Consider the following 72,089-nt stretch of genomic DNA (forward strand, 5'->3'; position numbering starts at 1 on the left):
GAAAAATTTCAATAAGATATAAGATACAAGATACTTGTATTTTTTTAAAAAAAAGTATCTAAGATACAAGATACTTTTTTAAAAAACTTTAAATAGTCAAAATCAAAATGTATAAAGCTTTATTTTCTTATCTATAATATAAATTTATAAAAAATTATCTAAAATAAATTGTAGAAAATAACAAATTTATTATAAAAGATAATGCGATATTCCATTTAATAATTATATAATTAGTAAATAATAATAAATTAGCATCATAAATCTGCATTATTTTTTTATATTCAATCTTTGACGATTTGGTCTACTAACCATATTAGCAAAGCTAAATAATCTTGCAACGGGGGCTGAGGAGGGTAATATTGTGTTATATTTAATAAATATTTCTTTTATATATTTATAACTATTTAACATATTTATACTCCGCCTGTCATCTTTCATATAATTTAGGACCTCTATTTCAATTTCATTTATTGAATTATTAGAATTGGATGTGGTATTTTTAAGGAAAAAGTAATCATCATCTTCATCAATTGAAGATTTTGTTGAAGTATTAATTTCAATATTATTTTTAAAAACAATTAAAACTTCATGTAATAACAAATCCTGAAGGTATTTTTTTCTTTTTCACCATCAATCCAACGATTTTTAAAATAGGGATGAGAAATAGTTGCCAAAAATGCACTTTAAAAATTGTTATCAAAATCATATATATTTTTAAATCTTTTATTTAAATAATTTTCTATGGCAACAGCTAATGGTTTGCAAAATTGTAGATTGGTTTGAATTAAATTTGAAATTTTTTTTAACGACATTTAAAATTGGAGCTGATTCTCCATAATAGCAGTTGGTTTCACTCTGTATTTTGTCAATCGCTATACCCAATGGGGCCATTATATTGCAATATTCTTCTAAATATTGAATTTCAATATCTCTTAATTTAGGAAATTCTAATTTTTGACATAATTTAGGAAGTTCGCCTTTAAATTTTAATAAACTATGAAGACTATCATACAAACTATTCCATCTAGTGCAACAAGGTGTAACTAATTGTTTTCCTAAAACTGCTTTGATAAGTTCTGCAGTTTTAGGCCTATTATTTGCATTCCATAGCTTAGTACATTTAGCTATTGCAGGATGATGAATTTTAGAAATGTTAGGATAATAGCTCTCTCGACATCTGTTGTGGCAATTAGACTTATCGTATGGCACAAACAACGAATGTGTTGAGGCAATGTTATTGAGGCTTCTTTAGACCCTTAAATAAACAAATAAATAATTTTATTTTAATAAAATTTTTTACTAAATTTACAATATCATAATAAATTTTAAAAAGTATTAAATAATACTTTCAATGATTTCGAATTCTATACATTCATCATCATTGATGTCAAAGTCATTCTCTACAGCTTCCATAGAATATCCAAACTTCTTGAAAGCTTTCTTAAAGTTAGAGCCGTTATCTGTAACAGTTGCTATAACTTTTTCTTCAATACCAAGGTCACGATGAATTTCTTTATTATGATCATCTTAAAGTACTTCAAAAAATTTGCCATTAAGTATGCTTAGTTTAAATTTATTGTTATAATTTTATGTTGAAGAATCATCTGAAGACGAAGATAAACATATTGTTCTATTTTCTTCTTCCATAATTTTAAATAGACAGATATAAAACGATTCAAATATGGTAGTTCTAATTGTTAGCAAATTGCTATATGACGACCAACGTCATATATCAAAAATTATCTTAAAATATCTAAATTTTGATTAAATTTTTCATTTAAATCTTAAAACAATATCATTTTAAATTTTAATACTATTTAAATTAACCAATATAAATTTTTTTTTAAGTATCTGTATCTTTTTGAATACAAAGTTGGTTAAGATACAAATACTTTTAAATAATATGTATCTTAGATACTGGATACAAGATACTTTCCAAAATTTAAAAAAAGATACAAATATCCGCGATACTGCCAAACCCTGCCACTTCCAAGAATAAACGATCTTATAGCTAAGCTCAAGGAGGGGAAGAAATTTATCAAGATCGATTTCAAAGACGCGTTCTTACAAATCCCTATCAACATAAACTGCAGAAATATACTAACCATATCCACACACAGGGGATACTACCGGTTTACTAGACTTCCTTTTGGGTTAAAGACTTCTTCTGCAGTTTTCCAACAGATTATGGATCAAATTTTCGGTGACATGAAAGATGTCATTTTTTATATTGATGACCTATTAATAACGGGAAGTAGTGACGAAGCTCATTTTAACAACATAAAAAGAGTTTTTGAAAGAATATTATCTTATGGCTTAGTACCTAATTTTTCAAAAAGCTTATTCTTCAAAAAAAGTCTGAGGTTCTTAGGACACGATATCGACGCCAATGGGATCCACGCTAACCATGACAAGATCGCGGCGATCGTTAGAATGCCGGAACTAAAATCAGCTGCCGAATTGTCAACGTTTCTGGGTATGGCGGGCTACTACAGAAAATTTTTAAACAACTTTGCTGAAATAGCTGATCCCTTGTACAAGATTGTCAATAAGGAAAAATGGGAGTGGAATTTAGAACACTCCAAAAGTTTTGATGATCTTAAGACGTTGATTAGCCTTCCTCCAGCTTTGACGTACTTTAATCCTGAATTACCTATCGGAATTGCGACTGATGCATCTAAAAGAGGTTTAGAAGCTGTTTTGTTTCACACCGAAAAAGATGGCAAAGAAAAGCCAATAGCTTTTGCCTCGAGAACGTTAGCAAAGTCCGAGATAAATTATACCAATATTGAGAGTGAAGCTCTGGCCATTATGTTTGCTATCAAGAGATTTCAAGAATACTTGATAGGGACTAAGTTCACTATTGTAACGGACCAGAGCCGCGAATCCATATTTTCACCAAAATGCTCAAAGATAATAGCACCATGTCATTAAGGTTACAGAAGTGGAGTATAATTTTGGGGGGTTACGACTTTAACATCAGATATAAAGCTGGTAAATACAATGTTGTTCCTGATTGCCTCTCAAGACTACCACAAGTAATTGATGATGACGTTATTGATGATATCGCAATTATAAATGACTTTGGCGATATACCTCTTAGTTTTGACCGAATACGTGATGAAACGTCCAAAGATTTTGAATTATCTCAAGTTATTAACGATATAAGAAATAATGTGCCTATTAAAAACAAAACTTATCAAAATATTGAATATGAACTTAGTATTATTAAAAATTGTCTGTACAAAAGTAACAAAATAATAATTCCAACAAGTCTGAGAAAACATATTAAAGGCACTACATGAAGGTCACATGGGAGCAGGTAAAATTAAATCCTTAGCCAAAGATCGCATGTGGTGGTCTGGTATGGTCAACGACATTGATTTGGAAGTTAGAAGTTGCGACGATTGTAATATTTTTCACGACAATCCAAAGAAAATACAAAATCCATGGGTATTGGCGACGAAACATTTTGAAAGGATTCACGTAGACTATGCGGGTCCATTTTTTACAAAAAATTGGTTAATAATCGTCGATGCCTATAGTAAATTCCCAATTATAGTTCCTGTAAAAAACATAACGACTGAATTCACGTTGAAAAAAATTTTTAGAACTATTTCACTATTTGGCATACCTGAAACCATTGTTACATAAACGGTACCAACTTTACAAGCAAAGACTTTGAGATATTTTGTAGTAACTATGGAATAAAACATGTACTAACATCTGCCTACCATCAGCAATCTAATGGACAAGCTGAACGTATGGTGAGAACATTTAAAGCTCACATGAAAAGAAACATAAAGATTGACTTAGAAACTGCACTGGACAGATTCTTGTTTAACTACAGAAATACACCAAATGATACTACAGGTATCACACCATCCAAAAGAGTGTTTAACCGCGATATCAGAATAAAGTGGGACTTATTGAAACCATTGGAGAATAAAATTGACAAAGTTAACATATCGCTACCGAGAAATCGAACCTTTAATATAGGAGACTTCGTTTGGTGCAAGAAACAGAGCGATGACACGTGGTGCAAAGGCAACATCACGCACAAAGAGAGTGACACCATGCTCCAGGTGAATACGGATAAAGGTGTAGTGAGGAGACATTTAGACCAGTTGCGTAAAAGAGAATGTTTTAATAGATTTAAATATTTTGAAAGTTACCCTAAGAATTCTTATAAGGAGGGAAGTGTAGAAGTAAGTGAAAATAACAAGATACTTTACAAAAACCTTTTTATTTAAAAGATTTTGTAACTTAAATTTTTAATAAAATATAAAACGCAAAATTTCATAATACGCGAATATTATATAATAATCTTTGTTGATTTATCATTCTTATGGAATTCTATATATTCATCATTCCATATTACAAAATTTTTATTCTACATCATTCCCTATTCCAAATTTAAAATTTTATTCCATATTCCATATATTCAAACTTGATCCTTATAATAATGAAAACGTATAGCAACCTTTCAAACCTACGAAAACGTATGGACTCACGCCATCAGACAGACTTCTACGCCCACTGAGCAGCAACTTGGTGCTTTGTCGAGGAGGGGAATGTTAATTGTGTTGTTTATTCAAATTTGTGAAATAAATTATTGAGTACTAATTTAAATGTTTTGTTACATATTGTGGTTTATTCAAATTTGTGAAATAATTTATTAAGTATTAATTTAAATGTTTTGTTACATATACCAGTTGATTGAAATGTTTTAGTATATATATACCAGTTGATTATTATACATATTATCATTATTATTATTTGATTTTTAAAAGTAGAAATAAAATTTATTTAAAACAAAATACAACTTAATTATTTCTTGTTTCTTTTATATACATTTACAACAAGTATGTCAGACATTTTATACGAGAGTAAAAATTATTTTAAAAACTATTCCCTGGAAATATGACTCTATTGCAATAGGTCTGCTGTCCGTATTTGCTTTGTTTAAGGTTAACAAGCGAGCTCCAAATATCAGGAGCTGAATTGCGTAAGGAATATTATTGTGAAATATATGATGATTGAATTTAAAATGTTAAAGTATATGATATAGAAGTATGGATGTTTTGATTAAATTTCTAATTTTAATTTCATATTTTAAAGATTGTGTTTATAAACTATTATAATACACAATTATATATTTTTTAATAATTAAATGATTAAATATATAATTTATTAAAATATATGGTTCATTGGTTTCCCTCTAAATATACATTATACTACTATTAAATTAACTAATTTACTATATTATTATTATAATCAGATTAAAGAGTATAACATATATTTTTCTTAATATTAAATTTATTACTATTTATAATATATTTTGTTAAATATATATTTACATAATTACTTACACATATATTTTATATTTAGATGTATTAATTATTATTAACCAATTTATATTTAATATATTTGTTATTTAAGAATAATTATGATTATACCAAAAAACTTTATCAGGTAAAAAATATGGTTAATTAGTAAAAAATATTTCGCAAATAAGATAAGATTTAGGATGAGAATATTTTAAATAAATGTTATCCCATTCCCAATTCGATAAAATAGGAAAGATATCTGTCGCATTTACTAGTTGTCAGAACGAAGTATTTATTTAAATGAATTATTTATTAATACCAATTATAAGATACTTGTATATGGAAAATGTATATCTGAAAATATAAATATTAAAAAAGATACTTGCTCTAAAGAATTTCACAATCTCAAAAATTGTTTTTTAAAAAGGGTAACACTTATAATTATCTTTATATTTTTACAAATTAAAAAAAAAACATTGATATTAAACATTATTACAACAAAGTTATTTTTTAAATAAATGAGCTATTAATTTTGATGTGCATGTGACATTTTTATTAACAAAATATTTTTCAATTTGTTTATTTTTGTTTTAGACAAAGATTAGATAGTTAAACAAAGATCTTTCCTAAATTATCCTGTGGTTGGTAAATTGCTTATACATATATATAAACAGTTTTAGTTTTATCTATTAGATGAAAATTAATATATACTTCACTATTTATGTCATCCAATTTAATTTAATATCAAATTTTTAAACAATCATTTTAAGATTGTAATATATATGAATAATCAAACAATTATTAATCTCTTGTAAAAATGGCTTGAAATATCTTTCTTTATTTATGTTTATTGTTTAATTTAAATGTGTATTATATTCTTTAATCAACTATTTTTAAAATTTATAGGATCATTATATTTATATTCATTTTCATTCACATTTATAAATGGTGGATAACTAGAATTATTTAAAAAATTTTTTTAATCCAGGAATGATATAAGTGGCATGTGATAAATTGTTGGGCTATTACAATTTAACTGCAGATGATGCAATAATAGCTACAATATTGGATCCCAGGCTCAAAATAGAATATTTTAAATCAATATCTCTTGATTATGATATTGATATATCCAGATTAACAGTTTAAAGAGATTTACAGCAGATATACAGGTATTTAATTTACCCCCATTTAAATACATATCATTTTATTTTATAAGCTGCTGATAATTACAATTGCTAAAATAAGGATGAAAGTCAACAAAACAGGCTTGACATTTTTTTAAACAAAATTATGTTCAACTATGTGAAATCGATTTTTACCTGAGTGAACCAAGATCAAAGAGTGATACTGATCCGTTAATGTGGTGGAAGACAAATGCACATAGGATCCCCATACTCTCATAAATGGCAAGAGATTATTTATCTATACAAGGAACATCAACTGCGTGTGAAAGACTTTTCTCAGTTGGCACTAATTTGTAAAAACGTATTCAAATTGAATAGTGCATTATTCGTATTCGATTCGTTTGAATGAATAATTTACTATTTGAATTCGTACAAATAATAAAATCTACTATTTGTATTCGATTCGAAATGAATTTTCGTAATAAAATAAATCATACTCAAATATATTGACAAATTTTTTTATTGCAAATTTGATTTCAAACAGAAAAAATTATAATAATCCGATGACAAATAAATATAATCAAGTTATAAACAAAATTAAAATATTATATTATTCATTTAATTTATAATTTTAAGCCAATTTTTAAGGCAAAGGGTTTTTCTTATATTTTCTTCTTTTTACGACATGCGGTTTTTTGACAACAAATTAGTGCCAACTGAGAAAAGTCTTTCACACACAGTTGATGTTCCTTGTATAGATAAATAATCTCTTGCCATTTTTGAGAGTATGGAGATCCTATGTGCATTTGTCTTCCACCACATTAATGGATCAGTATCACTCTTTGATCTTGGTTCACTCAGGTAAAAATCGATTTCACATAGTTGTACATAATTTTGTTTAAAAACAATGTCAAGCCTGTTTTGTTGACTTTCATCCTTATTTTGGCAGTTGTAATTATCAGCAGCTTATAAAATAAAATGATATGTATTTAAATGGGGGTAAATTAAATAGCTGTATATCTGCTGTAAATCTCTTTAAACTTGTCTGTTAACCTGGATATATCAATATCATAATCAAGAGATATTGATTTAAAATATTCTATTTTGAGCTTGGGATCCAATATTGTAGCTATTATTGCATCATCTGCAGTTAAATTGTAATATCCCAACAATTTATCACATGCCACTTTGAAATCATTGTTAGAGGTTTTATGGAAACAAGATTTCTCATTTTTTAAGTGTTCAAGAATTAGAATATAATAGGGTATAACCAAATTATATGTAGGATAATTTTCCCCACAAACCATATTTGTAGTCTCATACAAAGGCAATAGGATAGATTTTTTTACAAGATCGTCCCATTCCTCCTGTGTTATGTTAATAAAGTATTATTTACCTATTTATAAATTTTAGTTTACCTCTGATAATTGTTTTTCTTGAAGAATTATAATATTAGTTATAACTTCATTAACTAATTTTTTTATAGCAGGCTTTAACAATAAGCCTCTTTTAATCATTTGGTAGGTGCTATTCCACCTTATTTCACAATCCAATTTGGGTTTTAAAAAAATTATAGGAGGATGTAGTGAACTACATATATTTTTTAATAAATTTAATTTTTTAGGAGAATTATGTATTATCCTAACAATGTTTAATAGTTTTAAAGTTGATGGATTTAAAATTTTTAAAATTTCTTTGGATATTAAATTAATAACATGAGGAAAGCATCAAATGTGTCCTATTTTTATTGATGGATATTTTAAAGAAAATGTATCAATAAATGTTTTATTATTAGTAGCATTATCTAGAGTTATATAAAAATTTTTATTCTCCAAATTATAATTTTTAATTATTTTAATAAAGGCTTTAAATATGTTTTCACCTGATTGTTGTTCATTTATTGGAGCAACATCCAAAATTATGTTATTTATTTTAAAATTATCATTAAAATGGGCTGTTAACCCTAAAAAAGGAACCTGAGTTGGGCTAGTCCAAATATCAGATGAAAAATTAATCTGACTTTTATTTTTGGATAATATATCCTTTACCAACTGTTATTTTTCTGCAAATGTATTATACATATGCAATTTAAGAGTATTGGAGCATATTGATTTTATAGAAGAATCAAGATCATTTGTAAAATTTTTAAAATCAGGTGAATTAACAATTTTAAAAGATTATTATTATTAATAAATAATTTTAGTAAGTTATCTTTATAATTAATTTTTTTAGATAAAAAAAAAGGTGATATATGCTTTAAAAAAGTGTCTATTAATGTTTTTACAGAGATGTGAATGAAACCTATTATAATGATTAATAAGAGGCGATGTTGTTTTGCCTTTGCATTTAATAATGCTCTTGCAATGATTGCAAGCAGCCTTTTCACTATTGAGTTGATATTGATCCCATATAATCGCTCTTATTTGTGAAGAAATTTAGTCAACATCAACCATAACCATTTCATCAGAATCATTCTCCTCTAACATAATTAGGCTAGCTAACAATATTTTATTATAAAGATAATATATTTTTATATACTTTTGGTTTGTGTAATTTTTAATATAATTAATTTTGAAAAAATACGGAATAATTCGTTTTATTCGAATCGAATAAATGATTATTCGTATTCGGATAAAACAAATAATTTATTATTCGTATTCGTAATTATTCGTTTCTATTCGAATTATTCGAATCGAATATTCGAATTTTTTTTGAATAGGCCTAATATAGAGTGTGATTAAAACCATATCCACACCCATTTTATATGATGATAATAGTTCGAATGAAGAGGATACAATTAAGAAATGCAGAAAAAAATAATTAAAAGAGGGCCAACAAATGCAGAGAAATGCAATTTTGCCTGGGGTTGGATTCGATTTAAGATAAAAAAATAGGAGGGTACTGTTCAAGTTTCAGTTCAGGGAATATTTTTGAACCCAGGTTTGGTTCCGGGTTCAGCTCGTGTTTAAGAATTTTAGAATTGATAAAAAAAATTCTATATTTAAATCATAATTAAAAAGTTAAATATAAATTTGTAAAAAATAAATTTTTTATTTTATTTATAGGCAAAATATAGTTTAAAATACAAAGCATAGTCATGTATTAATTTTAAAAATTTTATTTAGACGTATTAGCATATTATCTTTCAAGAGTTGTTCACTCACCCATGATCTATGTAGTGAAAGAATTTTTCCAAATGTGAAAAAGATTAGGGATGTGAACCCTTCGACAAAAAAAAGGGTCCAGGTTTGGGTACTGGAATAAAATTCGAAAGGACCTGGGTTCAGGGTTTGTGTCCAGGTTCAGGAAACATAAAAATAATGACTCAAAATAAGATTATTTTTTATCCATTTATTATAACACTTCTATATATACATATTCATAATTTACAAATGAAAAATTTAAAAATAAAATAATTTATATTTTAAATATTTTATTCTTACACAATCATAATATCTTCTAAAATATCATCCTTGAGATTTCCACCTAAATTAGACAATATATATTTCAAAGATAAAAATTCACGTTCTATCCTTACCTAAAATAGAGCGTTATCTTTATAAAATTATTGTACTTGTGTCGCCGGTACAGCCATAAAGATTCTAGATAAGATATATAATTCTGGATATATTGAAGAATTTTTTTCCCAGAATTTTAAAATATTTATATCCTTATTTATTCTCTTAACTTCTGAGAACTTTACTATTAAAGATGCAATAGGCATTTTTTGATCCTCCTTTCTATCTGATGATAATTTGATTTTTTTTTCTCTATCTAAAAGTAAAATTTCAAGATCATCAATGTTGCATCATTATTATTATTATTATCACTACAACCAATAAGTATTCTCGTAGCCTCCAATATATTGTAAATAATGGAGTTTTATGCCATAAATCCTTAAGATGGTCTTTAGCCATGTGTTTTTGCTCAATACTCAATAAAACTTGATATCGAGGGTCGTCTTAATATATAGAAGCGTATTCGAATTTTCATGTTTTCTAATATTTCGTATAAAAAGGACTGTAAATTTTTCTAAATCCGCTAATAAACATAATTGTTCTGATTGTAATCTTAATTTTGTTATTTTTAAAGGAACTAATACACTATAGTAAGGTTATTTGTTTGGCACCAATCATCTTCCGACAAAATGATTTCATATGCTCCTATAATAAAATCATTATAGAAATCTTTCAAACTTAATAATTCTAGCATCATACAAATTGAGGACCAACGTGTTGTGCATTATCATTTAAATTAAAATATTATTTCTTGTACTACAAAATAATTCACTTTCAAAATAATCAACCTATTTCTATAACATAGCATATTAATAAATTTACATAATAAAATATTATTACACTGGAAAATAATTAATGATATCAATCTCTAAATAAAATGGAAGTCCAGGAAGAAAATTGAAATAAAAACGCGAAGATAAAATAAATGATTCCACAAAAAAAGTTAATAAAATTTAAAAATATTTTTATTTTCAAAATTTTTTATGACACTTAGAACCCTTGGACCCTCCACTTTTAAGGGTCCGAGTTCGGGTTCAGCCAAAATACGAGGGTTCAGGGTTCGAGTTCACATCCCTGAAAAGATATCTCAAAATACAACCTATATTAAATATATTTATGTGAAAATATGATAAGTAAATTACTTTGAAATAAAATAGAGGAAAAAGAAGTAATATTTAAATCGAAGTAATATTCAAATCGATTGTTAAACAGAAAAACGTAACGAATTATTAGAAAAGTATATATAATCGGGAATATTTTACTTAAAAAGAAGAGGGATTATGATTTTACGAACTTAATTTTTAATCTTTTAATTTAATTTTTTTATATTATTTTAATTTCTTATTTTAGTTATGATTATGTAATTAGTATTTATATTAATTAATAAAGTATTAGTAGTTAATTTATTTATACTATTTATTTTATTTTTTAAATTCTCTCAACCACTACATTTGTTGGCCGAAACAATGTTCTATGGACATATTCAGTCTACTTAAAATACTAAAATTTTACAATTGACTTGTTTACTTTCATTTTCCTCTAATTAATAATCTTTGAAAATAAGTTAAAAATTAAAAATAAATGGCGTAAATGAACTTAATTGTTTAAAATTTATTAACACGCCAATAGGAATCTGAGAATAAATTTAAAAAATGGCTTAAAATGAATTAAGTTGTTTAAAATTTATTAACACTTCACTTAATTGGAAATTTAAAAATAATATAAAATCTCAATTAAATTATTATATTTGTATTTACAATTATACAAATATCTTAATATATGATTTTAAACAATACACTGAACTTTGAACTCTGGTTCATAAAAATCCCGGATTCGGTTCGGAGTTTTGAAAATTTTATAAAAGGATTTCAGGTTCGGTTCGGGTTCAGATTTTTTTTCAAAAACCCGGGTTTTCTTCTCCGGGTTTTGTTCGAATCCTTGAAGAAATGTATTGGAATGATAATGATTGGATTTGGCGATTTTAAATGATTTGATAAGAAAGAAAATGTTTTGCATTTTTGGGAGTCTGCTAATCTGCAGAAAATTAATTAAAATTTTATTTGTTTATAACTCTAATCATATTTTCATATAAATATATTTAATAAGATTAGTATTGAAAGGTCTTTTTCACATTTGAAATTCATTCTTTCACACATAGATCGAGGATGAGTGAATAACTCTTGTAAGATATTATGCTAATACATCTAAAAAAAATTTAAGAATTGATACATGACTATACGTTGTATTTATATATATATTTTTAACTAAATAAATTAAAAAAATTTTTTTTTTACCAAATTTATATCTAGTTTTTAAATTATGACTAAATATATAAGATTATTTTATATACAATCAAATATTAAACCTGAGCTGAACCCATTAAAAATATGTAAACTATATTTAAAAAAAATTTGGGGCCATGCCTGAAAATTATTTGAAAAAATATATTTTATGATAAAATTAACTTAATTTTTCTTAAAATTGATCTGAAATAAAAGTTTTATTTTTATCAGACCTGCATGCCCGGCCCTAAGCACCGAGTACATGGGCTGGGGCATATTTTAATTTTTTAAAATATATCCATGTCAGGCCTATTTTTTTTAAAAAAAGACCAGGACCATAAATTTTAAAACAGAATATTTTAAACCATTATTAGCTATAAAAATTAAAAATAAATATAATATATTTTTTAAAAATGGCGGCCAAAAATTTTTTTTTAAAAAAATAAATATGAGCTGGGATTTTTTTGGGCTGGGTCATGCAAATGATATCTCTCTGATTTTTATTAATATTTAATTTTTTCTAAAAATATTTTATTTGAAATTCAATCTTGTTTCAAATTTTTACCCAATTTAAAATCTTACACTAAACAAAAATAATTTTTAAAATACCTATTAGATTTGAGAGCTTTGTTATAAATTTAATTATCAAATAATTGTAATAAATTCTTTGTAACACCCTTTATATATATATAATTCCATTCCAGTAAACTAAATAATAATGAAAACTATCCAGATCCATGAATTTCATAACCAAAGAACGGGTAATTCCATACGAAATAGATAACTTTTCGGCCCGACCTTTTTAATGAATCCAAAATTTTAGCTTCCTAGTACTCATAGTTCCAGAGATATCAATGGTCAAAAGTGCCAAAAATGACCTTTTTTCGAAAAATACGATTTTTTGAAATTGAGATAAGTTAAAAAATAATGACTTTAAAAATATAAGTTATATGTCATTTTGTAACTCTATTAAAGACCTTTTATTAAATATTAAGGATTTTTTTGAAATAATATTGTTGCGGTTTTTATTTACGTTATAAATTTTAAACATAAAAATTCCAGGTGTTTCCCTTTTCAAATTTTTTTAAATTTAAAATTTTCTTATTCTCTAACCTTATATCTATTCATAAAAAAATTTAAACTTGGGACAGCCATGGGTTTTTTAGTTATTACGATTTAAAAAATCAAAAAATAAATATTTTTTTCAAAAATAGATGACGCTCCTTTATAAAATAACGTGTTTTGATATAATAATTATTTTTTTTAACTTTTAAACATAAATAATAAGATTTTCCAGCATTACTATCAAGAAAAAATATTATATAGATCGTTTGATAGGCTTACTTATTATTAGAGATCTGCAAAGTTAGGCCCGGCCCATACCCGGCCTGGACGGGCTTCGGGCCTAATTCTATTTAAAATAATCAAGTTCGGGCCGGGCCTAATATTTAAAAAAAAATTCGGGCCGGGTCGGGTCGGACCTTGGAAACTTTTTAAAATATATATAAATTCATCAATTTTATATTTAATTTTTTAATGTAAAATAAAAATATTTGATTTTATTTATTGAAAGTGAAACTAAACGACATATAAAATATGTCTTATATTTTGAGTAATTATAAAAATTAATTCCTACATTTAAATAAATTCGGGCCAGGTCGGTAAATTTTTTTAAAAAAATTTCGGGTTCGGGCCGGGTAGGCAAAACTTTTTTTAAAAAAATTTCGGGCTGGACCGGGCTTGAAAAATTAGGCCCGATGCAGATCACTAGTTATTATTATTGCTATATTGATAACTTGTAAAAAGTTAAGATTCCGATATCTCATACAAGAAAATATAATAATTAATTGTTGAAAGATAAAAGCTAGTTTCATGTACCTGCGCTAATATTAATCAATTTTTATTTTACAAATATTTTGATATTAATTATTTTTCTTCTTAAAATTATCTATAATGTATAAATATAAACACATAAATCCTTTTAAAGAATCTAAACACTTTAATTATAAAAAGAACCTGCGCAAAGTCATGACGTGGATGACACAATATCCAAACATTGAGGCAGAACATTACATTTGTGATAAATGCCGTAAAAGGTTATCACAAAAAAATATCGAAAATATAAATTCTGATGGTGAATATGTAAATAAACAGCATCAACATCAATAGATAAAATCAATATAACTTTAAATGAAATAGGAATATCTCCTATTAAGAAAAAAAAACTAACCGAAAAAAATTATCCAAAAAAAAGGCAGCAAAAATAACAAAAACGATTACAGATATAATAATTAACAATCCAGATTCGGATAAGAACGATAATAATGATATACTCAATAACATGAAATTACAATATCCCAATTTATCTAAAAATAAAAAAATATCAATTGCTGACCATTCTGCCTCCTAATTGGAGCGCAAATAAAATAAAAACGACATTCAACGCTACATATCATATGGCATATAATTCTAAAATCATTTTGGAAGAAAAGGGGATTCTTTCAACTCCAAATTGAAAGCCTGCAAAATATCTCAATCAAAAGACAGTTGATATTGTTAAAAATTTTTTTTGCAGTGATGAAGTTAGTAGGGTATTACCAGGAAAAAAAGATTGCATATATATCATTGAAAAGGGGGAACGAGTGAACGCTCAAAAAAGGTTAGTTCTTAATAATTTGAAAGAATTATATAGTCATTTTAAGGCAAATAATTCAAACTTAACAATTGGATTTTCGAAATTTGCTAGCTTATGACCAAAAAATTGTATATTAGCAGGGGCTAGCAGAATACATAGTGTATGCGTTTGTAGCATACACCAGAATATTAAACTTATGATTTTAGGCTGTGAATTAGCAACATTGACTAAAAATGGTGAGGATACATTAACAACTTATAGAGATGTTATAGGCAGAATGATTTGCAATCCCTCGTTACCCACCTGTTATTTTCGTGACTGCAACGAATGTCCTGGCTCGGCACTATTAAAAAAACGCATTGAAAAATTATTTATAAAAAATGATATAGCTCTTGTTAATTTTAAACAGTGGGTTTCGGTATATAGAACAACTCTGGAGACTATTTCTCAATCTTCAGACGAAATTATTAATTATTTTTTCGATAAAATGAATATTCTCATACGCCATTCATTTATTTGTGAACAACAAAGTTCATTTCATAATAACCTTAAAAATAGTTTAGAAAATAATCACTATCTAATTATTTGTGACTTTTTAGAAAATTATTCCTTTATTGTCCAAGACGAAGTTCAGGGTTATCATTGGACAACTTCACAAGTTACGTTGCATCCATTCTCAATTTATTATAAAATAGAAGATCAAATAAACAATCTAAGTTTTGAGGTAATATCGGAATCTTTAATTCATAATACTGTTTAATTCCATTCATTTTTTAAAAAATAAATTCGACACTCCACCAAAAAAAGTCACTACTTTTCTGATGGTTCAGCAGCGCAATATAAAAATAGGAAAAACTTCATCAATGTTTGCTACCATGAAATCTATTTTGGTGTTCAAGCTGAATGGCATTTTTTTCCTACGGCACATGGTAAAAGTGGACGGCGGCACAGTAAAAAGGTTAGTTTCCAAGGCAAGCTTACAAAGACCTTACACTGATCAAATAATTACACCTTTACAATTTTATAAATATGCGGAAGAACATATAAAAGGTATAAATTTTTCTTACGCCACTATACCAGATTATGAAGAAGAAGAGATAAGGCTAAGTGAGAGACTTAGTAAATCTATCTCAATACCTGGGACACAAAAAATTCATGCAGTGTTTCCGATTGGCTTAACTAAACTCAACACTAAACTATATTCTAATTCGCAGACATTTATTGTGGAGAATATAGTATATCCACGTGAAGATCCTTTGATTGAGGATCTGTTAATCGATGAAATTAGAGGATATGTAACATGTGCATATGAAAACGATTGGTGGTTAGGATTTGTACAAGAAGTGAATGTAATTAAAGATGAAGTAGAAATTAATTTTCTTCACCCTAAAGGACCAGCAAATTCTTTTGTTTATCCAGCTGCACAAGATATCCTTTTCATATCAAAAAATAATATTTTAACAATAGTTAGCCCATCAACGGCTACTGGGCATACATATAATTTATCGCAAAACGAAATTTTCATGGCGTCAAAAAAACTAAATTTAATAAAAAACCGAAAATAGGTAATATCTTTCATGAATTTTAATTCATCTATTATATCTTCAAAATTTATAAAATAATTTTTCGAAAATTAAAATTTTTTATAAAAAAAATGATTATAACCTCAGTTAAATAATCTCATTTCATGATATTAATGCTGGAAAATCTTATTATTTATGTTTAAAAGTGAAAAAAAGTTAAAAAAAATAATTATTATAACAAAACCCGTTATTTTATAAAGGAGCGCCATCTATTTTTGAAATTTTTTTTTGATTTTTTAAATCGTAATAACTAAAAAACCCATGGCTGTCCCAAGTTTAAATTTTTTAAGAATAGATATAAGGTTAGAGAATAAGATAATATTAAATTCAAAAATTTGGAAAGCGAAACACCTGGAAAAATTTATAACGTAAATAAAAACCGCAACAATATTATTTCAAAAAAATCCTTAATATTTAATAAAAGGCCTTTAATAGAGTTACAAAATGACATATAACTTATATTTTAAAATCATTATTTTTTAACTTATCTCAATTTCAAAAAATCGTATTTCGGAAAAAGGTCATTTTTGGCACTTTTGACCATTGATATCTCTGGAACTATGAGTATTAGGTAGCTAAAATTTTGGATTCGATGCTTTCAGATGATATTCTCTCAGCATACAAAATTTTATCCAAATTAAAAAGGTCGGGCCGAAAAGTTATCGATTTCGTATCGAATTACCCGAACATGTTTTTAAAAATACAATACTAACTTTTAAGAAAATATATATTGATATAATCTTCATATCTGTCAATTATAAACTTACAATATGCCCCCTTTCTTAGAAACCAAACTGGAGTAGAAATACAATTTACATAAATATTAGGGCTGTGCCTATCCACATATTTTTGGTTCAAAATTGATACCTATTAGATATTTATATTGATTTTTCACCACCCCCCTTTGAACCAAATGTAATTAAGAAATCAATATTTTTTATGCAAAATATCGAATTATGCATTTAATTTTTTTTATTTCTACAATAATTAAAAAAAGCTTACAGATATTGGTAGTATTAAATCAATTTTTCATTATTCCCCCCCCCCCCTTCCCCATGAAATTAGAATTCCGCAGATAACGCATTTTGCAAAATTATCTTTGTCTTAAAATATTTCCATAATTCAGATACCATATTTAAAAAAAATTATATTAATTAATTACATCTACATATAAAATCAAAAATATTTTTATTAATATTCCTTACAATATATGCACAACCCATTCTTAACTTTAAATCCATCTTTAATTTCAATATCTACCTTTACTTATTTTTAATCCTAACTTTCATATCTTGTTAATTCATCACATTATTTTTTATATTTAATTTTAAATTCCTTCTTTTTCATATATAAACATATTTAAATGTTTCACATCCATAATTTTCATTTCATTTTTTTAAAATATTGTCAAAATGTTCCCTTTTTTTCTTCATATCATATACTCTAAAAAATATTTATCCCACTGGTGATTATAATCTTAAAATATAAATATAAAATACTTTTCATCTCAATATTTGTGAAACCTTGGCCTTTCTCCTTTTCTTAGGGGTTAAAGCAGGGCTGTGAATTCTCCTAAAATAGAATTCGGATTCAGTGACCCGTACCTTTATTTATAACGGTTCAGTTTAATTTACGGTTTGAAGATTTTTTTAAAATTATTTTTATTGAAGCAACATTTAATTTTTAGTAAATTTTATGTTTTTAATTTTTTGGATCACGAATCCTGGAACCCAAGCCTAGCTCAGAGATATTTAACTAAATCAAAACCAGGGACCTGGAGTGAACCGTGACGAACCGTTAAGCCATTATAAACCTTTATTCTGAACCGTAACCGAACCGATATAATAATTTTTTGAAGGAGTAAAAAAAAGACTTTAATAAAAGTTAAACCGGTTTAAAAATATATAAATAGTACATTTTTTTTACATTCTTTTCCTAATGGTGTATTACATATATTACCATATCTGCGTCGTTATTTATAATTATTAAATGATTAAGATATTTGTTTAATATCCATAAGTATATAATAATTTTTTCACTGACCTAAATGATTTACAATCTTTTAACTGTTTCATATAGAGCTTTTCTATTTTCTCTATTTTAGAATGCAAAATATCTAAATGACCATTTGTAGATTTTTGATTTAGTTGCATTTATTTAATTAATTTAAGTATAATATCACCACCTACCCATGAGTAGTTTGATGGAAGGGCCATTATTCCCGTATAAATTTCAAAAGGACCAAATATATAAGTAATTTTATATATTATTTATAGAATTTTGGCATTTAAGTATTAAATCAATAATAGTTATAAATGCAAATTGTTCAAATCTATTTTTTATATTATTTTTTAGGTGTATGGGATTTTTAATTCTTAAACCAATAATATCCATATGATGTGGTTTTACAAATTGATGATGAATTCTAATTAGTTTATCAATATCATAATTAAACAATATTTGCCTGCTTTGACCTCAAATATTTTTGTATTTATTTTTTATAGTCTCTTTTCTATATTTTAGTATGCAAAATACCTAAATAACCAATTTTTAATTTAGTTGTAATTATTTAATTAATCTAAAAAAAAGCATCAGTTTTTATATATTGGGAATCAAAAAAATTTGAATATCCAGAATTATATAATACTTGCTGTTCCCTCTACACAAGTTTCTAAAAATTTGTGCAATCGTCACAATGAACAAATAAATCCACTAAAATATATTACTTATACATTCGAGAATATTTTTAAAAATGAGTTATAATTATTATATATTCTTTTTATATAATATTCATAAAAATAAATGGAATTCATCTATTTTATAAATAAACAATATATTAACCTAACTGGTAACAAAAATTTCAATAAATAATATTCATAATTAAAATAATATACGATGTTTAAATTTATTTTACTATATTTAGCACTTATCATAAAATTAATTTTTCATTATAATTAATATAATACATAATTATGAATATTATTTATTAAAATTTTTGTTACCAGTTAGGTTAATATATTGTTTATTTATAAAATAGATGAATTCAATTTATTTTTATGAATATTATATAAAAAGAATATATAATAATTATAACTCATTTTTAAAAATTCTCGAATGTATAAGTAATATATTTTAGTGGATTTATTTGTTCATTGTGACGATTGCACAAATTTTTAGAAACTTGTGTAGTGGGAACAGCAAGTATTATATAATTCTGGATATTCAAATTTTTTTGATTTAAAATATATAAAAACTGATGCTCTTTTTTTAGATTAATTAAATAATTACAACTAAATTAAAAATTGGTTATTTAGGTATTTTGCATACTAAAATATAGAAAAGAGACTATAAAAAATAAATACAAAAATATTTGAGGTCAAAGCAGGCAAATATTGTTTAATTATGATATTGATAAACTAATTAGAATTCATCATCAATTTGTAAAACCACATCATATGGATATTATTGGTTTAAGAATTAAAAATCCCATACACCTAAAAAATAATATAATTGAACAATTTGCATTTATAACTATTAATAATTTAATACTTAAATGCCAAAATTCTATAAATAATATATAAAATTACTTATATATTTGGTCCTTTTGAAATTTATACGGGAATAATGGCCCTTCCATCAAACTACTCATGGGTAGGTGGTGATATTATACTTAAATTAATTAAATAAATGCAACTAAATCAAAAATCTACAAATGGTCATTTAGATATTTTGCATTCTAAAATAGAGAAAATAGGAAAGCTCTATATGAAACAGTTAAAAGATTGTAAATCATTTAGGTCAGTGAAAAAATTAATATTTAGCACTTATCATAAAATTAATTTATCATTATAATTAATATAATACAATATAATAAAAGGCATAGTTTTTTATAACTTTATAAGCGAATTATGATAATTGAGATAGATGTAAAATTAAAATATCGATATTTTATGCTTAACTTTAATAATCAACTTGCATTTAATAAAGCTATTTTATCTTGTGATTTTGTTATTTTATTTGGTCTTACTTTTAATTTAATAAACCTACAAAATCTGGTAAAATTTTTACATAAAATAGAGTACTCTAAAATATAATAAAAATGATTCACGAAAAATAATTTTCACAAAAAATATTTTTATATTGAAATGAAAAAAAATTAAGTTTTAAATAATTTACATTACATTTAATTTAAAAAAAAAATGAATTAAAAAAAAAATGAATTTAAAAAAAGAGTTTGGGGTATAAGTTTCTCAAAATAAAATATCGAGTGTTTGGGTTCACATTGATTTAAAGATTAAATAATAATTATTATTTTCAAAACATAAAAATTTATTATTTTACGCCATTTATTCAAATATATTTTAAACTATTAATAATATCCTGGAAATCCCCAATTTTACGAGTAAAAATAAATAACTTATATTAATAATAATCCGACAATACCTCCATTGATATGCCCCAATTCTAAAAATAGACACATTTAAACTCATGCTTTACTTTCTTTCACTTATTTTATGTTGTAATGTAAAATTTATAAATTTTTATTTAAAAAAAATAATTTCTGGAACTTCATCTTTTTTAATTATCATGAATGAAACAAATTTTCTAAAATTATTTATCTTTTCTTTAACATTTTCATCCTTCATTTAATTTATCAATATTTCTTATCTCTTTTAAAAAAAAATATATATCAATTCCTTTTTATTCACCTTTCAAGTTCTTTTATTTTCATTATTTAAATTAACCTTTCTTTACAACTCTCCTTCCCTTTTTCCTTTCATCTATGTCATTCTCATTCTCCTTCTACTTTATTATTTTTAAAATAAATTCTTTTACCTTTTCATAAGTATATTGATATAATGTCTATATTTATCAAATGTAAAAATTTATAAATCTTGAAATTCTTAGAATCAATTATTGAACCTAACATTCTATAAAAAATTAACAAATAGTGACTTGCCCAATATAGTTTCGAAAATGTTTTAAGCAAATATAAAAAAGATCGAAATTTTTAATCTATAGGCCGAAAAGCGACAGGAGAGCTTAATTTTATTTACCTGATATTAATTACATGTTGATTGCATTATATTCAAATAGTAAATGGAAAGTATTAAGGTTCTAAATAAGACAGTTTCCAAATGAATTAAAATCTTCCATTATACTTCAAAAATCACGCATCTATCAGAAATGTATTCTCAAAATTGCACACATTTTATGTCTTGATAAATATGTATTTTATAAAAAATTGTCCAATGACAAATTTCTTGAAAATCAAAATAAGTTTTTTTAAATTAAAATAACTACGCCAGAAAGTAATCAAAACGCGTTTCTTTTTTTTGATTCAAATATTTAAAAATATGGAAAACCATATTTTATTGCATTATAAAATTACCGTTATTTATTTTTTAAATTTTATCAATTACCAAATTCCTTCATTTTTATTTTAAATTTTCAGCCAAGATTGTTAATCTAATTTATATTGAATAAATCAATGTATGTAAATTTAGAATAATATGTCAATTGTACATTTTCTTCAGATGTAGATGAGGGTAAAAAGTTTACACTTTGTAAGTGTAAATTGTGTCTTCAACTCAATTGTAGTCTAAACCTGGCCATCTTCCAAACTGTGCAGCCACTTTTAAGGAAAAATGGATATCTGATTAAACTGGTCATAATAATATGGAACTATTTTTGTAACTCCGTGAAATTAATATAGTCTTGTTAGGAGAATGACCACAAATTTGACGAATCTTTTGATAAATTTAAATTACAGTGATTTTCAGATAATGAGTAGTCGTTCATAGATGAATATTATATGGCTATGATTTTATAGGTTTTGAAAGTACGGCTCTTTCGACTTTAGAAAGAGAAGAAAAATGCACTTGGGAAATCTCACTCCTACGATAACTATTATAATATTCAAAAAATGGCTTAAAATAATTTCATTTTGTAAGTCACTCATTAATGCAATTCTGAAAGAAAAAAATAAAAGGTATACAGTTGAAGTATTTGTTCACAATTTATATTTTGATAATATTTTATTTCAATTGAATATATATTATCAGCAATAATTAACCGCTACTTAAATCAAATTGATCCTCGTAAAACTAAGATGTCAGCGAAGGAAGGAAGCTTGAACTTATTTTCTGTTTGAGAAAAGATCTTCACTAAGAAACAGCAGGCTTGATTAAAATTGAATGAGAATCTGAATGAAGATTCTTTTGACGATGAACGAAACTTTCAAAATTAAAATTATTTAATTTTTAATAAATTCCCCCAATTAAAATTTTTATTTATCTAATATAATATAACCCCCCCTCTGCGGCAGTTTAACGTGTGTTTAGCACAGCAAAAACTGTGTTGAGCACTAAGCACTCTTGTTTATCTGATCAAAATTTTAAGAATTAATTGTTAAAAATAATTATTACAAATATCTTATCTTATAATATAGTATTGTGTATTATTTCATTTATAAATTATAAAATATTATTTTATAATATTTTTTGCATAGTTTTATTTACAGGGTTTTTCATTCAAAAAAAGAGAAGACTTAATCAAAACAGGAAAAGTGCCAATCATAAAAGGAAAAGGTCCGATCAAAAAGGAACTTCTAATATGAATATCCTTTCAATCGTGAAAGCAGCAATGATAAAGTATGATTCATTGTCTTTATCCCTTGAACATTTTTAATAGCCTTTTTATTTATAATATCCATATAACCGCTTCATTGATATTGAAAACTCGCCCTCAAAGTTAAATTTGTCTTTCATAAAGGCTACATCAACAAACCAATTAGAATATTCTTTACGAATCTTGTTATTTGATTCTGTATTTTCTCTAACTGAGCATAATGATACCCTTTTAAAACTATATCTAAATCCTGATAGTAACCTTGATACCATATTTTTTGATATTTCTTCTTTAATCATTTCACTTAACTTATTTATGGATAAAGTGCAATCCAATTTATACAATTTAATATATATTCTCCCTGTTCTTGATTTAATTTCTTGCGTGTACATAAACCTCCTTTGGGTAAACTATATTTTATTCCATTTTTGAGATGGGAGTATTTAATGTTTGTCACTGTTTTATAGCTTACTTATATTTTTGATACTATCCTTTTTAACGCAAATAAAAAATTTTTTTTTTTTAAATTTTCCTTTTTGATCGGACCTTTTCCTTTTATGATTGACCCTTTTCTTGATTAGACTTTTCCTTTTTTGAATGAGAGACCCTGTATATTATATATTAGAGAAATTTTTAAAAATATATATTTAATTTTTTAAGTAACGAATAACCGTTATTTTTTTGAATAGCCAATAACGCGCTTTCCTTTTTCCACAAAGTAAACGAGTAACGGTAACGCGTCCAGACTAACGAGTAACGTGTTTTTTGAAGTAACATTTACAGCACTAAAAATAACTAATTATTATTAGGAGTTAATTTTATAACTACCTTTTTTTTATAGAATAAAGTAATATTACACTATTTTAAGGTGTAAAAGGAAGGTATTTTTTATATAAAGGGTAAAATAAATAATATTTGAACATGATTTTAAATAAATTCAAGGCTCTCTTCTATTTTAAATAAAATCTCTCAACTTTGTTACTTAAAATTTATATATCTGCAAATAAATAATATATTTCAAAAAAAAAAATTACTTTTAGATATAATCATTTGTTAGTATACCCACAAATATTCTTCAATGGCCGAATTTGTGCAATTGCGCTTAGAAGAAAGTTTAAATGAATTTGAATCATTAAAAAGTTGTTTATTATTTGATACCAAAGAGGTAAACGTGATTATAAATCGGAGGAGGGGACATGAATATAAATTGCGGCGAAAACTTAAATCGAAAAGTGATTATTTAGATTACATTAGTTATGAAAAAAATCTATTGGCTTTGGTCGAAATAAGAAGGAATAAATTTACCGTCAAAAAATCCGGTCTTGAAAGCTCTAATAAGAAAAGTAATATAAGCAGCCAAAATCCATGTAGAAAAGCTCATTTAAAAGAAACTTTGATAGAACGCGGTATAGTCAATAGGATTCATAGGATATATAGAGAAGCATTAAAGAGATATCCACAAGCCTTAGATATATGGAAAGAACGTTTAGATTTCGCCAAAGAAAGAGTTGCCGTGTTAGAAGATATTGAGAATGGTCTAAAATTAAAAAAGGAAACCAAGCTTAAAGGAATTAATAAAAATAGAATTTTAGGAAAAATTGAGAAGGTCGGCAAACGTATGGCTATAGCCGAGGGTAAAGTTACTTCAATTTATGGTGATCTTATAGGTGTTCAATCCAAAGAAGTTTGGATTTGGGCTGAGGCAGCGTCGTGGCAATTCGACAGAGATATGAGTTGTATTGATAAAGTCAGGATGCTCCTAAGAAAAGCTTTAAGAAATTTTGAAATCGAAACAGACGAAGAGGACAAAATAGTACATAATCCAACATCTTCAAAAATAAATAACGGCAATACTAATACAGCTCTCATATGGTTAACTTATTTTAGAATAGAAATGTTATATTGTCATAAAATGAGGAAGAGATCCCAAATATTATTTTTCGATAATAAATCATCCAAATGTACGCAATCTAACAATAGCACATCGATCAAACTAGTAGTAAATGCTGCTTCTGAAACACAACAGATCGATCAAGATAAAATGGATATTGATATAGAAACTAGATTGGATCCTATCACCAATGGCGAAATGATTTGCCTTATTTACAGACACGCGCTTACTTCCGAGCTCAAATCTAGGCCCCAATTTGTGTTAGATCTCGTTAATATAATCAAGGAATACTCTTTTGCCGAAAAATTAATATTACCTGGGTTTCTAGAGTTTATAAATGCCAATCAAAACATCTACTATTTTGTTATCGCTAAAATAATCCTCACTGTAAAATATGGTGAAAATTTTACCACGAATAACGGCGAGATCGAGGGAGATGGTGGTTCAGATAAATTATTATCGGCTTTGCGGATTATTCGATGTGCATTAAAAAATCACGACAGAGAACAGATAGAGAAATTTGTATTATTTTGTTTAGAATTTTTATTTGAACATAAACAAATTTTCGTTGATCAAACTATAATTGATTCTAGTGTCATGGATCATTGCAATACCATTTTCTTAGAGATCGGTGATATATTATTGAATCAGTTAAATTTGCCAAATTCGCAATTTTGTTGGGAAAGGTTTTTGGGATTTTTACAAATTGTGTACGAAACATCGAACGAACTTCATCTTACTGAGCATTTAACATTTTTTAAAGGGAAAAGAAATTTTTTAAGGCAAGCTATTAAAAAAAGTATAGAGTTATATCCGAATTGTCCTCTTTTTTGGCAAATTTATATAAAATATAATATCAACAAAATAAATAACGATGACTTGCTTAGGATATTTGATAATGCCTTACTCAATCTGAAAGAAAATCAAACACTAAATATATGGCTCCTTGTTCTACGATGGGCAAACGAAACATCATTTGAAAATAATCTTATGATTCTAGATAATCAAGAAGGCAAAGACCAATTTCATTATTTAATCGCCAAAGCTTTGACAACATTATCATGCTCGGAAGTGTTAGTGCCCATTAAATTATTTTATTTAGAATATCTATGGGGAAAGAAAGGAATAGACAGCGCGTCGAAAATATATGAGGATTGTCTTCGAAATAGACCATACACTTACGAATTGTTTCGTAAAACTATAGAATTATTTAAAATTTCTCTAAATTTGTCCACCAAAAAATTTCAACATGATAAGTTACTCGAACAAATCTTTTGTGATGCCTTGCGAAATTTTGGTCAAGAAGAGCCAACCTTATGGATGGATTATATTATATTTAAGCGTGAACAAAAGAATTATATGTTTGATAAAGATTATTTTCTCTATGACAAGGCAATTAAAAATTTAAATTTAGATAAAATTGAGGATTTTATTAAAATGTATACCATAACAAATACTTACAAATAATAATCATATATCCTGTAAATTATTTTCTATTTGAATGTTTTTGAGATCCTTGTAATAAAAAAGATTTCTTGACGTATTTTATAAAAGTGTACATTTTAAAATAATATTTATTAATGAATTAATACTAATACAACATAATATTGCGTTATCATAAAATTTCAATTTATCATCTTATTTTTTCATGCTAATTTATAAAAATTCATTTCATTTGCTGTAATAGTTGGTTTGATTTGTGGACTTTTTCATAAATGTTTATTTTCCTTCAGCCACATGCGATCTATAAAATATTATAATATAAAATAAAACTACCTCTAAATAAATCCAAGAAAAAAAGCCTTTGAAAAAAAATCTCGATTGACAGAAAAGAAATCTTAAGAGAAAATAAACTGTTGAAAAAACTTAAAAATAAAAAACTGTGGAAAAAATATGTATTATTAAAAGGAAAATATACTTCCAACAAAAAATGCTATTTTAAATAAAATGGAAACATTTTTAAGGTGACTATTGTAATTGGATATTATTATATCTGATAACATTAAATTTTTTTTAATAATAGTTTATTATATATTTATTATAGTTTAAGAATTAATTGCTTTAAATTTGTAGAGCTTTTACCCTATATTCAGCGCGAATTCGCGGCGAGGTATACAAAATATAATGTAAATATTTTACATTTATTTTTGCATTTTCTTTCTTCTCTCCACGAATTCGCGCTAACTGTGAATGAAGGTTAGTCAAACCATCGTCTGGCCTATTTTTTCAAAATTATTGCCAGGCCGAAAATAATTTTAAATCATTTTGACCTTTGCAAGTATCTGATATTTTTTTAATATAATAAAATGTATACCATCAGAGCTTCGATAAAGACCTAAAGTAGATATCATAAATATTAGAATTATACCTTTTTTACAAAAGTTATTTTAAATTAAATAACGATAAAAATTTTGTCCATTCCAGATCCCTTCCTTTTTATGGTAATATTTATGGTTTAGAACTAAAGTTTATATATTTAATTATGTTTGTATAATGCAGTATTGCAGAACAAATGTTGTAAGATATTTCAAACAATCGATTTTAATTTTAAAAATGAAAAGAAGATTGAAAAAATTTGATGTCAATAATATAATTCAGCTCTTATAATAAAATATATAAATTATTCTAAGATAATTGCCGAGCGTATCTATTGCCCAATGTCCTGTAAATTATTCCACCAGTTTTTTAAGAGATTTCTTTCTAACTTATACAGGACCGTAATTACTGGAAGGGGGGGGTGGAGGGTAGTAAACAACCACATCGCCAGAAAAGAGGTTCTGTATGTCGCTGTAGCTGAGATATTTTATTTTGCACAGACATTTTTGTGTGTAAAAAGTACATTTATACCTGCCATAATTTTTAGTTTTCATACGAGTGTTTAATTTTTTATATAGTAAAAGAAACTAGTAAGCCAATCTGTTAATTTTCTCCGCTAAAAAAGGTTGTCATTTAATTATTTTTTACATTTATTTTATCAGATAATAATATCCAATTTAAATTTATCAAAAAATAGTCACCAAAATGTTTTAAAATAGAATATTTTTTGTTTCATGTTTAATTTTATTTTCCCTTCATTATAATCTACAGTTTTTATTCTTATGCATTTTTTGATTTTTTTCCTCAGTTTATTTTTCTGCAGTTTTTTCCATCAGGCCATTTATCCGCCGTTTTTTTGGTCGAATCATTACTAAAACATAGGATTGGAAAAGTCAACCAGATTTTAAAAATAACCTTGATCTATACCCAAAGGCGCCCGCAGGATTTATTACAAGGGAGGGCAAAATATATTTTTTTTATTTTTTGCAAAAAAGACAAAAATTATTAGGTTTTATTGTGCTTATATTAAAAATATAATTATTGATGTAAATTATTAAAATTGAATCATTTATGGCGCGCGCTTTTTAATTTTGAAAGGCGTGATAGTACCCGAAGCTTATTCCAGCTATGCTTAGAATACCAACCATGTAGGTTTCAGATAATGTAGCCATGAAAATTTAAATATTTTTATTTATGCCTTTTTTATATATTAATCCTCATCGTAAAATTATCTGAAATTAATGGGTTGAGGCTGGAATATGATTGCTGCTAAAGGGTTTAAATTAACGCACGCTATAAATTATTTAAGTTTTAACTTATCATGGATAAAATTTTCTTATTATGATTGTCATCTAAGATATAATTTATATAGAAAAAATAATCACCATTTTATTGGTTAATAGATGTTAAATCTAGTGGGTTGTAATTTGATAAAGTACTACTACATTTAGGGCTTTTATAAAAACTTTGAAGGAATTTTTTTTATTATCCGACTCAATCCATAAGTTCTTAAAGTATGGACCACAAAGATACCTCATCATATAAAAAAAAATAACGCTTTAATAAAGATAGACAATATTGAAAACTTGAATTTTTAAGTTTACATAAGATCTACCTAACCAAAATAAAATGAAGTGCTTTACCCTTGCAATTTGTCAAATGCAATTGTTACCGGGTTTAAAACTATAGGACGCTTCAATATAAGAAAATATTTATATCTATTAAAGATAGTATATCAATTATTTTAAATAAATTTAAATAGTCATAATTGTATACGATATTCTACGTTATGCATGGAAATTTCAATTATTACCCGTTACCTTCAATATCTTTTCTGATGATATGAGTCTTACACACGCATTACATAGTTTTTTATATTTTCCCAATTACTCCATTGAATTCATATGAGTTTGATATTGTAGAATGACTATCGTTAATGGAAAAATAAAGTGGCAGGACTACCTAATGAACCTGGGTAAAATTATTTTATTTCATATTTCACTAAATTCTAATAAGTCTTCATAATCATGTCAACATCATTCAATTTTATACCATATTAAATAAATACTTGATAAAATTAGAGGCGGTATCTGTAATTGATTAGCCTACCTGAAATCCCTAACTATTGAAATAGTCTTCTTCCAATAACTGGTATTTTATCATAAGAATCTGTTTCGGTATTCTCTTATAAATCTCTTTATTTTTAAGGGTTTCTCTTGTAATCTATATAATGCTAACAAACATAATTCGTCCTAATAATATGATTCCAACATAATTACTATTTCTAATATGATAATAGTTCTATTAATTCAGTTAAATGCAAACAAACAATCGGAACAAAAGTATTATACTATTAAATATAATTAATAATCGGTTAAAGTGTCTTGGACAAGGTCAAAGTACCCAAGACAAAAAGACATTGTACAAAAACCGAACAAAGAAAGCTTTAAAAAAATTAGTAATTTTTTGCACACATGTTTCATTCTTCATTAATTAATGATAATGCGCAGCCGCTGCACACTTTTACATAAATCTTTTGAGTATTGGGGAAATGTTTAGACGTTAGCTAGATGTATTACTACGCGGTTCATGGCAAGGCTTGACGTGGGCTAGAGTTAATATAATTATAAAATTAGATTATGCAAAGTACATAATTTTATAGACGCTAAACCTACGCTGCTCAGCACCCCTAAGTATCTGTTGGATTTCAGCAAGCTACGTCGTTCAGATTAAGGACTGAACCAGGCTCTTGATTGCATTAATAGTGCTTAGAGTCATGCAACAAAAAGAGAGGTTTATATTAGATGAAGAGAAATATTATTTTATAAGACACCTCACCCACTACATTAAGTAAAATCTAGATTCTTAGGATTGCTGAGCACACGAATGTGCCAATAAGTTGCTTTTAGTTTTGTCGAACTACATAGATCAATCCAAAACCTGATGCTGAGCTCTTGTTTCGTGTTAACGGTTAGCTTTGAGCTATGCAACCAAGAAAATGGTTAGTGTTTGTATTTAGACGAAGAGAATTTAAAAAAATTAGCCCTATCACCCATGATTCTTTTAAAATTTTTTTTATATCTTATCACCTTTAGATAAGGAGAAGTAGAAGGGTATGGGATATGATTAATATTTATATAGTAAAAAATTGTTTAATGATTTGGTCATATAATTGTTTAATGATTTGTTCATATGCTAAAGTAAGGATTATCGGTATGTGTTTAATATTTTCATAATGAAGGATCATTATTTTTTCGGAAAGTGACCTATTGAACTAGATTAGGGGTAAGGTTGAAAATGTCACTAGATCGGAGTAAAGTTAATATATTAAAAAGTGGTGATATTTATCTGTATGCTTAAGATTATGGTTGGTTGTTTACTTAGTCATTTCCTAAAAAATAATTTTTTTCTAGAGGTACAATTAGTATTACATCTTATTTCGGACAAAAATATCCCAATTTTCATAAATTTTTTAAAGCTTAGAAAGAGTTGAATTAAAAATATATTGATTTTTTATATTACTATTCAAATGTTATTTTTTAAGTTTACTGTTTGTTATAAATTATATTGTGATACCTAGTGTTGTTAAACGGCTCGATTTTTAAAAACGACTAACTCAATATTTTATAAGGGAAAATATTACTCAAGCCTGAAGATTTGGTTATAGAGAGTGTCCTAGTTTTATATTTTATTAACTTAAATTAATAAATAAAATGCTTATATTAAATGCCAATCACATATACGCATTGTTGATTGGTAGAATTTAAAAACAAAATATAATCATAAATAATAATTATTAATATTTTTGAGAACTTAATTTTTTAGTAATTCTGTGATTTTGATTAAAAAATCTATATTCTTGTTAAGAAATAATAGTATAGAATTAAGGAATATTAAAATTTAAAAACACAAAGTAAGGATAGAACTCATAAAATTGCTCGTGACTACAGGATCGTATTTGGATTAATTCTATGGTAAAAGGTAAAACAAAAAAATTTTTTTCAACAACGCAATCAAAGTTTTTAATAATATGAAATAGGCTTGTGTTTTGATAAGTATAATGAGCCACATCTTTTTGATAAAATTTTTATCTATAAGGATTTTGGTTATAAAATTTTGTATTAAAACCTTAATAAATTGGATATAGGCACTATGTATTACATTGAAATTAATAAAGAAATGTACCGTTGTTGTGACAAAGGTATATAGTAATTGGAAGGTAGACAATTGTGAATTACAATAAATTTTTTGTCATAATGATAAAATTAAAAATGTTGGTTATTATTATAATCTGAAAAAAAGGAGTTATAATACTTTTAAATGGGAAAAATATACTAGGGGTATTGTCAAACAAATAAAAAGGATATTAATAATTTCAAATGGGAAAAATATCAATATTGTTAAAAAGCTTCTAAATTCCGAGTTGAATTTATGCAAAATTTTAAATTCTAATGATATAGATATTTCAGATAGAATAAATGTTAATCAGCCGATTAAAACCTGGGAGATTTTAATGACTAAAAAATAATTCAACTATGTCCTTATTCTAGGGTCCAATTGAGAATTGACCATAAGTACATTAATATGTTGTTCGATAAGGAGCGAGCATTTCTATTAAGTCTCATGAAAATTTTTATAAATATTGGCCTAATGGCATTATTGAAAAAGAAAATATGCGTTTAAAACAGTTTGATGGTTCTGAAATTGAAGTTTTGTGTAAAACTCAATGAGATGCTATTTTCAATGATACTACCATAAGTTTGGATTTATGGATAGTAGAAAAAAATTTAGAGACTATTATGGGGTGGGATTGGATTACAAAAATCGGACCTTGTAATTATTGGGATTTTTTCATTATTGATAGCGAATTGGCTAAAGATAATGCTGAAAGAAAATTAATTGCGGATAGCAATAAAATTCAAGAAAGGGAAATGTCTAATTTATTGAACGAAGGAAGCATGCCTGTCGTTAATAATAATAATTTTATTGAATATCCCGAAAAGATAATGACCGAATCAAGTAACTCTAAAATAAAAAGTGAAATTGATAAAGATCAATTGATAAATTTTGAAATCAATTGAATTACAAAAAATTTATAATGCTATACCAATTTTAGTTAATTGTATACTTTTTGAAGGAAAATTAAGACGTTTAAATGATTACAAAGTAGACGTTAAACTTAAAGAGGGGTTTTCACCCATTTTCCTGGCTTGTCAAAGAGGTCCTTTTGAATGGAAAAAGGGAATAGAAGACGAATTGGACAAATGGGTAAAAGATGGAATTATTATTCCAATTGAATATAGTGAATGGGCCAGGCCATTGGTTCTAGTTAAAAAGTCAAATGGAAAATTGAGGCTTTGTGCTGATTTTCGTGTAAGCATAAATCGATGGGTGGCGGAGGTAAAATATCCATTAACTAGGATTGAAGAAATTTTGGCCAATTTAAAAAGTGCCAAATATTCTTACAAAGTTAATTTTTCTTCTGCTTATTTATAGTTACCTTTAAAAGAAGAAATTCAAAAATTGTTTACTCTAATGACTCCTAAAGGGATTATTTGCCTTTTGTAAGTTACCATTTGAATTAAATGTGTCAGCGCCGATTTTTCAGCGTACTATGGCATCAGACCTGGAAAAGTCTTTTATTTTATGGATGATGTGTTGGTTACTGGTGTAACACCGGAATTGGAAGAAGTTTTCAAACCACTTCTTGATAAAGGTCTGAGGACCAGTAAAAAAAGGTGTTCTTGGGGTAACAGAAGTTATCTATTTAGGATAAATTAATGGAATGGAGGTGAAATCTCTTGATAAAAATTTGAAAAATATAGCAAATATGAAACCGCCAACCAATAAAGCGGAATTGCAATATTTTTGGGTAAATTATTATAATGTCATGATTTTACAAAGATTGCAGTACCTTTATATAAATTATTACAAAAGGGAGTATATTTTGAATGGTCCAATGAACAACAAATGGCATTTTAAATGTTAAAACAGAAAATTGGGGAAGAACCGATTTTAGTATGTTTTAACAAAGATTTAGAAATTATATTAACTGTTAATGCATCTAACAAAGGTGTTGGAGGTGCATTATTACATCTAATTGATGGTTTAGAAAGACCAATTTTATTTTTTTCTAGAGTTTTCCAAGAAGTGGAAACGCGATATTCGGTGATTGAACAGGAAGAAGCCGTTATTTTTGGTTTAACCAAATGTCGGGAATATTTAAGTGGAAAAAAATTTATAATTTATACTGATCATAAACCATTAATTCAAAAAGGATAAAGAGAATTAATGTTATCTCCCAGATTACAACGTTTGTTATTATTAGTGGGAGTTGAAATTAGATATTGTAGAGGCAAGAAAATGGCTTGCCCGATATTTTATCCAGGTTGAGATCGAGTGAAGAAGATCTCGACTTTAATAAAAATAAAATAATGAATAAAGAGAAGGCATTGATTTGTTTTGTCACATATACTAAAAGGTGGTCCTATTGGGAAGACCTTATATTCACTACTTTAAAGGATAGAGAATTGAGTCAAATAAAATTATTTTTAACGGGAAAAAAACCATGGAAAAATAAATATAAAATTTATAAAAAAATCGAAAAAAAATTGTCCGTGGTGGATGATTGTCTAATGCGAAAAAATATAGCTGTAATTTCTTTTAAATTACGTGGTAAAATTACTGATTTATTACATGCAGGACATCAGGGTCGGATAAAATGAAATATCAGGCTCGTGAATATGTATGGTGGCCTGGTATGGGTAATTATATTGAAAATACAAGGAAATGTGTTCCTTGTAATACCTGTATCTCTATGCCCAGTAGAAGTAGGTCAAATTTGGCCCAAATCAAAAAAACCACGGGAACGTCTCCACATCGATTTCTTTGATCTTGATAAAAAATCATACTTTTTGGTGGTAGATTCATATTCATAATGGATAGAATATGTAAAAGTGCATAGTTAAGCCACAAAAATTAATTTCATGTCAATTCAGCGAAACTTTTATCGCGAATGAATTTTATAGCGAATACTTTTCCGCGAAGACAATATAGCGAAATAAATATCGCGAATTTTTTATAACGAAACTCTTATCGCGAAACCTTTAAAGCGAATACATTAGAGCGAAATTTTTATCGTGAATCAATAATCGCAAAATTTTTATAGCCAAGTCAATATTGCGAAACAAAAATCGCGAAGACAATATAGCGATAACTATTTCGCGAAATATAACGCGGCCTATTATTATTTTTTTATCTTTATTAAAATAATTTATTTTATTTATATTTAATGTTAATATTTTATTTATCAAGAAATAAACATATGATATGATATATATTTTTTATTTATATTATTATATGAAATGAAAAATGGATTTCTTTTATTTGATGTTTTTTAATAAAAAAAATGATATGCTACTATTGTAATATTATTTTTGTTACAATTTATTAGTGATTTTCACGACCAAAATTTTAAACAAAAGATATTTTTTGAAGTTCAAAAAAGATTTTTGAACATATTTTGATAAAAATTTTAAATCTTCTTTGTAAATAAATCTTTTTTGAGGAATTCTTTTGTGAATTTTATTTTAAATAAACAATCTTTTAGGTTAAATCTTTTATAGTTTTATTTTTTATCATTTTTGTAAAATTATCTATTTTTTAAGTGTATTGAAAGAGGTGGGTTTTCTGAATAATATTTTTATTTAATTTATTTATGTTATTATATATGATCTTTTTAAGAAAAATAATTTATTCTGACAATTTTTTTATTCGTTATTGAATGTTCCTTGGAAAAATGACAATTATCATAATCGGTATTTTTAAACATATTAGATTTTTTTACGGTAAAATATGTATTTTTAAAGTTTTTTGAATAATCGGCTAAAATAAGTATTGTTAACATTAGGGCTGTGCCGATCCGCATATTTTTCACCGATCCGATCCGATATTGCCTCAAAACCGAGATATTTTTACTGATTTTTAATCACCTCCGTTACCAAAAATGTAATTAAGAAATCAATATTTTTTATGCAAAAAATAGAATTATGAATAATTTTATTTTTTTATTTCTACAATTAAGACTAATAAAAAAATATATATTTAATAATTTATCCATTTTATGTTGGAATTATAAAATTGTAATATTTAATATATAAAATTATAATATATTAGATTTTTTTAATAAATAGGAGAGCCTCTAGATTTTCTGGGAATAAGCTTCTACTATATGGACTATCTATATCTCCTGCCGTACTGAAGGCAGACTCAGATGATTCCGCAGATAACGCTATTTGCAAAATTATCTTTGTCTTTTGTAAAATATTTCCATAATTCAGATACCATATTTAAAAAAATTCTTTTATTTAAAGTATAAATAAAAAAATTGGCGTTATTTAAAAAGATTTAAAATAAATAAAAATTTGGGTGTTCCTTTCTATTTTTATAAAAAAAACTTTTAAAATACTATAAATCTATTTTAAAAAAAATAAAATTTTAAAAAATTATTTAGAAATATTATAATAATGTAAAATAAATATATATAACATAAAATAAAATAACAAAAAAAAGAAAAGTAAAAAGATCGGATCGGTTTTTCTACAGGTATCGACCCGATCCGATATTTTCGGAAAACACTAAATATCGTTACCGATCTGATCCGATATTTAATATCGGCACAGCCCTAGTTAACATGTATTAATAAAACTTCAGAGAAGATGTACCCTAGATAAGTGACATAATCCTTATTTAAAGTTTTTTGAATTTTTTTGATTAGATTGTAAACTTGTTAAATTAAAATTTCATGAAGATGTACCACAGAAATGTGACAATTGTAATAATCGTAATTTTTAAACTTTTTTGACGTAAATGGGCTAAATTAAGTATTGATAACATGTTTATATAAAACTTCAGTGAAGATGTACCCAAGATAAATGACATGTCATAATCATTTTTAAAGTTTTTCCAATTTTTTTGACGCAAATGGGCAAAAAATAAATTGCTAACATGTTTAAATAAAACTTCAGTGAAGATGTACCCAGATAAGTGACAATTGTCATAATCGTTATTTTGAATTTTTTTGACGCAAATGGGCAAAAATAGAAATTGCTAACATGTTAAAATAAAATATCAATGAAGATGTACCATAGATAATGACAATTGTCATAATCATTGCTTTTAAAATATCTTGAAATTTTTCATACAAATGGGTAAAAATATAGATTGTAAAAATGTCAAATTAAAATTTCATAAAGATGTACCATATAAAAGTGACAATTGTCATAATCGTTATTTTTAAAAGTTGTTAAATTTTTTTGAAGCAAATGGGCTAAAATATAAATTGCTAACATGTTAAAATAATATTTCAGTTAAGATGTACCCTAGATAAGTGATAATAGTCATAATCGTTATTTTTAAAGTTTTTGAATTGTTTGACGCAATTGGACAAAAATATAAATTGTTAGGATTATTAAAGATAGTTTTAACCTATGTTAAATTCTAAACTTTTAAGATATGGATTCACAATCTTATTCTTTTAATTAATAAATTTTACAGTTAGCAAATATTTTTGTATACTCGTAGCAAAATAGTGCTGAGTCTGAATTCAGGGTAGGATTTTTATAAAAAAAACTTAAAAACCATATGAATATTATTTAGTAATAACTCAACATCCTATAAATGTAATGTTAAGATTTTATTTTTATAAACATATGGTTAAAATGGATTACAATCTATATTTTAAGCCATATACATCAAAAAACTTAAAAATAACAATTGTAACTTTTCAATGGTATAACTTTATGAAATTTTAATTTAGCATGTTTACAATCTATATTATTACCCATTTGCAATAAAAAAATTCAAAAAAACTTTATTAACAACGATTATGACAATTGTAACTTATCTATGGTACATCTTCACTGAAATTTTATTTTAACATGTAAGCAATTTATATTTTTGCCCATTTGCGTCTAAAAAATTAAAAAAAACTTTAAAAATAACGATTATGACAATTGTCACTTATTTAGGGTATATTTTCACTGAAATTTTATTTTAACATGTTAGTAATACTTATTTTAGCCCATTTACGTCAAAAAAAGTTATAAAATAACGAGTATGACAATTGTCACTTTTCTATGGTACATCTTCATGAAATTCTAATTTAACATGTTTACAATCTATATTTTTACCCATTTGCGTTAATAAAATACAAAAAACTTAAAAATAACGATTTTGACAATCGTCACTTATCTAAGGATCTTCACTGAAGTTTTATTTAAATATGTTATCAATACTTATTTTGGCCTATTTACATAAAAAAGTTTAAAAATAATGATTATGATAATTGTCACTTATCTAGGGTACATCTTCGCAGAAGTTTTAAACATGCTAGCAATACTTATTTTAACCAATTTTGGTCAAAAAAATTCAAAAAACTTTAAAAATAACGATTATGACAATTGTCACTTTTCAATGGTAGATCTTCATGAAATTTTAATTTAGCATGTTTACAATCCATATTTTCACCCATTTGCAACAAAAAAATTCCAAAAACTTTATAAACAACGATTATGACAATTGTAACTTATTATGGTACATCTTTACTGAAATTCCATTTTAACATGCAACATTTTATATTTTTGCCCATTTATGTCAAAAAATTGTATAAAAACTTTAAAAATAATGATTAGTGGCGTAGCTACGGGGGTGGTTTTCGGGTTTGGACCCCTCCCAGAGCTAAATCTTTTTGGTTCAAAAGACTAAAAAGTGACTTTATATTAAATAAATGCCATTAATATTTATATTTTTCTAGTTTTGTTTGTGAAAGGATATTATATTACTATTGAAATTATTCTGGATAGTATTATTATAAAGTCATTGAGAATAATCTACTAAATTATAATAACATATTATTGATACATTTAAAAAATGTATTTATTATATATTATAGAAGATATGGTTATAATTTGTAAAATTAACCCGGCTGAAGGCCGGGGAAAAGGGCCGAAGGCCCATTAATGGGGATCTGGGGGGCGAAGTCCGCCAGGCTTTTATATGTATGGACCCCCTCTAAGAAAAATTCCTAGCTACGCCACTGATTATGACAATTGTCGCTTTTATATGGTACATCGTAATTGAAATTCTAATTTAACATATTAAAAATACATATTTTTGCCCATTAGCGTTAAAAAAATCTAATTTATTTAAAATACCTAGTGTTGTTAAACGGCTCGTTTTAAGCCGATTTTAAAAACGGCTAACTCAATAGTATAACCAGAAAAACATTGCCTAAACCTTGAGATTTCGCTAATTGATGTCTAGACCATTGTACCCTCTATGAGCAAAATCTTCAGGCTTGCGTAATATTATTTTAGATAAAATATTGAGTTAGCCGTTTTTAAAAATCGGCTCAAATTGAGCCGTTTAACAACACTAAAAATATCGATTATGATAATTGCCATATTAGGAACATCTTCATTAAATTTATAATTTAACATCTTTACAATATAAATGATATTTTTACCCTTTTGAAGTTAAAAAATCTTAAAAAATAACGAATGTGACAATTGTCACATTAAATTATTTTCCTTAAAAGATCATATAAAATAACACAAATAAGTTGAATATAAATATTTAAAAAAAAATTATTTAGAAAACCCACCTCTTTTAATATACTTAAGAAATAGATTATTTTACAAAAATGATAAAAAAAATAGTATTGTAAACGAACGCGTTCGTGAACGAAGTTCGTTTTTTTGAAAAAATGATGAATGGCGTTCCTTTTATTTTTGACGAACTTTGAACGTGAACGCGTTCCCTTTTTATGACGAACGCGTTCGAATTTAACGTTCGTTCAATTTTAAAAATACTTTTTATTTTTATTTATTTGAAAAATTTAACATTTCCGAATTTTTTTAAAAAAAGTATTATTTATATTTTTTAATCGGCTGCGTATTTCCTTTTCACATTTCAATTTTTTTAACACATAGTTTATTAATTTGAATATTATTGTTTATATTTTAATTTAATAGATTAGCATAAGCATAGATATTATTATTTAATCCATCATCTGATTCTGAAAATCCAAAATCAGATGAATTATCATTACCATGGCCAAATATGATGTAACATCCTATATTGAAGGAACTAATTCAATGCTTACCAAGTGTAAAATGTGCCCAAAAAGTTATTTTCAAAATCTTCAGGTTCCAATTTAAAACGACATTTGATTGTAATATTATTAAATATTTTATATAATATAACTAAGTAATATCATTAAATTTGAAGAAAAAATGCATTTTTATATACCCCAACAATAAAGATAATTATTTTAAAATTAAAAAAAATTAGTGGCCTCAAATATGGTCAACCATTGATAGACGCCATATTAAATGGGATTAATAAAAGGTATTAAACCTATCACTCTCAATTAATTACATATATTTTATTTTTTTTAAAGATTTGAACATATATATGAAGATCAATATGTTCTTTCTGCAATTATACATCCAGTATTCAAGCTTTAATGGCCATGGATAAAACTTCCACAGAACGAACCTAAAAAAAAATAAACTTATAGCGTTATTGAAAAAATGCTTTGAAAACCTTAGAAATGATAATGCAAAAAGTGTCAATTTCGAGATATCCTTTTTTTTGTCAAGGAAGTAGAGAACGGATTGGAGGAGGATAACTTATCTCAATTCTTTGAAGCAAATAACAAAACAATAAATGTTTTTAATAAATTCCCCATGTTAAAAGAGTTATTTATTAAGTATAATACCGCAATCACCTCATCTACCCTTGAGCGCGTTTTTAATATAGCTAATGCCGTATTAACTGCCAAGCTTTCTTGTCTATCAGATGAAAATTTTGAAAAATATTGTTATTAAAAATTAATAAGAAAATTTTTTTATTAATAAAAATAAAAATATCTTTTTATTTGATATATTATTTTGAATTTATATTTATATTATCAAAATAAAACTATATTATTTTTTTAAATGGCTAATATTGTGTTAATAAATATAAGACATTTATTTATATTAGAAAATTTAAAAAATTTTTTTATCATAATTTAGAACGGTTCATGAACGTGAACGCGTTTCTTTTTTTTGAAAGTGAACTTGAACGTGAAAGCGTTCGATTTTTGTAAATGAACGTTGAACGCGTTCAATTTTTTTAGAAATGTTTACACCACTACTTTAAATTAATAAATAAAATGTTTATATTAAATGCTAATCAACAACATTATCATCAATTTTATTTACCTTTTCTCAATCCCTTTTAACATAGAGTCTACTAGGGGCTGGCATAAAATTAAATTATTCCTAATTTTGTAATTAGCATAGTTAGTGGGAACATAATACCCCATCTCCATTTTATCCTCACCTTCCAAAATTTCAATGGAAAGAGCCACATATTATATATTTAAAGTTATCATATTTCCTTTTAAGCATTTTAGATTATCATATTAATACATTTTATGAGGATTATCATTTAGATATTGTTATTTTATGGGTTTTTTTTCAAAATCCATTCAAATGAAAGTCAAGTTTTGGTTAAATTATTAATGCTGTTAATAATTAAAATTAGGATTATCATTTAGATATTGCTATTTTATGGGTTTTTTCAAAAAAAAATGCTTGTACGTTCAAATGAAAGTCAAGTTTTTGTTAAATTAATAATCTGATACTCATTCTCTGCTTGGCAAATACCAATTAGGATGCGGAACTAAAGTAGGCGTAGATATAGCCTCTCACAGCATATGAATCTACCTTCAACATCCACAAATAAACTCCGTTTTATGCAAAATCGATTTTAAAAATGCCTTCAATACAATTTCACGTTCCTCGGCACTCGAATTTTTACAATAATTTCCCCCCAATACTCGCGCTTCGTAGACATCTGCTATAACAATTGCACTCCCCTCATTTTTAATGGTAACGTTATATATTCTGAAGAGGGAGTACAACAGGGCGACCCCCTCGGCCCTTTTCTTTTCCCCTTAGCTATCCACAATATGATGGAAGATCTTAAATTTGATTTTGACCTAGACCTTAACCTAACCTAGATGATGGCACCCTTTGCGGTAATCCACATCGAATTAGCAAAGCCCTTAAACACCTCGAAAGAGAATGCTCTAAAATTGGTTTAGAATTAAACAAAACTAAAACTGAAATATGCTTCCTCAACCTTGAGATTCCCTTAGATTTATTTAAAGGTCACACTATTATCGAAATAGAAGAGATCCAACTCTTGGGCTCCCCATTACTCAATAATAATATATCCGAAAAAATTATCGATAAAACCTTTTCTGAGATGCAATACTTGGAAAAGTTCATCAACCACATTCCATCGAACTAGCTTTTTTTACTTATTAAAAAAGTGTTTATATCTTTCTAAAATCTGGCATCTCTTCCACTCATCTTCCTCATTCACATCCTCAAAATTTTTCATTCAACACAATATTCGCTTAAAGACTTTTATAGAAAGGATCCTCAACCTTTCATTATCAGACTTTAATTGGCACCTAGCCAAATTACCCGCTAAACTAGGTGGTATCGACTTGATCTCCTTAGAACTACTTTCCCTATCTCTATCTATCTCAAATAGCCTATCGCTCAATTCTGCGATCTCATTTAACTCCCAATGATCTTCTAACAGCAGCAATGAAAGATGGAATCTACTTCCAGACGGTTATACATTTACAACCGAAATCTTTAACAAATTTATCATCGACCTAATAAAGAAATTACAAAATAGTCTTAACCCTACCGATATTAGCGATATACAACTATTACAATTCAACGATAAATACGGCGAGCATGAATGACTCGAAGCACTTCCAAGCCAAACCTTAGATAATCACTTAACCAATGACCAACTGAGAGTTACTATAGGATTTAGACTTAGATGTTCGCTTACACAGTCATACACTTGCCACCAATGCAGCTAACCCGTTCTACCTAACGCCAGACACTGCCTAAACTGCACTCGCAGCCAAGGTCGCCATCTCCGGCATAAAGCAATTAATAAAATCATCCATATAGCTTTTAATAAGGCTAAAATACCCAACATCCTTGAACCAACCAACCTCTCATTATAGGACGGCCTCAGACCCGACGGTTTAACTTGCACCCCCTGGTTCAATGGGAAATCCCTTATTTGGGACGCAACCTGCGTCTTCTCCTTTCTTTCATCAATTAATTCAAACCCTCTTACTTGTGGGGAAAATAAAAAAATAATAAATATTCAAAATTAAATAACTTTATATTTCAGAATTTTTCACAGTCCACATATTTTTTTTTTAAAACTTTATCACGAAAAATTTTTAACATAACAAACGAAAATAGCGAATCCTTATTTCTTAAACAACTAGAAATTTTTAAACACAATTATGCTTGTTTTTTAGGTACATATTCATTATTGAATTAAGCGCTTTTTAGAGCCTTCGATACTTATAATGTATATGTATATATTTATTTTTATTTAGTAATTTAATTTTACATATTCTTTATACTTGTTTAAATATGTTAGTGTTTTACCATTTTTTTAAAATAAATAAAAAGTATCATCAAAAAAACCGTTTATTTAAATGGATTAGCCCTATTAAATATTTAAAAGGAGATTATTCTAGATAAAAATTTGATTCTAGATGAATTAGTCAAATCTCACAGAAAAGTAGACTTCTCTTTATAAATTCAAATCATAAAATTGCAATATGATTATAATATGTTCTTAGTCATAAAATTTTTACATTGCAAAACTTAATTATGATAAATCCTTAGTCATAATATTTAATATATACTATTTTTAATAAAGGTATTGCATTTGCAATAATAATTATTATGTTTTAATAGTATTAATTGTAAATATTAAATTTTATTTTTTTTTTGTAACAAGAAACTTATATATTATAGTAATTATATTTTTTAAAAATACAACTATTTTTATAAATTTTTTATATAATAATCTGTATAAAATTTCACATTTTGAAATTTATTTTATTGTATATTATCATTAAAAGTTAAATAAAGGAATGATATATACTAAAGTATTTTAATAATAAATAAAATCTATAATGAAATTCTCTGTAAAATTTTGTTATGTGCAAATTTTTAACATAGAATAAATTATATTTAGTAATCATAAAAAATGGGAGGTTGGGGGGGGCAAATTTTTTTTCTTTCTACACCGAATAGATTTAATTAATTTACAATTGAACATTAAATATTGATAAAATTTTCAGATTGATGTTTATCTTATTAACATTAATTTTGCCAAAATTTTTTTACTAGTATTTCTTTCATTTATGCTGGCTACTATATAGACACTAATAATGTACAAAATATTGGCAAATTTTAGAATTAGTATTTCTAATTGTTCAGCCAACTTTAACAAAGATGATATAAAGATAACTACTGAAAGAATAATAAATGATATTTTTTTATGAACCCTGCCGAAGGCCGGAAGATGAGGTTTGGGAGCAAAACTACCCAAAATTTCTTAAAAACCCCTCTATGGATATATCCTGGATACGCCACTCTTTTTCACAATTGTAAAAAATTTGTTTTTACCAAAATACGATCGTCGTCTTCCTATGCTGAAATTATTACTTTTTCAATGGCTGTCATTGTTTAAAAAAATAAAAAATAAATATAAATAAACCCCACAATGAAAAGATTTGAAATTGAAAATTTCTATTCGCAGTTCAATCAGACATTTTAATTTAACGTTTAATATAGTTTTAATTAAGAAATTCACTTTTTTTTAAAAAAATAGTAAAATTTTTTTAAAAGTAACGGAAAACAAACGATACTTTAAGTTATACAAACAAATATAATGGTTACAGAAGCTCCTATATTTTTAAAATGGGAGATAGATATGTTATTTGTTACGTAGCGCTATTTGTAACTTTCTGCCTAACTCTGCACACAACGGCATACATTAATCTATTTTTTACTAACATATTAGTAAATTGTGGAAGAACATCTAGTAAATTTTAAAAAATTAGGCCTAGGGCAAATATGGGACACGATCAATTGGAGATAATTTTATTGATGCCCGTTCAAAAAGAAGTGTTGATGCAAATATAACTCAAATATATGCTATTTGCGACAAAGTTGAAAGTTAATGCGAGATTTATTAGACTAAAAATTATATATTATTTTTATTTGGGAAACTATATTTGCAATGCCTGATTTTATGTGTATATAATAAGTCTTATACTAGGTGCAATATGATATATTGTATGTAGATTTTATAGTGCAATATGTAATACTTTTATATGTTCAATTAGTATGATTTGATAACTGCAATTCTTAAAATAAAATAGGGATTATCATTTTATATGAGTTTGAAACTGTAATATTATGACCCATCGTTTTAGACATTTTTATCCAAAAACATAAGAAATGATAAAAACATGTATAATATAAATAAACCGGGTAAAAGCGGGCCGAAGGCCGGCAAAAGGACAAAGTCTCCATAAAAATAAGGCCTCTAGAAAACATTTGCCCACGAAGCCGCAGCATCGCCAGTCCGCCCGGGATCATACCATTATTTCGAGTCATAATGAATATTATAGACAAATTTATTATGAAGTTTTAGACGTCATACATGAAGAAAAAAGTAAAAACGAGATTATTTTGATTTTTTTAGAATATGTAAAATTTATTGAAATATAGTGTTGCATAATCGGCTAAAAAAAATGCCTAAGAACACTTCCAAACACGACGTTTTTTCAAAACGTTTTCCGAAGCGCGTTTTTCGCAATATTTTTTACTTCCAAACAGCAACGATTTATATTTTACAGCTGATTTTTTAAAAATGAATCTTATAACTAGATATTTTATTATGAGACATAAAAAAAACGAAAAGTATAATTTATAAAGAAAGAGATCTGTATATGATCTATATCAATTTAAATGAGAATTTAAATGATTCGCAATTCTTTCACTATCTTGGATTATCTAGGAATGTTTTCTATTATATACTTAACAAAATTGAAACTAAAATTATACATAAACAAACAAATGCAAAAACAACAATATCTCCTGAAAAGAGATTATTTGTTACTTTAAGGTAATATATTTAGTTATTAATATATATACAAACCATTTAAGATACTTAAGAACGGGCCTTAATTATTCACAACTATCTTATAGTAGCAGAATAAGAAAAAGTTGCATTGCTACTATCATTCCAGAGGTATGTGATGCTATATGGAAAACTTTTTTTAAGAGAAATTAGAGAATTATTTAAAGACTATTTTAATTCTTAAATATATGTTTAATTTAACATTTTATCATTATATATTAAATAAAGAAATTACTTTTGTATGTGTATATAAATTAATAAATTACTTTTGTATGTGTATATGCTAGCGGCAATGATTGCCGGATTTTTTTCGGCAATGTGAGGTAGTGGTAGGCAGGGTAAAATTAATTTATTATTACTTTAATAAATTTTTTTAAATATATTTTTTTGATTGATTTTTTTATTAAATATATTTTTAATTTGTTACAATATATTTTTTGATTGATATTTTTTTTTAATATATTTTTTTGATTGATTTTTTTTTAAAATATATTTTTAATTTGTTACAATATATTTTTTGATTGATATTTTTTATATATATATATTTTTTTAAATATATTTTTTTGATTGATATTTTTTTTAAATAAATTTTAATTTGTTACAATATATTTTTTGATTGATATTTTTTTTATATATATATTTTTTTAAATATTTTGATTGATATTTTTTTAAAATATATTTTAATTTGTTACAATATATTTTTTGATTGATATTTTTTTTTAATATATATTTTGATCGCTAATTTTTTTAATTTTTGTGTTATATGTTTTTTTAATAAATTTTTTTAAATATATTTTTTTGATTGATATTTTTTTAATATTTTTTATTTTTTGTGTTTATATGATTTTTTTAAATAAATTTTTTTAAATAAATTATTTAAATAAATTTTTTTGATTGATATTTTTTTTTAATATATATATTTTTTTAAATTTGTATTTGTGTACTAACCATTATACGATTTTGGTAGTGAAGTTTAAGTTAAGGTGCTGTTTTAATATTTTCTACAAATATTTAAAGTGTTTGTAATTGAGTATTAGTATTGACTAAAAGATTCATGACCAAATGGTTCATTTTTTTTAGGTATCATGATGATTACAGCGTGACTGCTAAGATTTCATTATATAAGAATTTGGGTCTTAAAGTTTTGTATAAAAATTTTGATGAATTGGATTTAATTAAACAGGGAATGATAATTGGGTATAAAAATTAGATATAATTGTAGTTATAAATATATATAGTGTATATTATAACACGTCACTCATAATCACGTGGTATTTGTTTTTTATGTAATATTGTAGTTATATAATAAAGATTTACAAAAATAATTTAGTTTCTTGTAGGCGTCGAAAGTTATATTCTCCCTCATATCCCTGTCTATCTCAAAAGCATTTTTAGCAATAAAGATCCTTCTATCTCTCCTTAGGAGTCTATGAATTGAGGTCCATAAGTGACCATCGCGCTCTCCTCGTAGCTTGAGTTGAGCTATCATGCGAATGGTGTCATCGGATAGCCATTCCTGTCTTGGTGGAGAAATGTTGATGTTAGGGAGATGATTGCAGGCATCAAACAAGTTGTTTTTGAAAGACGCCCAACATTCTTCGACAGATTGAGACTCCGACGAGGATAAGAAAGTCCACCCTATCATTTAAGAATAGATCGAGCTGTAGTTTGACTGCAGGGCGTTGCAGGTGTGTTGCATTCCTCTTCCAAAACAGGTATCTAGGCTGGGGTTGAAGAGAAAGACGCCGAGAGTTTCCTCATAAATTTTTCACAGTAATACTCTGATTAATTTATGATCAGAAATATTAATATTTGGCATTACTTTTACATCGATGAACCAGCTATGGATGTTCGAGATGATAAAATCGATCTGAGATTTGATATTATTTATACTGAAGGTTAGGGTGTTCAATTCGCTGTGTGAAAAGAAAGTATTTTCGACCTTGAGGTTTATACTCCTGCACATCTCCAATAACTTTCTGCTGTCATCACTGTTTAATTGAGAGAGAGCTGCATTCCCAATTACCACATCTCTAATAAAGGAGTCATCTTTTCCGATCCTAATATTTAAATCCCCAAGGATTATCAAATTACGACTCCTAGGAAGAGAGTTTACAATGTTTTCGAGGTCATCAAGGAATGCGAGCCGTTCTAGGCGGGGCATAGACATTAACTAAGATTGTTTGCCTGAAGCAGGTATTCAGGTATAGTAAACAGCATCTCTCCGAAATGGGCACAAATTTATCCACGTATTTGCATAATCTTTTGCTGATAAAGAAAGCAACCCCCGACCAATTATTGGAAGTGGTGCCAGAACTATACATTTCAAAGTTATTAAAGGTAGCCATATTATTATCTTTTGAGTGGGTCTCCTGTATCGCGATCACATCCATTTTTTCGTCGACCATGAGCCTTAGAAAAATCGTTAATTTATTCATTAAACCATTAATATTAAGCGAGGACATGATAAAATTTCCTTTCAAACCACTCGGGCGCCGTTGATGTTTATCACGTAAAAATATAAAAAATTATTGATATTATCTTAAATAAAGATTTATTATTATTGACTTTTGAATTATTTAAATTTTGGATTGTCATTTAGTTTTTCTTGGTTAATGGGTAAAAATATGTTTTGTAAACATGTTAAATTAATATTTCAGTGAAAGTGTACTATGGAAAAGTGACAATTGTCATAATCGTTATTTTTGAACTTTTTTGAGTTTTTTTAAAGTAAATGGGTAAAAATATGTTTTGTAAACATGTTAAATTAATATTTCAGTGAAAGTGTACGATGGAAAAGTGACAATTGTCATAATCGTTATTTTTGAACTTTATTGAGTTTTTTTAAAGTAAATGGGTAAAAATATGTTTTGTAAACCTGTTAAATTAATATTTCAGTGAAAGTGTACTATGGAAAAGTGACAATTGTCATAATCGTTATTTTGAACTTTTTTGAGTTTTTTTAAAGTAAATGGGTAAAAATATGTTTTGTAAACATGTTAAATTAATATTTCAGTGAAAGTATACTATGGAAAAGTGACAATTGTCATAATCGTTATTTTTGAACTTTTTTGAGTTTTTTTCAAGTAAATGGGTAAAAATATGTTTTGTAAACATGTTAAATTAATATTTCAGTGAAAGTGTACTATGGAAAAGTGACAATTGTCATAATCGTTATTTTTGAGTTTTTTTAAAGTAAATGGGTAAAAATATGTTTTGTAAACATGTTAAATTTCAGTGAAAATGTACTATGGAAAAGTGACAATTACAAACTAAAACTCAACTGGTATGTACTCTATATTTTAAATGTGTGTTTTTTTGGAACAATATATGCCAGAACAGAAATTTTTTTAAACTTAAAATCAGCCACAACCCACCCTTAAAGTAATTAACTTACACAGCAGTTCTTGGGCATAGGCTCTTTATCTCTGCCCCGCTCTTTCTTTTGGAGCCTATGGACGCCTAAGTGCGTAAAAGTACGTGCGGCTTGCCCACAAACGTGTAAAGGGCTCCTCACATTTTTTACTTTCGTACCCAAATTAATTTCGTTTTTCCAATTAGATGGAAGTGAGGAATACCTAGCGTAGCTCTGTTGTTTACTCAACGTTTAGAGGGCATATGCGCTATATTTCACGTATCACGTAATCAAAAAAATATATTTAAAAAAATTTATTAAAAAAACATATAACACAAAAAATAAAAAAAATTAGCGATCAAAAAGAAAAATATCAATCAAAAAATATATTGTAACAAATTAAAATATATTTAAAAAAAATATCAATCAAAAAATATATTGTAACAAATTAAAATATATTTAAAAAAAAATATAATATTAATCTTAAAAAATTATTAATAATAACGAAAAAATTATTAATAATATAATATTACAAAAATTACACATTGCCTGGTTATTTCGGCAATGTATACTTTGCCGAAATAACAAAATTACTCTGCCTACCACTACCTCACATTGCCGCATTGCCGCTAACATATATAATACATAACTATTTAAACATCAACATTTTCTACTATAATATTATTTATATAATTATAAATAAGAGTTTGCACATTAATTTTCATGGCGTCCTTAACTTCATTTGGCACCTTCTTTACATTATCAACCAAAGACAGGCCATAATCTATCTGGGTCATTATCAATTTCTAACATTTTGTCAAAATATCTTTCCATTGGGTCTTTTGTTACTCTAGCCATTTTTACAGGTCTTACATTCTCTATATTATCTGTGATATTATTTAGTGTTTTTCTTGGTGTGGTGGAAGTATTAAGAAATGATAGTGAATCATACCATTTCCATGGAGTGCTAGCTTTTTGCAGCATCCCCTGAATGCACTTCTTCTCTCTTTCTCTTTTCCTTTATATAAGAATCCCTCAAATTCTTCCATTTAAATTTACAGACATTTGGGGATGAATCAAGCCTGGTAAATAAAAAAGGATAAAAAATAATTTTATTTAAATAAAGATATAAATTATTAAAATTCATATTCCATGCTTACTAATAAATAGTATCTAATTAAAAAGTCTGTTAATTAAAAATTATTATTATAAAATAGTCAATATTTTCAATATAAAGTCTTGTTCTAATTTTTAACACATAAAGTCCATAGTTCATCTACTAATAATCTATTAGAATAATTATCAATAGATTGGTTCCATAAATCGTCATAATCTTCTACAAAATTTATCAATTCAGATACAAAATTACTTCTAAAATCATTTCATTTATTGAATATTAACGTTATAAAAAATTACTTATTCATTTCAATTGTATCAGACGCCATTTAATCGTTAAAAAAAATCAAGCTAGTTTGTTATTAAAATAATCGCAAAATCGTATGCATGAAAAAATCGTTTGGTTTGGAAGCACACATCTATTAAGCTTAATTTGTTATTTATCGCTTTGAAAAAACGTCGTGTTTGGAAGTGACCTAAGTCTAAAAATCGGCTAAACCTAATTAGGCTAAGCCTAAAAATCGGCTAAATTAGTCAAAAATTCTGCATCGGCTAATCGTCCTACTGTAAGATATGCCTAGCATTAATTATTATTTATTTATTTTAGTAAAATAATTTATTTTATTTATATTTAATGTAAAACAATGAAAGGAAAGGAAGAACTAGGAGGGAAAAGGGTGTGTTTTGAAGAAACACTTATAGTTCCCTTTTAAGATTTCGAATTTAATTTTTTGTTTAAGGGATAGGGACTATTTTATTATTATTATCAACGAATAAACATGATATGATTTATTTTATTTATATAATTAAATTATGAAATGAAAATAAATTTATTTATTTGATGTTTTTTAATAAAAAAATGATATGCTGCTATTGTAATATTATTTTTGTTACAATTATTAGTGATTTTCACGCCTATAATTTTAAGCAAAAATAATTTTTTTAAGTTCAAAAGATATTTCAACATATTTTGATTTGATAAAAATTTTAAATCTTCTTTGTAAATAAATCTTTTTTTGAGGAATTCTTTTGTAAATTTTATTATATTATATAAACAATCTTTTAGGTGAAATCTTTTATATTTTTTTTATCATTTTTTGTTAAAATTATCTATTGGTTTTTTCTAATTTTTTAAAAATATTTATAAAACTTTTTTTATGTTATTTTATATGATCTTTTTAAGGATAATATTTTAAAGTGACATATGTTATTTTTTAACATTTTTGAAATTTTTTGACACAAAAGGGTAAAAATATATATTGTAATGATGTTAAATTATAAATTCATGAAGATGTTCCTTGGAAAAATGGCAATTATCATAATTAGTATTTTTAAACATTTTAGATTTATTTAGACGCTAATGAGCAAAAATATGTATTTTTAATATGTTAAATTAAAATTTCAATATTAAGATGTAACACATAGGCGTAGCCAGGGGGGGGGGCAAGGGGAAATTCCCCCCCCTTCAGAAATTTATCACTTTTTGTAAATATCATTTATAGCTAATAAAAAATATCCCCTTTAGTCCTCTCCCCACTCCCTGACCCTCATATATGTATGCATATATCTTAAATAATAATTTAAAAGAAAGAATGTAAAAGTTGATATTTTTTTATAAAACTATTCATCATAATTTATAGATTTTTGAGAAAATAAATTTATAAATATATAAAATGAACCAAAAATGTTTTTTAATAAATGGAATATAGGCCAAGGATAAGTCTTAAGACAGAAGTGAAATGTATTATATTAATAATAGATCTATAAAATTACTAAATAATATAATATATCAAATATAATTTTTTATAAAGTGAGTAATTTTAATTTATTTATCTCAATAAAAGTAAAATATAATTATAAAACTATTGATAAAATTAAATCATAAATTAAAAAAATATTAAAGCACAATATAAACAGTGGAATATTATATGTCGTCGATTTACAATATATCTAATTATCAAATGACAATCAAGTATTTTTACCAATATAGCGAATTATATATTTTACAGAAAACTATAAAATATTGATAAGGACATCAGAAAATATCTTTTAAAGACATTGTGGGATGAATAATATGAAAATTAAATTTATATATACTTAAATAAAATAGATGGCGTTAAATAATTGTATGCATATTGTTGCTATATTTAATATTAAGAGCATTGATTAGAAAATTTTGTCAGATTATTATCTGTAATATATTCTCTAACTGTCAAAAATGTCTGTAAAATTGGAATTTTACCTAGTATTTTATAACTAATTCTATATAATAGGGTAAAATCAACTATATGTCTACTTACTTTTTATAAATAAATTTCTTATAATTGTTTGGAATGAATTATTACCATGCTTTTATATTAAGGTGTTTACAATACAAGTAATTTATTAATTCTTATATAAACTAATAAAAGTATATTTCATATTTGTTCCAGTCTTATTTTTTTTATTAAAATTTGTAAAAATATTTTATAACCATATATAGACTAAAGTAACCCGGCCGAAGGCCCGCCAAAAGGGGGTCTGGGGGCGAAGGCCCCAGTACTTTTTTGATTTCCCCCCCCCCCCCCTTATGAAAATCCTGGCTACGCCTATGATGTAACATATAAGAGTGACAATTGTCATAATCGTAATTTTTAAATTTTTCTGATGTAAATGGGCTAAAATAGTATTGCCAACATGTTTAAATAAAACTTCAGCGGTCATAATCAGGGTTGCCAAGTCAAAATTATCAAATTGCGGGAAAAATTTGGTATTTTGCAGGAGAAATATAAAACTTGTGGTAGAAATATAAAAATTGCTAAAACAATTTTTTGCGGGAGGCCGGGATTTTGAATTGACTTAGTTATCCGCCTATTATTTTTATAATAATTAGTTTATAATACAAAGTCATTAACTATTTTTCAAAATAAAATTGTTAATTATAGTACGAGACAAAAATTTTTAAATACTATCTTCATTATTAAAATAACATCTTGATTTATTAAATTATATTAATTTTATAAAAAAACGATTTTAATACAATGTAAAAAATATATTTTATGCGAAAGTCCCGCAAAACTACCGCAATTGGAAATCTACCGTGTGTTTGTGTATAACATTATAGGGATAGGCGCTTAATTATCGCGTATCACTTTTGAATACATAATAAGGTAATATTGTACTTATTTCAATGATAATTATTTTATTTATTATAGTTCAAATATATTATTATTATAATCAGTGCAGGGGAGTGTATCTACATCTATTGCAAAACAAAAATATTCTACAAAAATAAGAAATAATACAGATGCAACTACAATTGCGGCAAGTACACTTATCATGTAGTACAACATTCACAGAGCTACTTATCATCACAATATGGGTAGAATCTTTTCCCCGTAAGATTTAATGCCTCCGAGATAAATGAAAACTTTACTTGCAGAACAAAAATGAGCAAGATGTTTTAGGACCTGAATCCAGGAGGTCAATTCTTGACGATTTGATAGATCGGCATACATATGAAATTCTAACAGATGTATCTAATAAGGGAAATAATTTCCCTTGATCCTCTGCTATTTCGATAAAATTAAGGTCGTTTCAATAAACTATATATTTTTTTTCTTAAATAGTGAATAATCCAAGGACATTACTAACCATATAATGGTAAATATAGCAGATTCTGGATTATCAATGAATTGCATGTCAGCTTTCTGATATGATAATGCCCAAGTGAATTTGGCAAAAACAGTGTATTTACAGAATTGAGTCAACCCAATGTTGGTTGCGACATGTTCCTAATATCCGCCACGATAGAATTTTAAAATTTTACAACCTTTAAAAAAATATTTCTTAAATAAATTATAAAAGCTGTCCTAACATTTTGAAAATTTTTTTCAAGAATGAATGGCAGAGGTATATTTAGGAATGATTTCACTTGTAGGAAATCTACTACATGCGGTTATTATGAAGTTATAATCAGATTCACAAAATTATGCTGCTGATGTGTTCATAATTTACAGTTAAAAATTGACAATAAATTTTAAGGCATTACTAAAAATTTATTTAACAAATATTTTAAAAATACCGATAGGCATTGATGTCTTGTTTGAAAAGTAATGCTCTCTATTTTTGATTTGCCAGAATATTCAAAATATTAATTTTACAATGTATAAAATATATTTATTTTATGCAAATGTATAAATAAGATTATATAAAATATATAAAAAATATGGATAATTAAATAGTTATAATTTATTTGAGATTTAAATAATGGAATTAAACGTTTACCGTGGTTACGAGAAATTTATAAAATTCCTGGCATGACATTATAATTTTGTTTAACAATTAGCTCGCCCTTTAATGTTGTTAAAGCAATCCGATTTCTCTCTTTTCTCCAGGCAGTCCTCATCAGGCTAAAATGCGCTCCGATGAGACATTAGAATGAGGTAAAGATTAAACATACTCGCATATTTTTTCCAAGCATGGGGATTTATCGTTATTACGAAAAAATTCCACCCACTTCTCCTCTTTTTTTAGACCATCTAACTTTAAGTATTCTAGAGAATCATAAAAAATAGAGAGAATTACTATCTCCTCAAACAAGACATCAATGACTATCGCTATTTTTAATATAATTAAATAACAAAAACCATCAATTGATGGTTTCTATTTCAAGGTCATAATATTAATACTTTTGTAAATAGATTTATTAAAATCAAATTTTGATTGTAAATATTCTATAATTGTCTTAATAAAAACATCTGCTTCATTTAAAAATATATTAATTAGAATATCATTTGAACATTTTAATATAATAATTTTGGCAATAGCGCCATAAAATTTATTAACAATTTTTAACTGTAGAGATGAAAAGAGCTGTAGCACGATTTTGTGAATATTTATTAATAAAGAATATTTATTAATAAAGAATCTTCTAATTACAAATGAAAATTAACTGCATGAAATAGATTTCCTGCATGTGAAACTAATCCAAAATATGCTTCTGCCATTTCAACCTATAAAAAAAATTTCAAAATTTTAGGACAGTTTTAAAATCTTTATTTAAGAAGTATTTTTTTAAGGGTTCGTAAAATTTTAAAATTTTATCTATGGCAGGTATTAATGATAACCACCTGATAGGTACATATCGCAACAACTCACACCATTCCAAGTCAGATCACTTCACCAACTCTTTTAATTTATTAACTCTTTTAATTGATGCTAAATCGTTAAAACATTTCATCACAATTATTTCGACATCCCCGGATAGTGCATTCACTGCCTTCTTGCATGAATTATGTAGTATATGGCATATGCCAATTGGTATTAATTCATGTGCTGCCTGGTTTTTGTCAAAATTCACAGAGGTATTAGCAGCACCCTAAATCAGCTATATTTATCATTATGTGGTTAGCTATATCGTTGAATTATCACTATCCGAGGAAAATTTTTTAAACAGTTTTATTGAAATGCCCTTATTCTTGTAGAAATGGCGAAGGATCAAGGGAGTTTTAATATTTCCCTTATTAGATGCATCAGTTAGAATTGCATATGGATGCCCATATTATAAATTGTTTAGAAGTGCCTATTGGACTCAAATCCTAAAACATTTATGATAGCATTGCTCATTTTTGTTCTACCACAAGTAAAGTTTGCACTTATATTGGAGACATTAAATATTATAGGGAAAAGATTCGACCCACATTGTGATGATAGAGCACTTATATTGGAGTCATTAAATATTATGGGGAAAAGATTCGACCCACATTGTGATGATAGATAGGTTGTGAATGTTGAACTACATGATAGGTATATACGATTTCCGCAACTGTATTTGCATCTGTATTATTTATTAATTTTGGAGAATATTTTTGTATTGCAATCGATGTTGTTATACTCCCCTGTACTGACTTATATGAATGAAATGATGCTGATTTTTTATTGGTTAAAAATAAAACAGGATAGAAAGAAATTTACCAACTAGACATGTTTTTTGAATAAATATTAAAATTTATTTTAAAAATATAAAAATAATCAATTACTGTCTCTTAAAACAGAAATATTATTTATATATTAAAAACGTTTAAATGCAAAAAAAAAATTTGCGGGAGAAATTAAAAAATTGCGGTAGATTTTTGCGGTAGATTTCCACGGTAATTTTGCGGGAGTCTCCCGCTGATTAGGGGAGATATGGCAACCCTAGTCATAATCGTTATTTTTAAAGTTTTTTGATTTTTTTTTGATAAAAATAGATTATAATAAGTATTGATAACATGTTTAAATAAAACTTCAGTGAGGATGTACCCTAGATAAGTGACAATTGTCATAATCGTTATTAATAAAATTTTTAGAATTTTTTTTGATTCAAATGGATTATAAAATATAGATTGTAAACTATTTTTACCATATGTCTATAAAATTCAAAATCTTAACTTAAATTTATAGGATGTTGATTGTATCATATTGATAAATAATATTCATATGGTTTTTAAGTTCTTTTCATAAAATTCTTACCCTGAATTCAGACTTAGCACGATTTTGCCATAAGTCTACAAAAAATTTTGCTAACTGTGAATGCAGGGTTATACATTAATAAATGTAGAATGAAAATTTATAAATAAAAGGAATATTGTGATTCCATATCTTAAAAGTTTAGAATTTAAAATGCTACAACCCTCTTTAGCAATCACTTTGCATATTTTTACCAAATTTTAAGCAGGATTAAAAGGAACGATTATGAACTTGAAAATTGCCTTTGATTGTTTAGCCAAATGGTATCAACATATTTCTCAATAAATAAGGAACGAAAATTGTGATAATTGGCACTCTTCTAAATTATTTCAATAAAATAAACATAATATCTTTCTTTGTGTTTAAATTTGTCAAAATATATTGGAAAACTTTAAAAATTACGAATATGACAATTATCACTTTTATATGGTACATCTTCATGAAATTTAATTTAACATGTTCACAATCTATATTTTTACCTATTTGCGTCAAAAACTTTAAAAATAACGATTATGACAATTGGCACTTATATAAGGTACATTTTCACTGAAGTTTTATTTTATGTTATCAATACATTTTAACCTATTTTCGTCAAAAATTCAAAAACTTTAAAAGTAACGATCCAATTGTCACTTTTCTATGGTACATTTTAATGAAATTTTAATTTTACAACCTATATTTTTGCCCATTTGCGTCAAAAAAATTTAAAAAACTTTAAAAATAACGATTAAGACGATTGTAACTTTTCTATGGTACATCTTGATTAAATTTTAATTTAACATGTTTACAATCTATATTTTTACCATTTGCATCAAAAAAAAATTAACAAAACTTTAAAAATAACGATTAGGACAATTGTCACTTATCTTGGGTACATTTTCACTGAAGTTTTATTTAAGAATGTTAGCAATACTTATTTTGGCCTATTTACATCAAAAAACTTTAAAAATTACGATTATGACAATTGCCACTTGTATATGGTACATCTTAATTGAAATTTTAATATAACATGTTAAAAACACATATTTTTGCCCATTAGCGTTAAAATAAATCTAAAATGTTAAAAATAGTGATTATGATAATTGCCATTTTTCCAAGGAACATCTTCATAGAATTTATAATTTAACATTTTTACCTTTTGTGTCAAAAAATGTTAAAAAATAATGAATATTGTCACATTAAAATATTATCCTTAAAAAGATCATATAAAATAACATAAAAAAAGTTTAATATAAATATTTTTAAAACATTATTTAGAAAAAATCACCTCTTTTAAATAATTATAAAAATAGATAATTTTACAAAAATGATAATTCACCTAAAAGATTGTTTATTTATATAATAAAATTTACAAAAGAATTCCTCAAAAAAAGATTTACAAATTTAAAATTCTTATCAAATCAAAATATGTTGAAATATCTTTTTGAACTTCAAAAAATATTTTTTGCTTAAAATTTTTAGTGTGAAAATCACTAATAAATTGTAACAAAAATAATATTGCAACATCATTTTTAATATAATAATATAAATAAAAAACATTTAATTATATCATGTTTATTTGTTGATAATAATAAAATATTTACATTAAATATAATAAAATAAATTATTTTATTAAATAATATAAATAATAATTAATGCTAGGCATATCTTACGGAACGCTGACGGACGACGATTGCAGAATTTTTGACTAATTTTATTTTACGCTTTTTAGGCTAGGCCGATTTTTTCACCTAAAATCTCGGCTAAACCGTTTTGTAATCGGCTAAAATTAGCCGATTACGCAACAATGATATTAACAATTCTCTTAAGTTATTGTTCTTAAGAATTATCGTTATCAGAACTTATACGTCCAAAATCTTATTTACGTTCTACGATGAAACACCAACGACTATCATATCTCAATTATAAATGTTAATAAAAAAAGAAGGAAAAGAACTTGATTTAGATGTGGTATGAATTTCTTTTATAAATGAAAATGAAAAAAGAAAAAACACATTTTACCTTAAAAATATTAACAATTTCTATACTTTATCACTCACAAAATAAAAATATATTAAATATTATATAGTCAATTCACTCAAGAATCTTCCTCATCTCCCCAAGCATCAGTTCTTCTTTCTCACCAAAAATGTCTTTTTCTACCGAAATTCTTACATTTATTTAAATCTTCCCCCGTTTTCCAGTACAATACTCTCCTTAAGGTCTTCGAATTAAAATTTAAACATTTTATCGAATCCCTTTTAGGCTTAAATTTTTCCGATATCAATTGGTCCCTCGCCTCTATGCCCACTTACCGGGGTGGACTGGGATTTTCACCCCCCCCCCCTTCCTTATGGCAATTGCGTGCTTTCTTTCATCTCGAATATACTTCGCCTTTTCTATTTCCTCGCTTATCGAGTTGGACGATCCCCTTCTATCTTCAGCTAAACAAGAGTGGCTTACTCTAATCACCCAAGGCTCCGAGCAGCCAATTTCCTGTCATCTAAAGAGCTTCCTGGTCCCTATCTTCAATGCTCGTTTGAAAAACTTTGTATGTATCTCGACCTAACTAACCTTCAACTGCTCAGAAACGCAAAAAAAACTCTAACGGCCATGAATGGCTAGACGCGATCCTGAGTGGTAAAAAGGAAACGTTACTCACAGACAATGAGTTTCAAACTGCCATTGGCCATAGGCTTGGTTGCCTTATCCCTTCTGTGGACACCTATGCTGCCTGTCACAAACAGGTTGATCCTTTCTCTAGACATTGTTTCTCGTGCCTCAAAGTCAGTGGCTATTTCCTGAGGCACGAAAACCTTAATAGGTTAATTGGCAAAGCCTTGATTTCGGCCGGTATCCCCAATAGTTTGGAGCCATTAGGTCTCCTAAATGTGGACGGTAAGCGCCCCGACGGCACTTCTTTAACGTCTTGGCACGGCGGCAAAAGACTTGTCTGGGACGTCTCTTGTGTTACCTCCTTTCCGGCTAACGGAAATACCGACCCCTTGGAACTACAAGAAATCAATAAGTTTAATAAATATAGATTCCTCCCTAATTCTTTTATATTTATTCCCCTAATTTTTAGCGTCCTTAGAAACCCCGGTCCCCAATCCCTAAAGTTCTTAAATCAATTGGGTAGAAGAATTTCGTTAAGGACAGGGGTCAAAAACGAGTCCCTATCTCTTAAACAAAAAGTCCAATTTGAAATCCTAAAGGGGATCTACAAATGTTTCTTCGAAACACTCCCATTTCCCTCCTAGTTTATCAAATATAGTTATTTATTATATATTAAAAACTGTTTTGTTAATTTTATTTATATTTTGCATCGTAACTATATTTAGATTTTAACCACAAAAAAATATTTTTCGTTATAATTAAACAATTATGTTTTAAATATCTAATATATATATATATATTTTTTCCGATTATGTATATCATATCATATTATATTTTAAATATTATAAAAATATTTTTTTTATAAAAAAATAATTAATATAAGTCATTTATATTATAAAAAATTTTAAGAAAAATAAAATAAAATTTAAATTATAATTACAAATCTATTTTTTTTATAATTAAATTTTGATTAAGTTTCCCTCAAGCTATGAACATATCTAAAAATAAAAATTCTCACTTAGTATAAGTTTTGCCTTACTAAACAATTGCTCAACACATGGGTTTGAGGTGAGGGTATTGAAATATCTAATTTTATAAATATATTTTTTATATATGAAAAAAGACCGAACTCGAAAATATTCACATGAGTATTATGATAAAAATAAAGCCTATAAGCTTCTCTTTCTTCTCCCAGTGTGGTATCCATTCGGATAACTCTTTATGCTGGAGTCCCTTAAGAATAATTTAATTTTCTTTTTATTAAATAGCTAAAAAAAAAATTGTTTTCACCTAAAAGCATGCATAAAACAAAATATTTTCAATATCTAATGATTTAAGTATACCTGAGAAAATATAGCTAAACTATTCGTTGAATTTGTGCCCTAAATAAAAATAGGTTTTTATTGACTTATGAAGATAAAAAAACGCTCAGCACTATCTATGGTAATTTGTTAATACTATTTCTTAATGCAATATATAAATTTGGATAAACGGATACCAGCTTAGAGAACAAAAATGTTGCAAAATATTGAGCTAATCATCTATCATTAGAACTAATTAATTTAAGTTCTTCATCTAGTTTCAATATCCCTATCATTTTCATGAGTTAGTATTTTTTCCAAATTCTTATCAATCATCATTTTTTTTATTGAATTATTTGTAGTGAAAGCATAAATATTTAAAGCAGGTAAAATGTCGTTTAAATCATTCTCCGAATGATAGAATCCGAGTATTTTAAAAATTGTCATATATAGTTATGCGAAATTATTTTGTGGATTTATCTTAATTAACAGGAATAAACTCATTCTTATATTGGTTAATCGGCTTCTTTGACTTGTATTTTCTTATCAGAATTTTTAAATAAGAAATTTCCTTCAAAATATTATAAATATATAACTGTAAGCAAAAAATTTTGTTTTCAACAGGACTGTAAATCCTCCATCTAAAAAAAGGGTTTATGTTTAGGTTTTGGTCCAGTGAAATATCTCTGAACCAGGTTCGGGTTCAGGGTCCTGAATTTAGATTCATAAAATTTAGTAAAAATAACAGAAACATCAGATTTTTATAAACTTTATTTTACTATATTTAATCCTTACCATAAAAATAATTTATCAATATAATTAGAATATAATCGAATTATCATTAAATCTTCCAAAGTCGAGATATTAAAATAAGGACTTCTTATGCCTAACTTTGATGCATTGCAACTTGCCTTCATGTTCTTTTCTTTGGTTTCTTTTAATTTTTGGGGTCCGATAGAGCCCCACCTAATAATCAAAAATGGGATAAAATAATATAAAATGTAGGCAAAAATTAGAAAAAATCTGGTTAATTTTAATAAAAAACATATAAAATTTATAGAAAAACAATAAAGGTTATCGAAAACGGGGAAAAATTATAAAATCGTAAAATACTCAAATTGGGAAAGTATATAAAAGTATTTACTGTAATAAAAAATACTCCATATTTAATAGAAAAATTTTCAAAGCAAAAATTAGCTATCTAGTTTATAGTTTTAGCTAGATAGTTTATCTTTATATATTAGCTAGCTAGTTTGTATATTAAAACGTAAGACCCAGCTAGTTTCTATACTAAATAGTTGATAAACTAGCTAAACCTCTAGCTAAGTTTATATATTAGCCTTAACATATAAATTAAATTAATATTTTTTCCTTTAAATTTGGATATTATTTTCTTAACACAAGGTTTCAAAAAATGTTCCCCGCTATTTTACAATTTTGATTATAACTCACAAGCTGGTATCTACTTTGAACCACAAATCAAATTAAGCACTATACAAGATAACGGCGAACCTTTTATCTAAGATTTATATATTTAGAATAAATTTTAAAAATTTAATAAAGTCAGAAGGGTAGGATTTTTGACTAATGTTATGTTTTATATATGTATTTATTTTATTGATAATACATAATTGAAGATAGGGAGGAGGAAGATTAATCTATATGACTTGCTGAGGTATAATAATACCTAATATGTTATATGAGATCGGGTTCATGGCGAGTCCCCAGAATCAAACTACAGTAAAATTAAAAATGCTATTTTTTCTCACTTTTATTTAGTTCTATAAAAAGATTATGGAAAAATACCTATTATACAATTTTATTCTAAAATTTTGTGGGGAAAATGTGAGCTATACATCAGAAATGAGACTATTATGGGACCAGGGTTGTTAGGTCTCTCCAATTAGTAGAAAACTTTGGCAATTTCTTAGTTAATACTCAGAAATCTCGCTCGCAAATCTCCCGCTATTTTAATATTTTGCCCACATTAAAATTTTATTAATATTTTTAATTTGTAAAGGAAATTATGCCAGAGCATAAAGGAAGGGGATGCCAGAAAATAATTTGTTAGCCTTTTCCCCGACAAAAATATATTTTTCTAACCGAAAACATAAATAAATACATGTAAGTATTTTTAGATAGAAAATTTAAATTTTAGCGACAAAAAAAATATTTTTCGAACAGAAAACGTAGAAATAGGAAATTTAATTCTGAGTACAATGATGTAAAAATATATGGAATTACGTTTAAAATGTTCGTTTTTTCACTCTGAATGTTTTCGCGACCAAAAAAAATTTTTTCCAACCGAAAACGTAAAAAAAATACATCTAAGCATTATAGATAGGAAATTTAATTCTGAGTACAATGATGTAAAAATATTCGAAATTAAGTATAAAATGTTAGCTTCCATCTGAATATTTTCGCTACAAAAAAAAATTTTTCGAACCGAGAACGTAAAAAAATACAGCATTTTTAGATTGGAAATTTAATTCTGAGTACAATTATATAAAAGTATTTGAAATTACATTTAAAATGCAACAAAAAAATATTTTTCGAACCGAAAGATTTATCATTTAATTTAAATTCGTCAATTACTTCGTAATCCAATACTTACAATATCTTTACCTACTATTAATTTAGTTTTGAAAAAAAAACTTAATAATTCAAAAATTCCATTTTTTTAGTATTCATATAAAATCTAACCAAATACAATTTAATCAAAATTTAATTTAAAAATGAATATAATAAAATTAAATTAAACCGAAAATTTTATTAAAACAAATAATAAAATTGAAAAGATCTTGAAATTTCCATTTATTTAATATATTATAATATTTTTTTTCTCGTAAAGAAAGCAATAAATCAATCAAATTTCCCATTAATCATTTCTTAGTTATTTATTTTCAATATTAATTTCTAGCCTTTCGAATCATGCAGCCTTTTGACTTATAGACTTTGCGGGAAATATATATTTACTAGCTTATTACAACTCAAATTTTATTTTTATTTTTTTAAATTTATCAAATATACATCCATAAGAGGGCGTTTAATGCATAAATATAAAAATATCATCTTAGGAAACCATAATAATTATTGGTTAGTTTTTTTATATTTGGGTGTAAATGTATGTGAAAACCCTAAATTTTTTTAAAAAAAGATAGGTTTATTTGACATTTAATTAATGAGTAGGTTTCGAATAGAAAAATAATAGAAAACTTGTCATATTGCTGGCATTTTTGATCCAAATCTCTTCATTTTTGGTTTATATGTCTACATTTAGGCGTTAAGCCTTATCCTAAAAAATATTGAAAATATTATGATTTGAGCGAAGACTGAGCTCAAACCCAACCACTTACTAAATATTCGATCGACCAAATTAACTGTTCATTTTTGTTTTATATATCTATAAATAGGTGTAAAAATCCCAAAAAATATTTTAAAAATATCGTGATTTGACAGATAACCGATTAACCAGCCCAATGACTAAATATTGCATTTTTGATTTATGAGAAATTCTTTATTTTTGGTTTATACGTTTACATTAATTAACGTGTTAAACATTATCCTAAAAAAATATTTTGAAAATATTATGATTTGACCGAATGAGCTTAAAACTACCACTTACTAAATATTCGATTGACAAAATTTGCTAGTAATATCAATTGAAAAATGTTCATTTTTGTTTTATATATCCATAAATAGGTGTAAAACTTTATCCTAAAAAAAATTATAAAAATATCATGATTTGACCAATAACGATCACTTACTAAATATTTTATTTTTCTTTATTATATATATCTTCAAAATCATTCAAAAAAGAAAAGATAATTCTAAAAGATTTAGTGATCTGCATCGGGCCTAATTTTTCAAGCCCGGCTCGAACCCGAAATTTTTTAAAAAGTTTTGCCAGCCCGGCCCGGCCCGAACCCGAAATTTATTTTAAAATAAATTACCGGTCCGGCCAAGCCATAATTTATTTAAATATAGAAATTTATTTTTATAATTACTTAAAAGTCATATGTTATGTAGCGTTTAGTTTCAATAAATTAAATCAAAAATTTTTATTTTACATAAAAAATTCAATATAAAATTGATAAATTTAGATATATTTAATAAAATTTCCAAGGTCCGACCAGACCCGAACTTGATTATTTTAAATAGAATTAGGCCCGAGCCCAGCCCGAAGCCCGTTCGGGCCGGGCCGGGCCTAACTTTGCAGATATCTAATTAAACTCATGTCAAACTAAATACATTTGATACAAAAATATAAAAACAAAAGCGAATAAATATATATATATAATTAAATGAGTATCAAATATTTTCTAGGATTTTCATCTATATTTGATATCATCATTTCCTCATATATTTCAAAAAATATTTCACAAAATAGAAATTATAAATAATAAATTAAATATAATATTGTGTTTGGTATGCGATGTAAATAAAAATTAAAAAAAAAATTGGTATTTGTGACGTTATGAATATAAAAATATGAAAAAAAAATTAATAAACTAGTTGATTATATGATGGAATATTTAATGATTCGGATGAAGTAATGTGTCTGATACAAAGTTCCATTGTAAAATAAAAAAATTGATTTGATATATACGAAAAAGTGTACGACATTTAGGGTATGAAATAAAGAATTTTCCAAGGATAACGCCAGCAATGCAGTATTTAGTCATTGAGCCGGTTTCAAATCGGTTATCGGTCAAATCACGATATTTTTAAAATATTTTTTGGGATAATGTTTTACACTATTTATAGATAAATAAAACAAAAATGAACAATTTTCTATTAAATATCTAGCAAATTTGGTCAATCGAATATTTAAGTGGTCGGGTTTGAGCTTGGCATTCGGTCAAATCATAATATTTTCAAAATATTTTTTAAAATAATGCTTAACAGCTAAATGTACATATATAAACCAAATAGGAAGAGATTTTGATCAAAAATGCCAACAATATGTGCCTTACAAGTTTTCTATTATTTTTCGAATCCATTAATTAAATGTCAAAGAAACTTATTTTTTTTAGGTTTTTCACAAATATTTACACCCAGCACTAACCAATAATCATTCTGGTTTCCTAAGATGATATTTTCATATTTATGCATTTAAAGACCTCTTATATTTGATAAATTTTAAAATTGAAAAATAAAATTTGAGTTGTAATAAGATAGTAAATATATGTTTTTTCCAAAAATTTGTGCATATTAAAAAAAATGTTTCTGAAAATCATTAAAAATTAGACAGTTTTTTATATAGATTTTATTTTACAAATAGTTTACATGATATTTTAAATATATATTTTTAAATTATCTTTTATATATTATGATTATTTTAAATAAGAAAATCAAAGATATAATAAAATTTTGATTGATTATGATTAATCGCTTTTTAGCAATGCATTTTAGCAATGCAGTATTTAGTCGTACTTTACAGCTGCTCAAATAAAATTTAAGAATCTGAGCCATTTTTTGAATCCCTAGTTACGTCAGGATTTTTATTCATTTCCATTAAAAATATCCTAAAATATAAATGCTAATTTTCTACCTTATTCATTTATATTAAATTCTATAATCATAATATAATTTGCCTATTTAACCTAAATAAAATAAATGTCTTTAAGACTTTTTTGATATTAGTAGGTAGCGATATCCAGGAGTGTCCAGGCTTTTACCGAACATTACCTGAAATTAATTTATTTGTTTTTTATAAACTATAGTAGGAAAATTATATAACCAAGGGGAAGGGGAATTCCCCCTATAGCAAATATCTCATAAATATCAGTTTAAGCTAATATTCCCATCCATTCAATAATGTATAGAATCTATCACTATAGAGAAGAATTTGAAAGAAAAAGTAAATGTTAATTATTTTTTAAAATAATAACTTTAATTCAAAATTTTTAGAAAACAATATGTGAAAACCAAAAATTATTTTAAAAAAAACTCTATGTATCCAAGGCCCAAGGGCCTATAATAAGTAGACCTACCTCAAAAAATTTATGGGGGGGGGCACCTAATAGTGCTTCCCTCCTCCCTAGCAAAATACTGGATACGCAGGGCGATAGTTTGATGATTTTAAAACAATCTGATTTTGCTGAAGATATTTTAATTTATATTAAAAAAAATTAATATAAATTAAAATTTCTTCAAAAGTTTGTTATAAAATTGTCTGAATATAGAGTAGATATTCTACACACATATAAATGAATGCATTTCGGCCAAAATCAGATTTTTTTCAAATATGAAAAACACCCTTAATAAATGATTTAAAGTTAAAAAAGTAAAATAACATCCATCAAACTATCGTATTATCAAGAAATTTTTATTTCAATGGATCTAACTCTGCTGCTTTTTTAAAGATCAGACCTTTATTTTAGAAATAGGCCCGATCTAATCTGAAATAAAATTTATGATTTTTCAAGGAAAATAGAAAATTATAAGCGGCAAGGGGGGAAAAAATGGTATTCTTCTTTTTCAAAAGATATATAAAAAATTTAAATACAAAATAATTTTGGATTTTGCCGAGTTAGTATACAAACCAACCCGAATGAAATTAAAAAATTCAGAATCGAATGCCTGTCCTAGTTTGATCAATCTGAATTCGGATCGGTTTCGAACTGTGACTAGAACAAGGTCCACCCAGGGTTATTCAAATAATATAGTGTTACAATTAAGACAACTTTTGTAAGGTATTATATATTAGTGATCTGCACGGCCCAAACGAGTTTCGGAATATTTTTTAAAAAATTCGGGGTATTTAAATTTAGATATATTTAAAAAAAAATTTTTTTTTAAATATATCTAAATTTATCAAATTTATGTTGAATTTTTCATGTAAAATAAAAATATTTGATTTTATTTATAGAAACTCTACGCCATATAACATATAATTTTGAGTAATCATAAATATTAATTTCTATATTTATATAAATTCGGGTCGGGGTGGCAGAGTGGGTTTATGATATATGCTTGGAGCAGAAGGTCCTAGGTTATATCCTGGTAAGGACTTAAAAAGTTTTAGGTTTTTATTTGATGACAGATGTGCAAGAATATATGCTAGGATAAATTTCTGAGCTGGGAAATGCCACCCCGGTCACCGACAGGCTTTGGACAGCCGGGTGCTAGGATACTTCCAACTATCCAAAAATGAAAGATGACCAGCTGACCTCGTGGGCCATTCAAGGATGATAGATGGATCGATAAGAATACTCCGGTGGGATATCTGTCGATAGAATACTCCGGTGTGAGATCAAGGTACATGGCTATACTCTGGTGATGGTGGAGGATCCAAATGGAATTCATAAGTAACTCGGGTGTGGAATATCAGAGATAAAAAGAGATATATAGCATGAATAATAAAATGGAGAGAGTATTGAAAGAGCTTACCAACAAAAAAAAGGTGAAAACTTAAGGAAAAAAAAATATGGGCCGGTAGGCCGGGTTGGCAAATCAAACTTTTCTGCCATCTATGAGCATAATATCTAGGCTTATATAATATTATTTGGCTAAAATCTTAATCGGGCCATTTTTAAAAATCATAACACTACATTCCGGTTTCTGTTGGTTCACGACATCTAATAAAATCTATTCTTGTCGCAAAGATAATTCTTCCTTCTTTAAAAAGTTGCTTCGCATATATATATCTGCCCATAAATCTATTTTCTTTGAAAATAACTCTGTCATATAACACTAACATACAGCCAAAATATTGGAACCAGAGCCTACTATGACTAAATCCTTGCAACTCATGTAGGCGTATCCCTATAATTTTATACAATTATTACTGGGTAATTTTTCAAACAACAAATAAAATTTGTATTAACTTTCTATTTGTTTTTTGTTGGGGTTGACAAATTCCTTTAAAAAATCGAATACTTCCTCCTTCTTCTTCGATACATCTTTTTAAGAAAATTGCCATAAAAAAATTTAAATTTAAAAAAATACAAAATAAATTATTATAATATAAGTCAAATTGAACGTTAAAAGTAAAACATATATACGTAATTTAAAAATATATATTAAAAATAACAAATAAACTATTTGTAAAATAAAATCTATATAAAAACTGTATAATAAAAAATTTTAGTATAATAAATTGTATGTTGGGTGGGAGGAGGTCAAAAAAGGGAGCCGTGGATGGCAATGCAGTTAGATCTGCAATAAAATTAATATTTTAGAAAGGATTTCAGTATATGTTCTGTAGTGTTGTTAAACGGCCCGATTTGGGTAGATTTTTAAAAACGCTCGATTAAGATTTTAGACAAAATATTATTATGGAATGGAGTTTTTGATCATAGATTGCAGAAAGGTTTCTACCTATATTTGCCAAATCTCGAGGCTTACATAAAATTATTTTGGCGAAAATATGTTATTTTTTTGCTATTTTAGAATCTGTACATTTAAAGTATTTTCTGCCTAAAACCGTTATAAATAAAATATCTCTATCTTTTCTCCAGAGTGCTTTAACTCAATATTCTCTTTGAATCAGCGTTTGAATAGTAAGGAGAAGAAAGATCAATGAAATTATATTTTTTATTTTTTTTAAACTATTTTCTGTAAAATTGCACTCATTTTTATGTCAAAATTCAGTGGCGTGGCCAGGATTTATCATGGGGGGGGAGTAACGAATTTTTTTTGGAGGATTAGCTCTCAAATTCATCACTCTTGTGAATAAAAGAGACTGAGAACCTTTATTCGGAATATTCTTACAATGTTTAGGGTGTGGTCTGGTTCGACTTACTATTAAACACCCAGCTGTTTATCCGGCTTATTGGCCTTAACTAAACAGTCTAAATAGTAAATAAAATTTTTTAAAAAAAAACAAGAAAAAAAGAGAAAATAAATGAAAAATAACAATGACACCATACTTACAAACCAATAAGGGTGTCCTATACTAAAAAGCAAGTTCCTTAATTGTATTTTATTTTAATCCATTTGGTATATAGTTTAAGAAAAGAAAATGATTAGCAATATATATAAAAAATTCCAAAATTGGAATTATGCCAGAATAAACGAACAAAATATGGGTTTTGCTAATAATTAGCGGCTGACTTTATTATTCATTTTATATTTTGAAAATAATATTAATGACAAAATAAGGAAATAATGCCAAATTATGCTAGAACAAAATTACAGCACCACTGAATGTGTGGGTGCCAATTTGTAATGCATAATTAGTACTTTATAATTCATCAATCAGTTTTAATAAATAGAAACCAACCAATTATATAGGAAATAAACAATAACGACACGCCTTAGGCTGAGTTTTGAATATCGAATTTTTAATAGCAATTCAAAAATCAATTACGTCTAAATATATTTAGGTTTCCTTTTCACCAATTCAAAATATTTTTGAATTCTATATTTTTAGCATATTTATATACTTGTTCTTTTATGTTTATTTAATAGACAGAGAGAAAAGTAAAATAATTAAAATCTCATTCTATTTTCAGAAATTTAAATTGAATCTCATATTAAGACGCATCCCCCTATTGATAGAACTAATTCTACAACTCTTCGGCCAATATGTAACTCTTAACTATATTACATATTAGTTTATGCTTTAATTTAATACATTTGGCAGATAGTATAAATAAAAATGTTTATAGTAAATTTCTAAAATTGGTATCAAGATTCAAGATAGAACAAAATATATATAAAATTCATCACAATTTTTTCTAAAACATGAAAGTTTAATTTAAAAAAATTAAATGTGCTTTATAATAAAGTTTATTCGTAGAATTTTATGATTTTTTCACGCACTTTTTAAATAGAAGAAGAAATTTCTGAGATTATTTTATAAAATTAACACCAATTTTAAAAAAAGGAAAACAAATTTTATTCGATTTCAATATAAAATATTAGGAGGGGCCCATGTTTAAACAACTGCTAAAATCCATGGATGGAGATATATTGATATGTAATCTAAAATTATTGTTATTCTTTCAAAAATAATAGTTATCTTTGTCTATGATATATCTTGACTTGCAGAGAAATTTTTTTATTATCAAAAACTATTTAATTTATTATTGTTATTTTTCGAAAATTAATAGTAGCCTAACTTTTTTTCATCCTTTGCATAAAAAAAATATGTACAATTATGTATAAAGTAATAATTGACAGCTTTCTTGCTAGTATAGAAACAAAAATACGGCAATCATAAAAAAGATAGTCACTTTTTTTATATTCTTTGGCAAAAAATAATTTGTTCATTTTCTTGATAAATAAAAATCATTATTTAAAAATTCATAAAGAGGAAAAAAAATACTTAAACTGGATTTGATAAACATTTAAAAATTATATTTTTAAAACCCGGGATTTCTTTTCCTTGTTAATAAATTATCGAAACTCTAGGCTTAATTAATTAAAAATTTGGAGGGTCATGCTAAAATCGGGAGGTTAAGCAATCTTATTATTAATGTATTAAAATCAGGTCTTAGCTCGTATACCTATCTTCAAGATAAGATTTATTAGACCCTGCTCGGAAAACTACATTTATAACTATATAAATCTTATATATAAATCAATAATATTTACAAATTTTTTTTGCAGGGAAAAAATTCTAAAATCAATATTGGTGCCTTAACAAAGAAATTTTATGATAAAATCAATATATATAATATATTTAAACTATATTTAAATGAACTATTTCTATAATGTACTCCCTCTTTTTTTTTTTACCTATGACGTGATATTCATTTGAATTTTTCATATATATTTAAAATTCTTATGCAGGAAAATATGTTTGTGGTCAAGTTTAAAGATTCGATAACCTAATTTAAACAAAAACTATTATATAAAATGTTCGATTCTATACATGGTTTTTGATCTAAAAATGTATTTCGTATATAAAAAAGATAACAAAATACTCACAACGCATCCAGTTACGGCGGATATTCCAGATAGAACCATTATGCAATACCCACCGATTGACATGGCTATTTTTTCTTCTCTCCCGCCTATGACGGATAAAGAAATTCCCCCGCAGAGCAATATGAAGGCTAATATCAATAAATGCCATCCTCTTTGTTGTTTCTTATTTTCCTCGTCCCTTCCCATTCCTGTACTCATCGATGTTGCTTTGATCGTAGCAAACATTTTATATTTTATAAATTTTTGACGTAATTTATAAGTGAGAACTTTATTTTTTATGAAACAATTTTTGATATCTATGATTAATAAACGTATTTAAAAATATTATAAAACATGATTTATATTAGCGGTATCATTATATATTTTTTAATTTTTAGACTAAGGAATGTTAAAATCATAATTAATACTAATTATAATTCTTGTTTTTAGTTTTTAATGTTTATGTTTATTTTATTTATTTATTTTATTATTATCAATATTTTATTTATTCCACCAAATTATAGTAGTATTTATTTGAGTTTTGATAATTCATCATATTAAAATAAAAATAAAAATAACATTTACAAATTATTAGTAGATAGCAATGTTATTAAACGGCTCGTTATGAGCCGATTTTTAAAAACGGCTAACTCAATATTTTCGCCAGAAAAATATTGACTAAGCCTCGAAATTTTGTTCCTCGAAATTTTGCTCCTATGAACAAAATTTTCAGGCTTGCGTAATATTTTTTTGTATAAAATACTGTGTTAGCCGTTTTTAAAAATCGGCTCAAAATGAGCCGTTTAACAACACTAGGTACACATAAAATTTTTTTTTATCTAAAATTAAAAAAAAACAAACTTAAAATATTTTTCGAAATGATAATCAAAAAATTAGTCATAAATGAACGCAATTCAAATATTTTATATTAGAAGTGTGCAGTCTAATATTTTATTCACGACCAG

At 26.1% G+C, this 72,089-nt stretch overlaps 1 protein-coding gene across 9 annotated transcripts; it reads left to right on the top strand.

Annotated features, from left to right (window-relative positions):
• The first annotated feature begins 5,498 nt into the window (after positions 1-5,498).
• On the top strand, positions 5,499-26,536 carry LOC135927914 (U3 small nucleolar RNA-associated protein 6 homolog). 9 transcript variants are annotated; one of them, XM_065464183.1, is made up of 6 exons: positions 5,499-5,618; positions 5,660-5,758; positions 5,925-5,975; positions 23,792-23,872; positions 24,143-24,214; positions 24,266-26,536. In XM_065464183.1, the coding sequence occupies exons 5-6, from the start codon at positions 24,181-24,183 to the stop codon at positions 26,458-26,460; spliced, it is 2,229 nt and encodes a 742-aa protein (XP_065320255.1). In that variant the 5' UTR covers positions 5,499-5,618; positions 5,660-5,758; positions 5,925-5,975; positions 23,792-23,872; positions 24,143-24,180; the 3' UTR covers positions 26,461-26,536. The 9 variants fall into 9 exon arrangements, with proteins under 9 accessions (XP_065320255.1, XP_065320246.1, XP_065320249.1 ...); XM_065464174.1 differs by having other exon boundaries at positions 24,143-26,536; XM_065464177.1 differs by having other exon boundaries at positions 5,925-5,971; positions 24,143-26,536.
• Positions 26,537-72,089: the final 45,553 nt, after the last annotated feature.

This window comes from Gordionus sp. m RMFG-2023, chromosome 4, assembly GCF_954871325.1.
Source record: "Gordionus sp. m RMFG-2023 chromosome 4, tfGorSpeb1-WG-v2, whole genome shotgun sequence".
In the NCBI taxonomy this organism is placed as follows: Eukaryota; Metazoa; Nematomorpha; class Gordioida; order Chordodea; family Parachordodidae; genus Gordionus; species Gordionus sp. m RMFG-2023.

Bases quoted from the DNA above. Each gene is read 5' to 3' on its own strand.
- LOC135927914 (XM_065464174.1), top strand. From the start codon at position 24,181: ATGGCCGAATTTGTGCAATTGCGCTTAGAAGAAAGTTTAAATGAATTT.